This window comes from Amaranthus tricolor, chromosome 3, assembly GCF_026212465.1.
Source record: "Amaranthus tricolor cultivar Red isolate AtriRed21 chromosome 3, ASM2621246v1, whole genome shotgun sequence".
Lineage (NCBI taxonomy): Eukaryota > Viridiplantae > Streptophyta > Magnoliopsida > Caryophyllales > Amaranthaceae > Amaranthus > Amaranthus tricolor.
The window spans coordinates 23,085,558-23,154,871 of record NC_080049.1 but is presented as its reverse complement, the minus strand read 5'-3'; the positions used below and the strand labels follow the sequence as shown (position 1 = coordinate 23,154,871).

General features: G+C 32.1%; 4 protein-coding genes across 4 annotated transcripts; 2 read left to right on the top strand and 2 right to left on the bottom strand.

Moving 5' to 3' along the window:
* The first annotated feature begins 6,709 nt into the window (after positions 1-6,709).
* On the top strand, positions 6,710-7,975 carry LOC130808175 (basic leucine zipper 34-like). The gene has a single exon (XM_057673642.1). It carries the CDS (start codon positions 6,749-6,751, stop codon positions 7,511-7,513), a length of 765 nt encoding a protein of 254 aa, XP_057529625.1. The 5' UTR covers positions 6,710-6,748; the 3' UTR covers positions 7,514-7,975.
* Positions 7,976-15,615: 7,640 nt separating this feature from the next.
* On the bottom strand, positions 15,616-17,603 carry LOC130808857 (protein PHLOEM PROTEIN 2-LIKE A10-like). Its single transcript, XM_057674376.1, has one exon. It carries the CDS (start codon positions 17,375-17,377, stop codon positions 16,055-16,057), a length of 1,323 nt encoding a protein of 440 aa, XP_057530359.1. The 5' UTR covers positions 17,378-17,603; the 3' UTR covers positions 15,616-16,054.
* Positions 17,604-48,225: 30,622 nt separating this feature from the next.
* Positions 48,226-54,384, top strand: LOC130808143 (ACT domain-containing protein ACR1). The gene is made up of 7 exons (XM_057673604.1): positions 48,226-48,727; positions 48,843-48,888; positions 51,664-51,778; positions 51,956-52,023; positions 52,780-53,454; positions 53,541-53,645; positions 53,753-54,384. The coding sequence occupies exons 1-7, from the start codon at positions 48,651-48,653 to the stop codon at positions 54,104-54,106; spliced, it is 1,440 nt and encodes a 479-aa protein (XP_057529587.1). The 5' UTR covers positions 48,226-48,650; the 3' UTR covers positions 54,107-54,384.
* A 4,795-nt stretch (positions 54,385-59,179) lies between these two features.
* On the bottom strand, positions 59,180-61,823 carry LOC130809017 (AP2/ERF and B3 domain-containing transcription factor RAV1-like). The gene has a single exon (XM_057674614.1). It carries the CDS (start codon positions 61,695-61,697, stop codon positions 60,804-60,806), a length of 894 nt encoding a protein of 297 aa, XP_057530597.1. The 5' UTR covers positions 61,698-61,823; the 3' UTR covers positions 59,180-60,803.
* Positions 61,824-69,314: the final 7,491 nt, after the last annotated feature.

Genomic DNA, 69,314 nt, shown 5'->3' with positions numbered 1-69,314 from the left:
GAGAGATTAGTAGTTTGAAAGAGAAATTATGAGTAAATAGAGGTGTTTAGACAGATGAGTAGAATCGTTATTGCCATACTATATCGTTGTCTATAGTTTTGTTCAATGACTTCAATTGTTATAAGTTCATTAATTACTGACGTGTATGTGTTTTTTGTTGTTTGCTCATGACTCTCTATGATGTTCCTGCTATGACACATCTGACTATGGTCATTATGTAGAGCTACAAGAGGATCATAGCTTGACATGACAGGTATAGGAGCTTCTTTTGCTTTGCATTGTGGGAAAGAGCGGAGTACGGTCGTAACAATTGTGTACAAATTGTCTAATGCTTGTAGCTTCTATATTACTTGTAATGTTTTCTTTTGGGATTGTATAATTTCTTTTGTATGGAGCCATGTGACTCCTTGTATGATCCATAGTTCCGCAGTGTAGTTTTTGGATGTACAGTAGTGAGAATACTCCTTTAGTATCCGTCAAATCGATGCGTTAACACTGGAACCACGATCCTCGTTAGAGTTGATGATTTGAGAAGCCGACGATTATTCTTTCCGTCGTGACGTATTCTTGAAGGCATTAAAGGCCCTAGACTATTTTAGTTATTTTATTCATTTATATATCCTTGTTACATCCTTAGTTTTCAGCAAAGATGCTACCGAAATTTCCACTTACTCACCTTTTTAATTAATCTTTAGCGTTATTTTAATTATTCTCCCTTTTCTTTTATGTAACACACGAATTTCCTCCCTTCCTTCACGATTTCTGGTTCCGTTTAAGGGGTTGGAAATTCAGGAGTGTTACAATATGTGACTAGAGGCCACCATATTGGGGTTTGCAAGACCCACATGGCAACACATGAACCAAGGGCGGTGACGGACCATACCGGCGCCCAATGGCAAAGTATTAACATACCCCCGTACAACGACCATATATAGAGATGATCCTACCTTAGGGAACTAAACCCACTGGGGTACCCTATCCAATGGAGTCACAATAACCAAACAAATCTGATATCTCATCAATAACGGACCCATTCCCTTTACAACCAACAACTTTCTTACTCCATCACTAAGGGACTTATTTCCATTCATGAAACATAAACCAACCACATTAATAAGGGGATCTTTCCCTATTCAACTAATATAAATCAATCTCAATAACAAGGGAATCTTTCCCATTCAAACTAACATAAGTCAAACTCATCAATAAGGGAATCATTCCCATTCAAACTAGCAATAATCAATATCATTAATAAGGGACTCGCTTCCTTTCAAACAAATAATAACAAATCTCAATAACAAGGGAATCGAATCATTCCAATTCAAAATAGCAGTAACCAATCTTATCAATAAGGAACCCATTCACTACTCCAACTAACAATAATCAAATCTCATTAATAAGGGACTCGCTCCCATTCAAACAAATAATAACAATTCTCATTACTAAGGGAATCGTTCTCATTCTAAATCATTATCAGCATTTAGCATACTAGTATACAACATATATTTGAAAACAATTCAATATCGATAAATATACAATGCAAGATGCATGTAAGGGTTAATTACTGCGTGTACGTACCTTTAAGCGTCATTGCACGATCAAAAAGTCACAAATATCACCCAACTAAGGTTCTACTTTCCTCTTATGAACTGGGAGCCTATTCAAGTTTGAAGTAAAACTAATAAGTTCCCTTAAATACTTTGTTATACCAACTAAATGCCCAAGTAACCACTATCTCCCATTCAACATGAGTTTTCAGTTACTCTAACACGCATACAACTCATTCAATACAAGTCAAAATCATTAACTCAACACAACATAAATCTTTTCACCAATTTAAAAGTAAAAGTATATGTGAATCGTTCCTTTTCATCAACTAATTTTGAGTATATCGGTTCGCGTTACCCAAAAATGACTAATCACAACTAAGCCTTACAATTTTAATATAACACTTATATAACGATAAGGAAAATTTTAGAGTTATCGAATCGCGATATCATTTGTTACATTCTCCAAAGCTAGAAAGAACTATAATTAAAACAAACTTTAGCAACCATCAACAATAAGTTGACATTATGCTCTTGGTCAAAAATCAGATTTGATTGTACAAAGTTGGATAAATGACATGTCAAATCTGTTTTAAACATTGATCGTTGAGTACAAGCCCCCCGCGACTCGAGTATACCCACAAGTCAAATCGAGTCGTTAATGTGGTTTTATAGTCCATGTTATTTATATAGCCCTACATATGATCACATTTAGCTTTTTAGATGTCTTTTTATCTATTTTTCCAATACTGTTAATGCTATTACACAAATTTCTCTCTTTATTCTCTACCGAATTTATTGATATCTTATAAATGGAATCGAATAGAGCTTAGCTAATTTGAATTAAAGTAAACCAAATCAAATTAAGTTAAATAAAATGAGACTAACATACTCATTATTTACTCCTTTGGATAATTGTTCCAATATAATATATCTAAGGCTTTAGGTGATGTTTTAAATTTTAATTGATAAAATACTCAAGTATTTAATTATATTATTTTAACTATAGTAGTTATTTGGACTTACGTAGTCATACCCACAACTCATTAGTGCATAAAAATGCCACTCGAAAAATTGTCCTATAGAGATTAACACGTTTTTAAAATATAAATTTAAGGGAAATTTGCAAAGAAACACCTTTTAAAACCACTTTTTTGTAAAGAAACACCTTTTATAATTTTTTTTGTAAAAAAACACCTTTTAAGAGACTTTTTTTAAAAAAAACACCTTAAATCAGTTTCCGGTGACTTTTGTCAACTTTCCGGCGTTGACTGGCATAGTCAACGCCGGAAAGTTGACCAAAGTCACCGAAAACTGATTTAAGGTGTTTTTTTTTAAAAAAAGTCTCTTAAAAGGTGTTTTTTTACAAAAAAAAAATTATAAAAGGTGTTTCTTTGCAAAAAAGGGGTTTTAAAAAGTGTTTTTTTACAAATTTCCCTAAATTTAATTTAAAACATATGCAACTTGGCAAAGAGATCCAAAGCCTAAGATATAAAATATAAATATATTATGACATCTCATATGTACATCACTATACTTATATGTTCCTGACTTCCTGTAATTATAAGAATGACGAATGAATAACCTATCTTTTATTAGAAAGTTCCACTATTAATCTACACTGTTCTCCTTACGTTGGTCTTACGCACCCAAAATTCTTTTTTGTTGCAAAAAATATTTCAACTTGTTTATAAAGGTAAGGCCAATTAAATGGAGTAATAAAATAAGCACTATTTCAAAAAGTAATTCTAATAAGTGACCCTTGCATAAATATTTTATGTAAAATCAGTGTTATACCATAAATTTTTCGAGGTTATTGATAAATTTTTTATTGGTCTTGTCCATAATAACAATTTTATAAGAAGAAAGTTAACTGCACGTAAATTCGATAAGGTGTCATTTTAAAATCAATTAGTAATGTGATGAGTAGTTCATCAACCTTATATGTTAGTTAATTCTCTCTAATTCTTCAATGTGTGATTGCATGTGAGTTATTTTTTCAACATTTACTCATCCTAAAATAATTAAAAAATATGAACCAAAAGCCTTAGATTTTGCAGAAAAATCTCGCAAAAAAAGGTTAAAGATAGCATAAAAGTTCAAGAACAAGGAAAGCATGCAATTTTGCAATTAACTTCAACTGGAATGATTGATGAGAATTTAAAATATCTAGCTTTAATTATATTGGGGATATTAATTTATAATTAAATTGATGTCAACATAAAAACATATGTATAATGAATTCTTCAAATTATATAACAGTTCAATTTGACTGATTTTGGTATTTTTATTTGAAAAAAATTAATGTATTTTGTACTTCTATATGTACTGTAGTCTTGCTCTATTTGAATTTTACAATACAAAACTCAACTTTCACCGTGAATCATTTTAATTATCTAAGAGAAAAAGCAATAAAAATATTAAACTAGGCATTGAAATAAAAATAGTAATATCTCACTTGACCATGTTATTATTTTTTATGAATTAATTATCTTTTAAGGTCAAATATATTTTAAACATAATTCCTTGTTTTCAATTAATAGTAAATTGTATTAATCAATCAATCTTATTTACAACATTTTCCAAATGTCTAAAAAAATATACTCACTATAAATTTTATTTGATTTGTTATAATGTACATTTTCATCCTACTAATTTTTTTATATTTTACTATTTACACTAAAAATATGTTAAAATGGCGCATTAAATTTGATTCTTAAGACTGTTGAAGTTTGAATTTACAAATATTAAAGTTTAAAACATCAGGATTTCAAAAGACTCTTGTAATTTGAATTTGTACTTTGCTGACTAAAAACCGTGGGTAGTTTTAGAAACCTAGTGAACAATTTCTACAGTAAAAAATGTGAGCAATTGCTCTTGCTCGATTGTGTGAATTCAAAATCCAAACGTGGCTTGTTTATCATTAGTTTATCTCTGGGAAAGTGTTTCTGAATTGGGGTAGCCAGGGCTATTAATAGGAATAAGAGAGTAAATCTTTCCAATGTATTACTTCTTCGGTTTCATAATACCCGTTATATTTTTTATTTTTGGCAATTTCATATTACTTGTTACATTTTCGTTTTTAGTAATAAAACAATTATTTAAATTTTTACCTACCCCTATTTTATCCTACTCTATACTCTATACTTTATAATAAAATACTATACTATACTCTATAAAGTAATCTAACAACTTATTTTTCCTTTTTCTTTTTTAATTAACAATAATAAAATATTATACTCTATAAAGTAAACAATCAGCTACAGTGTAGGTCAATCACTTTTCTTAATCCCCGTGCCCATGTAAATGTAGCGACTAAAACGGAACGGAGGAAGTACTAGTAAAGAGAAAAATAAAAATAGAGGTATTAAAAAATTTTAGAGAGCCGTAGGTCTTTGAGGATCGAACTTCTGATTCAATTATGTTCCAAGAGTCCTAACGAAAAGTTATCAAAAACCGTCATACTCTATTCAATCATCTTCTAAAGTATTTCTAAGCATTTAAATCGATATTTTGTAAAGTATTAACATGATGCAAGTAAATATCGCAAAGATCTTAAGTATATTTCCATAATTTATCCTTCTTTACAATAAAATGTTAATTTAAGTAGTTTAAATTTGTGTAATATAAACTTAGTGCACAATATTTAACTATTTTACCGCTTTTTAATCTTCTCTTTAAAAATCAACACTTTTCACTCTTCACTTCACTAATTCATATTCCCCTCATTTTTTTGTTCTACTCACATTCCCCATTTGAAAATTTTAAAATGTCTTTCTTATTTAGAATTATTCTATTTTAATAACCAATAAAATTCAAGATAATTATTAAACTTACTGTTGATGATAACAGCCATCATGCCAAATCAGATGATACAACAACAGTGATCAGGGGTAGTATCGTCAACAGTAGTCAGGGGTAGTATTGTAATAACAGTACAATGTTTTGTTTCTTCTTTGTATAAAAACTTCTGTATCAATTGTTATTTTCGATTCTTTTCCCTTATGATCAATTAATCAATAAAATCTCTTCTTTCTTTCCTGCTTTCTCTCTTCAATCAAAGATCTTCACTGAGAGTTTTATCACTTACACTCTGATTTATAAAAATTAAATTACAATTTAATTTCCAATATATTTACTTTATATACACCAATGAAATTTAATGATTTTATTACATTGACACTTTAATAAATATAATCTTTATTTTTTATATTGTTTTATCCAACTTTTATAGTATCTATTGTATAATTATTATTTATCTTGATTTCTTTTCATATTTCAAATGAAGAAATAAAATATAAAAGATAGAGTATTATTAAACATATACCTCCTAAGTCCAAATTAAAGTTAATACTATGTGCTCTAAATAAAAAACAACATTATCTAATTTAGTAGTTCTCGCCAAGCTTAAAGACTTAATCCATTTCACCAAAATAATCGATGTTGAGAAAAACTGTTTTTTCTAAATGAGTGGAGTAAGCTGATCATTGATATAGAGAAACAAAGAGTAAATGTTAGTCCCTCCTATTCACCTTATGAGTCTCATTTGACTTTTTACGGATTTTAAGGAGAGTCAAAAGTGGGACCTTAAGGGTAGGAAAGAGAGTGATTTTATGGGTTTTTTAATATAAGGCAGGAAAATTAGTATGGGTAATAAAAGGTATAATTGAAAATAAGATAAAGTTACTAAGGGCATAAAAGTCAAAAATCCATACCAAAAATAGAAATGGGACAATTAAGATAACTTGACCATAAAAGGAAATGAGACACATAAGCTGAATAAGAGGGAGTAATTGATAATCAGAGGTTGATCTCTTCAAACTACTGTATAAGGCTTCTCACACGAGTAACAAATCATCTTTAAACACATGTCCAACTAGTGTCCCCACTTCCATTCTTCCTTCGTCAGTAAGCTAATTAACCCTAATTCTGCTTTTGTGAAAAGCAGGGTTACTCCTAGTAATTTTATTGTCGGCCCCACTTTAACCCGTAGTAAGTGCCCCTTGACTCAAAAGCTATTCCCGTAGTACCATCTAATTGACTAATATGCCCTTCCATGTTCCTACCAATGTGGAGCCCACCAATACTCTAGCTTTTTTGGGTGCTTAGTTTTGGCCTTTAAATAATCCACACTTACAATTCCTTTCTCCCCTTTTCCTCTTCTTCTCTTCTACCCCCCACCTATAAGCTCTTACGCCGCCATGTTGTCCACCGTTTTTCCCACTGATTCCCTTTTATCCACCGCCAATAACAACTCATCTTTCTCCTTTAACGGCGGCTTTACGCCGTGGGAGAAACTCGAATCTCTTTTTCCTAATCCTATTATGGAAAAAGATAATGCCCAAATTAAACCCGAATCAAAATTAAACAAAAACTTTTATATTAGTTGTTCAAAAAGTGATGAACCTAATTTTAGTCGTTACCATGTCGGTTCGGACTTAGGTTCATTAAGACCAAACCAAGAGTCTCCTTGTTTAGACAAACCGGACCTAGGGCAAAATAATGCCCAAAGTCCGACCTCTGTGCTCTTAAGTCCTATTTTTGGTTCTGGCTTCGAAGACCCGAACCAAAATCAAGATTATTTTATGTTAAATTCATGTGCAGATGATCCAGAGCGTGCAGTGATCATGGACGAGAAAAAGCGTAAGCGGATGATATCAAATCGGGAATCAGCTAGACGGTCACGCATGCGAAAACAAAAACACGTAGAAAATTTAATTAATAATGCAAACCAATTAAAGATCCAAACTCGGGAGCGGTCCAACCAATTACGGCTCATGACACATCATATTCACCTCGTAAGGAAAGAAAATGACCGGCTTAAATCCGAGTCAGTCGTTCTACGCAGGAAATTATATGAACTCGGACAAATGTGGCAACTTCAACAATATTCTTATCATCTTCATTCTTATTCCCTTCCACCTCCTTCACCATCTTCATGTGCGGCGACGCTAATGATTATTTGACTCAATTATGGACAAATAAATTAATCCACGTTCCATTTTATACTTAATTTTTTTTTTTTGAAAATAAGTATGAAGCAAAGCAATTATATAAGTATATATTACTCTATTTTAAAATATTTGCAATTGATAATAATATATAATTTGAAAATAATATTATTATCAATTACAAATATAATCCAACAAATGCAGTACTATTTTGACCGTGTTAATAAATAAATAATGGAACAAATGATTAATTATTAGTAAGAGCAACGCAACTATTAGATGCATGCTCTATTTGTCTCTTTATTATAGTTAGACTATAAATAGGATTATATGTTAGGCTTTAGTCCAAGAATTAGCGTACGATGGTTTTTATTTTAATTTTTTGAGTTAAATTCCTATCAAATATATAGGAATTTCTATTTTGTAAAGAGTAAATTAAAGTTGGTGTTTGATTTATAATATTAAATAACTTTTCGTTTTGGAGTATTGGATTGATACTTTTTCTTTATTATTATTATTATTATTATTATTATTATTATTATTATAGTGCTGAATATTTAGATATTTGCTTCTTTTCTTATTATTTATTTTTTAAAATGTTATTTTATTAGTTCTATGAATCAAAATTGACTACGCGTGTTTATCAATGTACTTTACAAACTTGATTGCTAGTTGCTTAGCTCAGCTAACAGTAACACAACCATCTTTAAATGTCGGCAACAAGCATGGAACAACCAATTCGTATATTATCATAGGTAGACCTGGTTTAAGCAGGACAATGTATTTAGTATTTAGTATTTGAAAGTATTTAGTTTAGCTAAATATTTGCAATTATTTACATACTAATATAATAATATGGCTAAAACTATGCAAAAATAAGACTACTATTAGGCAAAAATCACTAATATTATACTAATACGACTAATACTATATTAATACGACATATAAAATATTAATAAGACTAATATTAAACAAAAACGACTATTACTAAATTGGTACGACTAACATATACTAAATTAGTAAATGACATATTAATACACCTAATACTATACTAATACACCTAAAACAACACTAATACGACTAATATTATGCTAATACACCTAATACTACATTAATTATATAACTAATAAAGTAATAATACGACAAATACTATACTTATATGACTAATTATACACAAATAATACTAATACTATAAAAAGACGATTAATATTGAACAAATTCGACTAATATCATTACTCGAAGAATGTATTAATACAACTAATACAATACTAATACACCTAATAGGCTAGTATTACAATAATACGACATGCTAATTATACATTAATACAACTAATATAATACTAATACGACTAATATTGTATAACACGACTAATATTGTATTAATAATATGCTAATACATCTAATACTATACTAATACAAATAATAATACACTAATACAACTGATACTCTACTAATACACCTTATACTACACCAATACGACAAACATTATACTAAAACGCCTAATACTACGTAATGCAATTAATATTATGTTAATACAACTAAGAAGAATAATAATATACTAAAATAAGTAATATAATGTTATTATGCTAATGCACTTAATACTACATTAATACAATTAATACTTTGCTAATACACCTAATACAATACTAAAACGACTAGTACTATGTTCATTATATTTTAATATGAATTATATTTTAATATGATTAATATAATAGTAATACGACAAAATTATGCTAATAATGTACTAATACACTTAATACTACACTAATATGACTAATATTAAAAGTATAAGTAATTAGTCTATATGTATATATAGTTCAAAAGAAGAATCAGCTAAGTAAGTTGTGGCCTAGTGCTTGTTGTGTTGTGTGTTGATAAAGGTGTTACAAACTTATTTAAGATTTCGATATTCACTAGATCTTGTAATCAAAATCAATTTAACCCGACTTACAATTGAATTTATTACAAATATATAAAACCAACGTGGACATAAGACTCGATTTTGAAACGAGTCAAACCATCTGACTCGAAATCAAACCGATTTTACAATTATGTAAAAGTCAAAGATTGAATCTTTATATTTTTAGTGTGATAGTTTAGAAGAAGCTATTAGATTTTTTGTATTTAGATCATCTTGTAACTCAGTTCATGTTGTAACTTTTGAGCATAAGTTTTTATCATTTAAATTAGAGTTGTATCAAGTCTTTTGATTGAGAAACTTTATTTTTTTAATTATCAAATCACAATCACTACATCTTACGTTTAATTGAGTTCTTACCTTGGTAAGTGCACGTCTAAGCTAGGTTAAGCCTCTTCAATTTTTCACAAGTCCCTGAGTCTAGAGTTTAATGGTGTATTGTTCTACTAAGTGTTAAGTAGTTAGATGTAAGTTCTTCTTAAGTGTCTTTCAGGGGTAAGTGTACAATTTCTTAAAGTAAATGTATTAGTCTCATAAGCAAAGTGAATAATATAAATAGTGTGGTTTTTTTAAGATCCTAGAAGTTTAATAACTCTAGGCAGAGATGAATGATTAGTGATAAATTTTGTAAACAAATTAAATTGTTGTCTACTTTAAATTTAATATTTGGTGTTTTTTAGAGTCCTGAACAAACAAATAATCATGATATTACAAACAAAATTTGAATTTTTTAATACTAACTAGGCATCACAAATTCTCACGTAAGACGATCTAACAATGAGATACTTTTTATTTATAGGTTGAATAACCTAACTATATTATTAGTATATAAGTTCTTTGTTTTGAGGTCGTATATAGAAGAGCAGCTCATTTTTATTAAATATAACCCTATAAAATACAACTTATTTCCTAATTAAATGGTTCACAAACAAAGCATTCCAAAAAGTAGTCACAATCATAATTGATTTTTTGGAAACTTTCGATTCAATTTTTTCATAAATGATACTAATAGACTTTTCAATGTTAATTAGATTACAGTATTAAATTTCAAAAAAGTTAAAATTAGCTTAGTAATTTAGATATGCATGCTATGAATTTTCAAGGGTTTAAATTCTTATCCAGTTAAAATTGATGAATTTTTTTAGAAGTCATTGGTAAAATCGCTGTCTAAGACAGCGACTTTGACTAAGCTGATGTTTTAACCTTCTAAACCAGAAACCCACACATATGGATTTATAATCATTGTCCTAGTCAACAATTGTTCGAAAAACTTATTTTTCAAATTATTTTTACCTGAAGCTAATTATTTATTATTTTTTCGAAAGCTTTTTAAAAAAAAGTTCACACTTTGTATACTATCTCTCTCCTTTCCTCTTCCAAAGACTAATCTCCTATTAAAATAATTACATTGTTTCAATCTAGTGATGGAAAAAAAGTATGTGATGATTTGATACAGATCTTTCCAAAAAGTGGAATATGATCTTTAATTTTGGTGAGTATGACTATTTACTGTATAATTAAACTCACATCTTATCTTGAATAGTTTCAAATTAAATGAATCAATCAATTTATAAGATTAGCTGTCCTGTCTATACTTTGTAAGAGATGATCTGAATCACGCAAGCAGGTTCTTGAAATTCACTAGAATAGTCGAGCCAAAGTTCATTGTTCATTCATGATGCTCTGACGGCTGTTGGTGCGCATGCATGCTCAATTTGTAGTAGTCTTTATCAATGTTTTATGATGATGTATAATCTACCAATTTAAACTTCCTTTATCCAACTACACTTTAAATCTTACTCTAACAACGATTAATTAATGGAGTTTGAATGGACACTACAAATAAATGTTAAAATGGCAAGGGCAAAAAGACGACGGCCATCTGTTCATTGTTAATGGCGACGAACAGGCGACGAAAAAGCCATCGCCGTAGATTTCGGAAAAATGGCGACGAAACAGTCCCCTAGCCAGCTCGTCGCTAGCCTTTTCCAACGTCTCTTTTTAGAAAACAGTGAGTGGCGACGACCATTTCCCGTAGCCAGCTCGTCGCCCAAATTATAAAAAAAAGAATATTAGTGGCTACAGCACAGGGCCATAGCCAACTCGTAGCCCCTATTGAACATCTTTTTTTTTGAATTTTTTTTAAGTGGGCAACGACCATGTGCCGTAGTCAGGCCGTTGCCACTCTCCACTTCGTTTTTGGAATTTTGCTTCATTAAAAAAAATATATATAAGTGTCTACAGTTAATAATATACTAATATGATTAATAATATATTAATAATACGCTAATACGATTAATAATATACTAGTACGACTAATTATATACCAATACAATAAATAATGTACTAATATTGTAATAGCCCTATTTTTAAACCTCTTTTAATCTTAGCTTAAATAGCTATAATACACTAATACGACTAATTATATACTAATTCGACTAATAATGTATTAGTATTACTCTAATAAGACTACACACTAATAATATATTATTAAGATATTAATTCGACTAATAATACACTAATACGATTGATAATATATTAATACTACACTAATACTATTACAAAACTAATAATATACCAATAATGCATTAATTCGAATAACAATATCCTAATATGATTAATAATATATAAATATTACTCTAATATGACTACACAACAAATAATTTACTAATATTACACTAATACAACTAATTATATACTAATACAATTAATAATATACTAATAATATAGTAGTACGACTAATAATATTCTAACAAAACCAATAATACAGTAATACGGCTAAGTATACAGTAATATGACTAATTATATACTAATATTACTCTAATAATAATAATAATAATAATACTTTAATAAAAAAAATAATAATAATAATAATAAGTTATAAAAATGTTGAAGTATAAGTTACTAGGTAATAAATATAAAAGCAACATAATATAAATCAATATGTTTCGAGTGTCTTAGTGGTTTGAGAGTTGTACCTAGATGTTAGAGGCTATGGGTTCAAGCTCTAGCAATAACAATTATTCAAATATTAGTTTTGTATCATTGTATAGAATCTTTTTTTTAAATCTGGGCGACGAAACCAGGGTCGTAGCCAGACCATAGCCCTAAAAAATGCACATGGCGACGACACATGGGCCGTCGCCCCATTTTTGTAATTTTGGCCATGTTTAGGCGTCCAATTTTCATTTAGCGTCCCACCAAAATGACGTCCAACCTTGGGCCGTCACCCGAACCACTTTTACCAATTTAGCGATTAAATAGCGATCATAAATGTCATCGCCATTTTGTTATCTATTTGTAGTGGAAGGAACCAGTAAGAGAATTGAGAAATGAGAAACCACTCTTTGTATTAGTTTGAGAATAAGTATTATTCCCTCTGTTGCTTTCCAAACGTCTCATTTGCTTTTTGCATGTTTGCCAATGCATTAATTTAATCTTTAATATCTCTAATTGTGCATAATCAAAAATTATAAAACAAAATATTAGTAGACTTTATGTTGAGATGAATCAATTAAGATTCCATTTGACTTTGTTTTAATTCATTGATTAAAAATAAATTACAAATTAAAAGTGGTTGATGAATAGCACTCAAAAAGCAAATGAAACGTTTGAAAAAAAACGGAGGGAGTACTATTTTTTTGAAAAAAGTTTAGATCGATATCACTTAGTCTTCTTTTTTCCTTAGCCAAAAAAATTGTTTAAGATTGCGTTTAAAAATAAGTATTTCATTTCAAATTATAGATTTGAATTATAAAATTATTTTTTAATTACATACTCCTATTTTTATTATTTAACGGGTGGAAAGTTTGATGATTGTATAGTATTTTAGATTCTGTCACTTAAACTTTAGGTTTAAGTCTAGTTTAATTTTTTAACACTAATTTTAAGAAAAATCAAATTTATAATCTTAAGAGGAAGTGAAATAATTTACAAGAAAATTACTGAGCACCAATGAAATTGAGCTACGTACTAAAATTTAGATATGAATTTTTACATATTATTTCTATACGAACTAAGTTTGAATGTGTTTAGGGTAAAAGATCAATATGTCAAGATGTTCATGTTGTATCACTTTTCTTGCCACTTCAATAAGAAAAGTTCAAGATGAAGTATATATATATGGACTTTCTTTCTATGACATGTAAATTGAATAATTAAACTTTGTTAAATTGAATAATTAAACTTTGTTTGGATGAAAGGAAATGAAGGAAAAAAAATAAAATTTAAAAGGATGAAAATCTCTTTATTTAGATAGCAAAAAGAGAGGAAAAGATTTAAAGGTAAGAGATTTGAAGGGATCCTATATCTTTATTTTGTTAATATCTAAATTTCTACATAAAAGAAAAGATTTAAAAGGAAAATAAAATTCGTTTTTTTTCCCTTTGTTTTCTTCCCATACAAACAATGAATTTTTTTCCCTGCCCCTCTTTTTCCTTTCCCTTATCCTCCCTTAACTTGCTATATATCCAAATATAGTGTTAGAATTGCTGCTTATGAATGTTACCCAAAAACATGCTTCCGATGATAGAGTTAGTGATCACAAAAACTGGCTGCAATATAACGCAAGCTGGCAGTGATAATGACTAGTCATAAAAAGCTTACCGAAAAATGGTGATTATAAGGAAATTTATAGTATATATACAAAAACAGGTATGAACAGGCGATGTTCCTACTAATGTCATTACTAGTTTGGAGGGTTTTTTGAAACTGAAATGGGCTTGTTCCAGCTAACTATTCTCATGCCCAGCCCTGGGGTATGCGAGGAGTACTGCCACCCAGAGCCCATGTTATAAAGGGGCCCATTTTGCATTACTCATATGAATGAATCAGTGTATTGCGCTCAACATTTTTCAGTGAAGATAAGATGCTATTTTGGAAGAGGACGAAGATGGAGGTAGAAGAAAATAGCCAAATTTCTTTTTTAAAGAATTTTACATTTGAATTGACAAAAACACCTTTACAAAGTCTTTAAAATTGCACATTAATGCAAAACTAAACAAAGTTAAAGGAGTAGTAGTGATGTGGCTAATCTTAATTTTTATTTTATTTTATCTGTAATCAAAAATATTGAATGAGATTTTATTTATCCGTCACAGTCGTCAACTTTTATTCTGTGATTATTAATGAATATTTTATATTAGTTTAATAAAACAAAACTATGTAGTCATTAATTTATTGAAAAAAAAGAAAGTATATTGCAATTTTTGTTGGTGTTAGTATGGAAAATTACACCTTAAAATGTAATTGTACACTACAATTATTTGATTTTTTTCTCAATGGAATTCACTTTTGATGAACTCGATTTTGTTGTATTTAATTTTTTATTACAATTTAATTATACCTTTAATTATGTTTTCCATAAGTTAAAACGAAAAATTAATTGTTTTATAATATATATATATATATATATATATATATATATATATATATATATATATATATATATATATATATATATATATATATATATATATATATATATGAGAATTTCATTTTAGATTTTAGTTAATGTGGCAGAACCCAATAATTCTCAAGAACAATGCTAACTATTCTTTGTTAGTTTTTCAATTTGGACTTGGATTAAGGTGAAATAGCCTTATTTTATGGGTCACTTGTGATAACCAATTTTAAAATTACAACTAATATAAAAGCTTATTTTGAAGAAAAGTATGGAGATGAAACCTCTTAAAATACCATACATAAAATGGGCATAAGCAACCCATATACAAATATAAGGACTAAACCCATATACAAAGGTTATTATATATTTGTATTTCAAAATTTACAATAATTTTGTACGGTAGTTGTTTTAACATCAGAAGGACTAAACCAAACAAGAAAACAAGAAAACAATAAACCAAAGAACCCAACCTACTTGGGTTACGCAACAAAATTTCAGATGGGCAAAGCTAAAACTCACCTAGTGAAACAATTATGATTGGGCTTAAAGGTTAGCAGATGGACCATCACGTAGTGAAGACTCAGCACTTGAGATACACACGAATATGTAACCTAGTGAGAAGCTATCAAGCAGAAAACTCTCCTCCAAAGAATATGGCTTTATGGCTTTCAAACAGACTTGACAGATTAGTCATTCAGCTCACATCATCTTCAAATCCGGGTTAGTTTTTTTAGGGTCGATATACAATATATTCACGTTAAGCTTGGTTGATTTCGAGTTGGCTCACTATTTCTATAACAAATGCACAAAAATATTTCATGTCATATTGAAATAAAGTTTTCATATATATTACAATTAATGAACATTTCTATTACATAATGCTCAGATTTATTTTCATCAAATGAAGTTTAATTATCATCTAAGTCTAATTTCAGCAATCACCTTACTCCATTTCACCATCTCTATAGCCAAACTCTTTGAAGTTTCAAGGTGCACATTACACAAACATCATCTATGAAGCACCATATCTGCCGAGCGCTGATCTATTGTATTCCTGAACGTTGAGTCTAATGCAATGCGACAGAATCAAATACATATTAAAGATCGGAATACCCCCTAAAAATTTGGCCCTCATATCATGGTTCGCCACGAGTTAGTGGGCCATTGTATCAAAAGTCTAGCAAGCTGGGAGCATACAATTCTGAATTACATTCATAAAATTGGCCTCACAAACTCAAGCAGGCATCAATTCCAAAGGGCTACCCATTACATGTAAGCACAGTGAAAGACAGATACTAGCAACAACATAAGATTTTTCTGTAACATATCTTACAACTTGTCGACCGGTGTCCATGACAGCATCAGCCAGAGAACGGACACTTCGTTTCACACTGGCAAACAATTTCCCAAGCAAGAACTCCAGCAATGACCTCATCGTCTCGAATGTCACTCTCCCAGTGACGTCAAGAACAAGTTTTCTGTTTGTCGGGATAGCCAAGGTAGAAGACATTGTCGACATCCAACTCCCACCGGACTCCTGCTTACTTTCCCCTAACCCGAAAAGTCCTCTTTCTCCATCTCCGTGTTGTTTGATCGTTATTACATTATGCATGCCATCAATCACCGAGCTGAGAGTCTTAGGCATCACATCTGAATTCGAACGTCTCACAACAAACCCTGAAACACGAGAAGAATCAGAACCCACATTTGAATCTGAGTTTGAATCAGTTAGAGCATGGTGAGATGTCTTAACCAACGTTTCAATCGATCCATTGCATAACGACACTAACAAATCTCTCACTTGTTTATCATGCTTTGGATTAGTCAATCCAGCAAACAACTCGTCATAAGTGTTAATATTTATTGTTTTGTCAAGGTAAACAGCAACAGCAGTGCTCACAAACTTCTGTATACAATCTAAAACAAGATCCTTACAAGGGTCACTACACATTGCATTAACCCATCTAGGTAAGTCGGTCTCACTCGACATCGAACGATCGCCGTTCATCTGAGCACCCGAATTCAATCCACTGTCGGACTCTTGACTCGAATACAAAGCCAACACTAAATTCCTAGCAAAACTACCAACAACCACAGAAGCAAAACCCGAGCCAGAATCCGACAACAGTTTATCCATAAATCTATCATAAAAATCTGAATCCGAACCAACTCTTGAATTTACACCCTGATAACCCATAAAAACTCCCTTAGTTATAGCAGCAGTAACCCCAACAATAGAATCTGAGAATTCTTTAGATTGAGAAATCTTAGAAATCTGCTTCAAACTATTAGGGATTTCATCAGAATCTGATTGTAAAAACTCCCTTAAATCCTTAGAAACAAAACCAATAATCTCGGCGGAAACAGAAATAGACTCGAGAATCGTAACAAAGGCTTTATACAGTTTGAAAACCCTCTTCCTTTTTCTATTAAAAGTGGGTGAATTATAAACCCTAAAAACGGCATACCCAGTTAGCCCAAAAGCTGCTAAAAGAAGAACCCATTTCTTCTTTTTACCAGTTAAGTTTAAATCTTTATTCAACAATTGCAAATCCATTCAAACAAACAAATTAAATAAACTGTTTTAGAAATATTATTAACATGGGAAATAGTATAATCTTGAAATAAAGAACAATTAAACAAAGTGGTGAGGGACAGAGACCTGAATGTTAAGATAGATGAAAGATTTTGAAGATTCTTCAAAGTGTTTGTGGAAATGAAGGGAAAAGCTCTTATCAGATAACCAAAAAATATGGTGACTGAATGAAATAATAATACCTCTAATAAGATTAACAATTAATAATAATAATAATAATAATAATAATAAGCAACAAATATAATTATGTTTTTTTATAAGTTTAGTTTTTCTTTTGTAAGTTCTTAATTTGATACCTGGAAAAGATGACGTAATCTGAATCTCGGTTCGAATTAATTCACCGCTTCTTGTTAGTTAGGTGTGATTGTTACGTGAAGTATGATTTCTGCAGAAAAGTTTAATGAAGGGTGGTGGTACAAATCATCCCACTCATTTGAATCTAGATGTTCTTCCAATGTTTCGTGATTCGTCAAATGTCTACTATTTTTGTTGTGGTTTTGAGTGTGCATCATTAACTTTAAAAGAATAATTTACGAATTACTGTTTAAAAATTTCAGATTTTTGTAATTTATAATTTTAATTATATTTTTGCGAATTACAACTACCACAGTATCAAAATTTAAAGCGTTTAAAACAAATTATAGAATTTCGACCCCTTAAAATAAAATTTCAACTAATAAAATTGTCGGAATTCTGTGATTTGGCCCGAATGCTATAAACTTTATTACTTTGATGGCTGTAATTCACAAAAAATAAATATTAAGGCTATGATTCGCAAAAGTGCTACAACTTTAAGTCAGTAATTCGCAAATTATTCAATTCAAAAAGTGTTTACATATTTAAGTTTTATAGTGCAAACTTTGGCAACACACATAAGGATAAAAAAAATAGGAAGACAGGTGCAATATACCCTCTCCCACATTCATATCCATTAAAATTTTTATGGCCACCATCTAAGACGGTTAAAAATTTCATAACTACGTCTACCCTCCTAAGTATGCATTTACTCATTACCACCCACTATGGCCAACTGGATATACATATGATGACTTTACACACCATAAACTCGTCTTGCATCTACTCTATGTCTGCTTTATATATGCTCCACTGAATCGCAATTTCTTATATGTTTAACTGTATTTTTAATTTTATATAAACCTGTGTATGTAATAAGATAAAACTAGTATTTCTAATTTTATTTGTCAATAGCTTATTAGTTTTCAATGTAAATATAAAAATTAATATAAAGTAATACATTGTAGATATGGCGTAGGTGGTCTAGGTGGATATGGGGCAGGTCGAATGTGTATGAGACGGAGGTGGTGGATATGAGGCGAATAAGACCTCATACCCATCACCAACCCATTATCTTTGGCGGGTAAGGCTTTTTATACTCATATAGTCGTATCTATCATTACGCATTAAATTCATACTCATACCCTATCTGATTCGGCGGATGCAGTACGAAACCAACATAATTTTAATTGCCCACCTGCCATCCCTAGGAAAAGGGAGTATCTAGTACTCTCTTGTATGTTCACTCGTGTCATCCATTCGATTTCAAACGAGTGTCATTCGTTTCTATTGAATTTTTGATGATATTGTTTGCTTTTCGAATGCATAGTTTGGAGGGGCCGTGCTTGGGTCAGATCAATCATTTACGAATTGGTTTAAGAACAATTATTTGAAATTTTTTAATTGTTTTAGTTGGGGACATAAATATTTAACACTTTTTATATTCTATTTAATAACAATCTCAATGTCTGAATCAAAATTTTCAATTGTTTTAGTTGGAGACATAAATATTTAACACTTTTTATATTCAGTTTTATAACAATCCCGATTTCGGCGTTTGTTTATATTGTTCAAAAGCATTTTTGCTAACCTTTCACGGTGAGTAATGCCCGGAGTTACTACTTTTGATCATACATAAATTATTAGACTATGTCTTCATAAAAGTTAATTAATGAAATACTTATTACTCCTTTAGACTAAATAATACAATAATAATATATAATATGAATCGATTATACTTCAATGTATAATTTATGAAAATATCGAATACTCTATTAGACTAACTAATAAAATTATAAAACATAAATCGGTCATAGTTAAAAATTTATTAATCAAACTCGATCTGTTACAGTAAAAAAACCAATATAAACCATCTCTTAGACTATACGTAGCCTTATATTTATTAGCAAATAGTTATATAGTGAATATAAATATATAACTAATTAACTATGTATTAATCTAATTGCGTTTATTTTTTTGGTAACATTATTACAATGTTTAAGATGTACATAATCTACAAATTTATGCTACTTTGTTTTACAAATCGGATTAGCTATGTTTAAAGGTTCAAAATTAGAGATATACAAATTAAAATTTTAAAGGAAAAGATGTTAACTTGTTATTAATAAAGGTTTTCATTCGGGTTTTTGGATGGATATATATTGAGTATAATATTTCGATCGTATGTAGTTAACATGCTAATATAGTTGAAATGATGAATTTGAAATACTACATACAAAAATGTGGCCTATAGAAATACAACTAGAACTATAGCAAAGTAGAAAAGAGGAGCAAAATAACAAAATAAGTTTATTTTTACGGGAACAAAATGCAATTCTAATACTCTTTTATAAAAGAAAAGGAAGAAGAGAAAAATACTAAAATAAAAATTGTCTTACATTGCTTAACGAACAAATGGAAGCATAGTTCTTCTTTATAAAAGAAAAGGGAGAAGTGCAATATAGTAAATTAAATTATGTTAAGCTTTGCACTTTGGACACTTTGGATTAAACGGAACAACAAAATATTCTCTAAGCCTAACTCAACAACATATATCTCCTTTAGTCTTATCATATCTAGTGCTCTTAATTTCTTCTTCTCCAATCCCACCGGGGTCAAGGGATTTCTCAAACCTGCATGGCTTCCCTCACCAGCTTGCTTCTTTTCCGAGTAACCTTATCCAAGTTGATGCCTCCTTCCTTCCTACCTCTTACCTTTGTACTAGTGGCATCGCCTGTTTCTCTGACCTTGATATTTGATTTTCCTCCTTTTTCTGCCTGTTAGGGCTCGAGATGCAAACATGGCCGAACTTTTGGCTATTATTATCGAGTTTATGGTTGCTGATCTCCTATCTTGGACTGATTTTTCTATTGTTTCGGATTCCAAAGTAGTTGTGGATAGTTTATCAAGGCTTACTTCTATTAGGGATATATATGCTTCATTTAGTACCTATTGCAGGGAGCTTCCAAGATGGAACCTCAAGAAGGAAGTACGTCATGTCCTTAGACAGGAAGTCCACTATGCTGATTGTTTCTCCCACCAAGCTGTTACGGAAATTCCCCAACAGCTTAGACTTTTTGGACTCTCTACCTCGCTATCATGTGTAGGCGAGGCTATTATCTGTGATTTTGGGCAAACTATGCCTTGTTATGATGTATCTTTAGACTCTTGTCTTCTCCCTCCTCTTGTGGTTAAGGAGCAAGAGAACTGTGTTTTCCCTTTTGATGTACCCTAACTTTTGAGTTTTGTAATATGTTGCCTTATTTCCAAAAAAAAATTAAATTATGTTCCACATTGTCTGGGGAGCAATGTGAGTGCTCGTCGTTTATTGCATGTCCCAAGTTCGGATAAAAGAGGAGGGTGAGCTATAAGTTAGTGACAACCAACAAAGTAAAGCTTAGTCACATCCCATAATCATGAACTAAAAATCAAAACTAATATATTGATGCATGTAGCTGACCTTAATCTTTTCAGATGAAGCATCTGACATTGTTGTTGGTGTATTGTTTGGGGAACAAAATACCAAAAGTCCAAATACTAAAAGTACTCCCTTATAAAAAAAGCTACACATTCTTTAAGCTAACATGAGCTTTTGCTAGTTGAATCTACCGGTTCAGCGTTTTTGGTGGTTCTTTTAAGTCATTCTCTTATGAAAACAATAAAATCATCATATCAGACTCAAATGTCGAATCATTATATCAGGCTCTAAGGCAGAATCATTAAAAGTGACCCAAAGGCCATACATTTATAATTCATGGGGCTTCCAACAATCATGGGTTTATCGAAGCAAGAGTTTTAAGATTATCTTATTAGGACCTAGTTGTATGGTTTCTTCCGAACATTTAATTGGTTCATATCATAGGTATGATTGTTTTCCGCATAAAGATCGATGCCCCTGCTACATTAATTATGTCCTTTATCACTCTTCATGCATGGGCTAATGTTATGGGGTCAAATAAACAAATATATTATTTAGTCAAACCCTAAACACCCACCTTGGTCCTCTAGCTTCCTAAAATAACTACCCACTACTGTCACTACCCTTAGTCACTTCCCAAAATAACTCCTCATCACTCCCACATCTACAAACATTAGCTCCTTGATCATCCCATGATCAATCAATAACCTCTAAAGACCCTATAAGAGACTTATATAAATACTTTCTGCAATAACTCGTTCATGAAGGCTAAAGTTTTATATTCATATGGTACTACGCTAAAATACGCTGTCCTCCTACTTACAATTTTTACGTAACCAAATATTCGTTCAACTGTTTTGAACTCATCCTATAATCCGCTAATCTTGCATTCATCCAATTATCGTACATTCATTATTTCTGTTTCTCGATCTGATTTGAGCGTCGAAGGGGTTTTCCGGGAATCCACCTCCTCCCAAGGCTAACGTTGTATTGCAGGATTTGAGGTTTCATCAGTAGAAGGATAATGAGCACTTTCAGCATACTAATAGTTGTCCCCGACTATACCTTATTTTCAGGTATTTCAAGTGTCTTTTGCACTTCCTAATTTTATTACAAAACAAAATCAATTGTGATTAATTAATCAAACAATATATTTGTTTACTCTCTTAATTATTAACAAACTCTTACAATATACTCCTTTGTTCCTAGTTAATGTTCTTATTTTCTATTTTAGGTAGTTTTATATGTTGTTCTTCTAATGTTCTTAATTTTCTATTTTAGGTAGTTTTATTTGTTGCTCCTCTAAACGATCTTTTTATGTATATCATATTTTTTGGAGATAATTAGCCTTAGTCATCCTAATTTTAATATTTTAATTCTTATAGAGTCCCACATATTTTTCACTAACTTTATTTTAATATTTATTTTAATATTTATTTTATCATATTTTAATGGTTGTGGTCTTATAGTTTTTCCACTAACTTTATTTTATATATTTTTGAAATTGTTATTTTCTCCACTTTTCTCGATTAACTTAATAATTTAATAGAATAATATTTCTATCATCTAAAAGACTCAACTTATCTTAAATCTAGTAAACATATCTTATAGAAACATCAAATAGAAACGAAGGAAATATTTGATTATCGAAGCTTAAATTTTATGTTTTACCTTAAATAAAAAATTCAAAATGCATGTGACAAAGAAATAAGAGCGGAGAATAACACAAATATACAATCAAGATCTCCTAAAAGGAAGCTAGAAGGATCAACAAACAAATGGTGGTCATATATATATCTTTAGCATGAAAGTCATTATTTTGAGGTGACATCCTACCTTACTCCCTTTCTAATACTTTCAAAACGGCATAACCTCTTTCAATGTTTGTTTGCTTTCCCAATTACAATGGTATGGTTGTGTGAATAATAATAGAGAATTGCTCAAATGCAGTCAATAAATAATGCCAAAGTCACATTTTAATAACCACACCAATGAGGATAGAAGTTTACAAACTCTACTATCTCATGTTTCCTTATTAATAAGGACATAAGTCATGCACATAATAAGTTTTATTATACATTATTAGGTGGGATATATATTCACATTAATATTTTTTCAATGAGAAAGAAATTACATGAAGAATTTGATTTATTCAAATAATATATTAGCAATATTTAATATTGCCTATATTCCAAAGAAATAGCCTCAAGTATATTTTATGGAATATACATGTTTTAGTTTGACATTGTGTTTTTTGTTCTTGAATTTCTTCATCGATCATTTTGTGTTGCTTGAATTCGAAAGTCTTTAGGTACTTATGTCTAATTTGCATTCAAATCTATATTATGTTTTGTTTGGAAACTACAATTTTCTTTGGGGACTCAAATGTAATATTTGACAAATAAAATTTCAATCTGGATTTGAACCAATTACACCCTTACTTTTAAATCTAATTTAAGTTGAGAATTAAAAATGACAAACCAAACCTTGTCATGCTTAAATTCTTCATTTATGAATTTATAATTGAAATTTAAGAATTATTTATTTCAAAACACAACCTTAATATATTAAGAGAACCAAAATTCTAGATAGGGATGACGAGCAAGTATGATTTCATAGGTTTTTCTATAGGAATATAGATGCGTGAAGTGAAATTGCAAGAAACTATTTCTTAAAATCAAAACAGAATCATATGCATATCACAATATGAATTATCAAATACAGAAGAATATCGTACCCTTGATGCGTGAATTCTACATTATATAATCAAGTATGAAATATACTAAAATCGAGATAATAGAACGTCAAATATCGTTCCTCTAATGTTGGTATACAAGCATCGAACGGATGACCATGCATGCTAGTGCGGAATAATAAAACTTATTTTCTCATTACTTTTTAGGTGGAAAATATGTGGAGAATACTAAAAATGATAGAGCTTATGGAAAAGATGAACAAAGCGCATCTATTTATACACAATGTCTGACCTCTTCATATACTCATTACATGTAACCTTTACATGTATTGATGATGATGAAATAAGTTTGTTTTAATTCCCAATTAAAATGCACAATTAAACCATTAGTAACTCTTTACATTTTAAGTAACACTTATGATGATTAAGTACATGTTTTAATTCATAATTAAATATATATTCAATCTATGTATAACTCCCCATACTTTAAGTATCCAATGAGCATCTTATGTTCTTGGTTTAAATAATATTCGATCAATTACTTATATGTGTGACCTTATAGGACCCAATTATAATAGTAGTAAACTAATCATATTAGGTACAGATCATAATTGGTTTCTAGCAAAACACTATGAACTCCTAAAATAATCGAATGTATTTTATCTCCACAATTTGTCCCGTTTATATATAGTAGTTACACATGATCAAAGGACACTAATTTTCTTCAATCTCCCACTTGTCCTTGAACAAATGTGTAACCTTAAATTCTTTAGTCACTTAATGTCAAATTTGATAGCATAATAATGACTCACGTCATCTATACTAATGTTGAAATTTATTTCTTGAAATCTGAGTTTGAACTGTCGAAACAAATGATTAACTCTTTAATCCATTTGAGCACGGTCATGCATTTTCAGTTTTTACTCTTCAAGAGGCCAAAGACACCAATCCTAATAATAGGAGGACTTATCCAGTCTTGCATAACCGAAACTCCCACTTAACTTTTAGAAAACCTGAGCATTCCCTTTATAACCTCCTTTTACAGCACGGCGTTTGAGAATGTCCAGACAATACTAATCATTATATGAGATTAGTGTCATACCCATGTCAAAGGAATCCACTAAATATAACAATGAAATTCTCCAAACAATTTTGAAGAACATCAAGTAGGTCAGTCCAATATGTATCTCTATACATACCTATGTAAATGACTAGACATCTTTATGTTTCTATAGCCTATGAAACTGCGCTATCAATCAATTTACAACTAGTCCACAAAGAAATCATTTATGTCCAACTTAATGATTCAGACTAGGGACAAAAAAATATTTTAAATAACTTTGGTTCACTTATAGGGTTTCATTTATCAAATCACATATTTGTTAAACTTATTGAATGTTATAAAATAGTTTGGACATCTTATTTAATACTAAACCATGATAAATAAGAACAATAACTTTATTGATAAACATAAACCAACATATCAAAGTGCTTTAACTTTGTGACTAATTTTATAATAACAAAATAGTACACAACTGAAACAACTCTCCCATATGTTTCAGCTCCAAAACACTTGTATAACTCTTTATACTTAAGTTAGGACTATAGTTTAGTTAATAGATATAATCCAATAGAATTTTGCAAACATTTAAGTTTACTTAACTTCAATTGTTAAATTTACCATAATGCCATGTTTGAAACTCTTTCAAACTAACATCTCTTTCATGTTAAAGGTAGTAATGTCATAATGAACAAAATCGCCTTTATCTTTAGAAGCTAGCATATGTGTAACTTTTTACATTCTTATTCAAACACATCTATCAAACTAAGAACTTATCTTTAGTCCTATTAGGGTACTACAAGATGTTCTTAATCATCGCCCTATGGTTAATATAAGGGTACGACTTGTTTCTTCTTATCATACTCAAAGCATAAGAGAATTCTAGTCAAGTACGTACCATACATGATGGATTTAATGGCCAAAACACATGAAATCCTAATCATCCTCTTAAGCTCAATATATATCATTCGACATTGTTTCTTACTAAGAGAAATGCCATGAGACATGGGTTGGAAACACTTCTTAAAGTTATCCATTTTAACTTATCAAAGATATTATCAACATAAGCTTTTTCAGAGAGTTCAATTATCTATCTCAATCTCTCTCCATAGATTTGGATGCCCAAAATGTACGAAGCCTCTCCAAGATAATTTATAAAAGAAAAACTACTATGTCAAGCCTTTTAACAGACTCGAACATCGATGCATTGTTCCTTATAATCAATATGTCACCACATACAATACTAAGAAAAACAACAAAACTCACACAAACATTCTTGTATACACAAGACTCTTTGGAATTTCAGAAGAAACAAAATTGTATTGTTTACCTCTTCAATATGAATAATCCTGCTCCTACATGTTTGCTTCAATTCACGAATAAACTCCAAAGCCTACATATCTTCCTAGAGCTTTTAGAATGTACAAAACCATTAGTTTGTGTCATAATATGCACATCCTCTTCTAAATCACCATTTAGAATGTTGGTAATGACATTCATTTGTCTAATCTCGTATTCATAATACAAGCTTATTTCTAGGATAATCTTGATGGATTTAAGCATAATTGTTTACAAAAAATCCTTGTCATTGCAAATAATATAAAGTTTTCTTAAACCTTTGGTCACTAATTGTGCTTAGTAGACAACAAATTTGTCATTCATGTAGTGTTTATAAATATACTTGTACTTGATACATCTAGAACCTTCATTTAAGTCTTTATCTCATAAACAAACTTATACTCAATGGGTCTAGAACCTTTGGACAAGTCAACCAAGTTGAAAACTTATAGGACATACATGGATTCCATTTCGGATTTGCTTACTCCAAGCCATATGTCGAAGTAGGATTCGCCATCGCTGTTACGTAGGTTGTAGGTTCCTCTTTATCTAATAAAAGGACTTCATGACTTTCATGAATGTGTTAACTATCCATAGGGTTCCCTTTGGAGGTTTTATATCTCCTACTAGTCCTACAAACTGGGACAATCACATCAATGTATACAACTGGAGGTAGTACAATACATAAGCTCCCACTAAAGAAGTAATCTCTACCACTAAAGGAGTAATTTATGATTGATCATCTTAAAATTCTTCAAGATGAATCTTTTCTCCCACTTGGCTTTTGAGAAAGACACTTTCTTTCTAAAAAGACACCTTCACAAACCAAAACATCTTTTCTTGCTAGGGTTGTAAAAGTAATATCCCTTGTTAGATTTAGGTTGAAGCATACCTGATAGTAAACATTTTACAGTTGCTTAACAACCCTAAATCTTTAAACAATTTGGGAACTCTTCCAACCCATAACTAATACGGGTTGTATCAATAGCTTTGGATGAAGTGTTATTTCAAAACATAAACAACAATAAAATTAAATTAACCCTAAATAAAATGGAAAACTTGACTAATGTCATCATCGAATGAACCATATATCAAATAAAGCCGAATTTCTCCTCTTGAACATGTCATTGATATGAGGTATTCTAGACGGAGTTCATTATAAAAGCTTTTCACAACTCTTTGACGATTAACAACTTCTTGACTCAAATATTTATCACGTTGGTCTCGCGCCTAAATCATCTTGTCAAGATGATTCTATACTTCATTATGGAAACCTTTGAACTTTTCAAAAGACTTGACCTTATTAAATTGATACATTAATATGTACTTAAATCAATAATATTTGTTACGAAGTACTCATACCTTCCTTGGCTGAGATATTCATAGAGCATATACATCTGAATGTATTAGTCCTAATAAATCACTAGCTCGTTCACCATGTCAATAAATGATGATTTAGTCATTATTCTAAGCAAACAAGATTCACTTATCCCATAAGATTTAAAATCAAATGAGTGCAATAATCCATCTTAATGGAGTTGTTTAGTGTGTTTCCAATTTACTTATTCAAATGTAGGGCTGAATATGGTTTGGTCTAAACCGTAAACCAAACCGTAATTTAAATATTTGGTTTGGTCTACGGTCTAAATGGTCTGGTCCGGTTTTTTTTTTTTTAAACAGTTTACGGTCCGGTCCCGGTTTTAAAATTTTAAAACCAAACCGGACCGGAAAACCGTAATAAAATCAAATTTTTAGGGGATTAGGGCTGGGCAGCTACTCAGTACACCAGTATCGCATCACCTCTCCATTTCTCTCTCTCTCTCCAGACATTTGCATCACTCCATTTCTTTCCAATGAAACTACTTGTCGGCTGCATTTATTTCTAAGAAGTTTCCTTGATCATCCAAGTTTCCTTGATCCAACGTTGAGTTTCAATTTGCTCAGATCCCAGAAATTTTAATTTCCAATACAAATCAAGTTTCTTTTTGATTGGTTTTATGGGATCTTAGCCTCTCTTGGGTTATGGCAAAAAGAGGCTAAAATCTTGTTCTTAGGTCTTGATAATGCTGGGAAAACTACCCTTCTTCATATGCTCAAAGATGAGGTCCTTCTCTTTGCCTCTTTTTTCATTGATGTTTTTCTGATCTGAGTAACTTGAATGTGGATTTTTTTTTATCTTGATTACTTGATTTTCTGTTCAAATTATTTAATTATGTAGTTGCCCGTTTCAATTTTTACTGGATTTTTGTTAGGGAATGATTGAATTTTTGAATGCCCTTCTTTTGTTCATGAATTTTATAGGAAATGATATTTTTGGAAAAATTTTCAACTTTTTGGAATACCCATTTAGCTGATCAAGGGAAAATTAATAGTTTTTTTATTTCTCATCTCAATTTTATGAATTACATCAGGGATAGATTCAATTTGGAATGCTCATCTCATGTTAATGAATATTCTTGGAAAAAATTGTGATTTTTGGAACCTATTTGTTAATCAAGAGGAATTGAGAGGAGCTTGTGACAGTACTCATGAACTCCTAAATTTAGTTTTTGATTTTATTTTTCTGTTGAAAACTAAATTTAGTATTTTCAATCAAGTTTGAAGACTATTAAGATTGTTAATTAATCTTCAAGTTTTTGATTTTATTTTTCTGTCGTTCCAATTCCCAAACCGAAAAACCCTTCTACAGCCTGCTTTGGATTTGATGATGTATTTTGTTTACAGATTATCGTTTATCTTAGATTCTCACTCAATTAAAAAAATAAAAAAAAACCGTAGACCAGACCAGACCAGACCGTTTTAGAACGGTCTGGTCTGGTCCGGTCTGGTCTTTTGACTGGTCTGGTCTGGTCTGAAAAATTTCCAGACCGGAATTTCTGGTTTGGTCTGATTTTTCTGTCAAACCAGACCAGACCGGACCGTGTGCAGCCCTATTCAAATGACAATGCCAAAGATAGTATGATTACAATCCATTGATTTTAGTCTTTTAGAATTGTCAATATGATAATTTTGTTTATCTTATCTATTATGTAAGATCATTCATGTAATGACCAATATCATAATAGATATCATCTTTGTAAAATGAACCATTCCTAATTACAAAGCTGAAACCTTCAGAATATGAAATCAAATTTCAATTCATAGATAAAACTCAATAACTTTTATTAAAGATCGAACATGAACCCTAAAGATAATAAAGATAAACAATAAGATCATATGGCTAATGTAGCTACCATAGCTGCATTTTTCATACGTAGGTCAAACTTTGCTTTCTAATTGTTGCAATCTTTCTTCATTTCTACAAATGTAAGAACTACAAAATGTATCAAATACCAATCAATTAGAGTTAACAAAGCTTCATTATATCACTTAAATACCTAAAGTAGAAGCAACGTATACATTCTTCTTGTCTTTACATATTTCAAACTATTCTACTTTTAACCATAAGAACATCTTTCTTTGATTCAACACAAATTGTTTGTTTTGCAGTTTTGAATATACCAATCACTCTAAGTGAATGTATTATTACAAAACAAGAGTCTTGTTAAACTCAACATCAAGGTATTCTTTGTATTCAAAATGACTTTTCATGTTGAAAAAGACTCGCCTTTATTGAGTTGGCTATCAACTATAGCCTTGAACATCTCACAACTCTCAATTCTAGCTTGTTTCTAAAACATATCTTGGAGTTGAGTGAGGATGTCAAAACTGCAATATTCTCAAGCTATTCAAGAATCATGGATGTCATCATCAAACATGTGACATACAAGGAACTCTCATTTGTAATTTCAAAACTATCTTACCCGAAGCAGACAAATTAAATGTGGGTTAATACGAATTTGGGATTTTAAGTATTTCAAAAATATGTTCATGCTTTGAGAACTATTCTCAAACTCCTTGACAACACAAGGAAGTTGTTTTAAATTTGTATTTCTTTTCAAGACCATATATAAAAATAATATCATTTGAATCATATGCCATCTACAAAGTGCAAAAATATATCATGTCTATCATGATATAACTTTATATGATTTTAAACAATTTAAAATAACTAGTTAATTAACACTTTATTCATTTGAAGTTGTCCCTTATGAATATAGTGATTCCAAGATCCATAAGCGGATTTGAGCCCTAATCTTAAAGTTATTTTAGCAAGGTAAGTAAACTCTTTTACTAATTACAACACATGTAATTATTGGTTGATAGGTGATATCTCTATATCGAAATCTATCCCTTTGCTTCAAAATCCAAAACCCTTTTGATGATTTGTTGAGTATAACCAAACAAACATGTAAATTTTCTAAATTTACTTTATTCCACCAAAACCAATTAGCAATACCCAACTTGGGCAGAACCTATCACTAATGGTAAGGCTTTTATTTTGGAAAAACAAAACTCAATATTATTTAAGGACCTATATTCTATGTTGTGTTATTTAAAAATGAACACATGAATAAATAAACAACATAAAGCATTTTAAAATTAAATAATAAAATGCAAATAATAAATGTGATCCAAACTATGACCCCTAAACCTAAAGACTATTTCTTTAAGGTTTCATCCTCAAATCAACGCAAATCTCCATCCTTGATCATTTTGGATGTATAAGAAACTTTTGAAATTTATAATTAATTTAATTAATAAATTACAAAGTATAAACGATGCAACATAGATCATAACTAAAATTAGAAGATATTAATTGATTAACCAATCGTAAATTATATTCTAATTTGGGTCATACTGATCACCGTATGCAATACATAATATCAAATCATATATTATAAAACATACAATTATTTTTAATATCACAATATTAAAAATAAAAAAAATGCAATTAACAAATTAAAACATGAACAACTTAATAGTATTAATCATATTAATAAGATTAAGCAATAACTTAATTAAATAAATCAACCATTTAAATAATTAAAGCAAAAAAATTATTTTATGGAGTTACTTATGTGTAATTAAATCAGACACCCATTACTTATTTATATTAATCACATTAATAGAATTAAGCAATAACTAACTAAATAAATTAATTACAATAATTTTTATAATAATAACTATTTATGTGCAATTAATCAAATTTAAACACCCCACACTTAATATCATTAATCTCATTAATAAAAATAAGTTATGACTAATTTAATAAATTAATCAATTATTAATTAAATTAAATCAGAAATTAACCATTATTTATTATTTTATTCAATTATAAGTTAAATGTGAAAATTAATTCATGGTTAATTTATTAATTAATATTAATTTAATTGGATAAAAGAAAAAAAATAAACATTTTGGAAACCAACAGGTTCCACTTCAACGCCTTTCTCCCTCATCCTTTCTCCTTCATACTTTTTATTTTAAGAAAAAAAATCCTGAATAGCCATAGTTGCCCTAAACAGCTACACTTTCAGATCCTTTTTTGCCGCCTGCCTTCGCTTGGGTCTCCGGTCAAAACCCAACCTGCAACTGGCCTTCATTCCCCACAATTATATCTGCCGCCAGACAGCTCCATTCGACCTTGATTTTTTTTTTCTCGAAAAAAATGGATGTTTGGGGTGATACTTCGATTATCAAATGATCAAATTATGTGTCAAATGAAAGGGCAAAATACTTAATTATCATATAATTAAGGTTTACAATTGATTAATTTTGAAATTTCACAAATTTCATGAATTAAATCAAATTGGGGAAGAACTTAGGTTTTGTAATTTCGAAAATAAAATAGGGTATTTTTTTCAAATTACTAATCCATTTTACAAACAAATTGTTGGAAAATGCAATTCAAACATATAGAAAACAATTTTCAAACCTAAACCATTCCAAAAAACGAATTTTTATTTTGATGAATGATTTCGAAAGCTGGTAGTATAGAGCGTTTTATTTTTATTTTTTTTAATTTATTCGAAAGTAACAAAAAAAACATTTTTATTATTTTTGTTAATTTCATTAATTACTTTATGTATCCAATACATCCAGGCTAACAGATACCACTGTAGGAATATAGATGCGTGAAGCAAAATTGCAAGAAACTATTTTTTAACATCTAAACAGAATCGCATGCATATCACAATATGAATTATCAAACACAGAAGAATATCGTACCCTTGATGCGTGAATTCCACGTTATATAATCAAGTATGAAATATACTAAAATCGAGATAATAGAACGTCAAATGTCGTTCCTCTAATGTTGGTCTACAAGCATCGAACGGATGACCATGCATGCTAGTGCGGAATAATAAAACTTATTTTCTCATTACTTTTTAGGTGGAAAATATGTAGAGAATACTAAAAATGATAGAGCTTATGGAAAAGATGAATAAAGTGCATCTATTTATACACAATGTCTAACCTCTTCATATACTCATTACATGTAACCTTTACATGTATTGATGATGATGAAATAAGTTTGTTTTAGTTCCCAATTAAAATGCACAATTAAACCACTAGTAACTCTTTACATTTTAAGTAACACTTATGATGATTAAGTACATGTTTTAATTTATAATTAAATATATATTCAATCTATGTATAACTCCCCATACTTTAAGTATCCAATGAGCATCTTATGTTCTTGGTTTAAATAATATCCGATCGATTACTTATATGTGTGACCTTATAGGACCTAATTATAATAGTAGTAAACTAATCATATTAGATATAGATCATAATTGATTTCTAGCAAAATACTATGAACACCTAAAATAATCGAATGTATTGTATCTCCACAATTTGTCCCGTTTATATAGTAATTACACTTGATCAAAGGACACTAATTTTCTTCATTTTCACTGCATCCGTCCCAATTGGAGCGAGTATGAGTATGTGTTTGGTGGGTAGTGAGTATAGTAAGGGTATGAATAGTCATATCCTTCATCGATGGTGGGTAGGTGGTACATGGATATGAGTTCTTACCCACCCTATATCCACTTGCCCTGCGCGCCCAATAGCAAACCACCTTGCGCCATCTAGCAGCCTCGCCACATACCTATCCACCTCTTATATACTATACTCTCTCCATTTCCTAATGAAGTTCTCAGAAAAAATAATCAGGAGAATTAAAAAAAAGAATATTTTTAGATAGTGAATATATTATGCTATTGAATATAATAAATTTGGTAGAAGAAAATGGGGACCATAAACATTAAAAAAAAATTAGAAGGATGTTAGTGGAATAAATATAGGGACCACAACTAGTAAAAATATATTTTTATAAAGTTAGTTGGATACATGTGAGGATCATAAGTTATTTAAAAATGTTTAAATGAATTTAGTGGAAAATATGTGAGGATTATAAAATATTAAAATGAGGATGAATAAGGTTATTTTTGCCCAAAATTTATGATATAAATAAAAAGATTCTTCATGGGAACAACAAATGAAACACAAAAAATAGTAAATGAAAACTTTTTTAAAGAACAAAGAGAGTATTATTTATGAAAAATTATATTTGTATTTTATGTGGACGACAATGGACTTTGTTTTAAAACTGTGAGTTATTATATTTCAATCAGAGGGTGTTTGACATAAGGAAATGAGATTTTGTGAGATTTTAAAATGAGACTGATGAGACTTTGAAGATAAATAAGTCAATTCTCTTGTTTGGCTTGTTAGGGACTTGAAAGAAAAAGATGAAAATGAAAGTCTCAACTAAAACACCCACCCTCTCCCAAGATATTTTTCTTGAGAATTTTCTTCTTTTTTAGCCACATTCCCTGTTCTCATTCCCTTTAGACAAATAAAGACTTTGATTTTTTCTTGATACAAAGTCACATTCCCTTCCTCAAATCCCACATGCCAAACACCCCCTTAGTATAATCGAACTTTAACTCAATTAGTCAATTTGGTAGAAAATTAATAAATACCTTAAAATTTTGTTTGATGACGTAATCTCTTGAAAAACTTCAATTTTATAATTTAGCTAGAGTGGGAGAATTATGTTTATGAGATGGGTATAAGTCGAGTAAGGTGGGTGAAGATAAGGCAGGTATTGAGCATCTATTCACGTGGGCGGACGTGAGTATGAAAACTTTACTCTTTATGCTGTATGATGGGCAGGTGGTGAGTATGAAAATTTTAAGCGGATATATGGATAAACGGCATCCACAGCTACTCTTCCATTTTACTATCCCTAATTCTGGGTATTACATCTTGTTCAAAAAATTTTTGATACAAATTTTCTAATAAACAATTAAAATTTTTATTAAATACATAAATTAAATAAAAAAATGTATTCAAAGAAAACATATATCACATAAAAGTTTAAATTTAATGTTTGGCTTATTTTACATTATTATTGAAATTCAATGATATTGATCCAATTTCACATTACAAAGTTTCAAATTTATCAAAAATAATATTTCTATTGATTATGATTTATATAAGAATTTTAAGTTGTCAAACAGAACATAGAGGAAACTCGAAAAAAACAATGAAGTTGGTTTTCAAAACTTTGGGTTGGAATTTGAGAGATTTGAGAAGTTTTGAACTCATGTCATTGGGAAGTGTTCTAAAAAACTACTACCAACCATATTGTCATATTAGTTTATTTATTTATTATAAATTCTCACATATAAAAAAATAAAAATAAAACAAATTTAATAACATAGAAAAATAAGTAATACAACAAATAAAAAATAAACAAGTGCATAATCGAATAAGTATATAATCAAATACTTTACACGTATATGAATTTAGCATTGAATTTAAAACTCTAACATAGTATTATCTTTAATCTACAAAATTTATCTTGCTTTTTTTTCTTATATCACATTAAATTTATTTTATTTAATTTTTTAACTATGACCCCGGCACTTACTCGTATTTCATGTTGACACATTTAACTTATATTTTCATATTATTTACATTTTTTTTTTATTTTTCATAACAAACCATTCTACCTGTTTTTTTTTTCTTCCAATTATTATTGAAGCAATTTTCAGGTGACACATAAGTAACATGTGAAGTACTCCTATAGTTCTATTAAGTGGGAAAATTTGAAATAAACAAGCTTTGCATATCTTTGGGGTATGAGAAAAGTAATAATAAGAAAAATTTATATTAATAATTCATTCTTTCATCTATTTATTGTGAGTAATTTCATTTTTGATTATTTTTTAATGATTTAACCTGTGTCTTTAGTTTGCTAGTAACATAACCTTTTATTTTATAATAATTCAATATTTGCCCTTAGTTTACGATTAGCATAACCTATAAGTGTGCTGATAGCAAATAAAGGATAAAGGTTAGATTATTAAAAAATTATTAATAAAATTAATTAAGGTTAGGAGGCACGTGTAGAGTGGAGCTGCTGCAAAAATAACAGGATGTTCATGTGGTAATATGACATCTGGCATATATATATTACGTGGCAAACGCCCAATTGACCATTCTTCTTTGACCAGTAGCTCTTTCAGGAATAAAGAATCAGGATGTGTTTTTACTTTAGCCTCTTCAATCTTCACTCATACTACTAGGCGAAAAAGAATAAGTAAGATAGCTTCTTGAGTTTTGACTCTTGTAGTTTTTATTAAGGAATCTATGTTGGAAGGGAGAAACTAATGTCATTCAAGTGTGGTTTATAAAGTCTAAAGTACCCCATTAGCCCTTTTTGAATTTACTAATAAAATAATGTTTTTATTTATAATAGTTTTTTTTTATAGCACGTTTAAAGGAATGTAAGAGTATCTTGTATTTTATTGATCCAGAAATATTTATTATGAGCTTATTTTTATTTTTTTTTATTGAAGAGAAGGATTTATGAAAATATATCTAAATTTTGTATTGTTTAAGAAATATATGCGACATACTCTCATTATTTCAACAAGAAAGCTCCTATTTTTAATTTTTTTTATATGTTCTATTTAATTTGGCACATTTTAGCTTAATTTATCTTATTTGAGCTCAATATAACTCAATTTGGTTTAATTTAATATTTTTTAGTTTGGTGCAATTCTCACTTTTACTCGAATTGTTAACTATTGATTCATTGTTTAATTATTCTAATAAACTCAATTCAACTCAGTTTCATTCAATTATATTATGCGTAAGGGTAAGATAAAATTTCTTTAAAGCTCCCATCTTGCATAATTATCAACAGACTCACATCTCTATTTATTAAAGAAATGGCTCGTGGATGTTGATTATTTTAGTTGTTCTGTTTGAATTGCTTGAATTGCTCATTATTTTTTGTTGGTTGTTTTTATTAGCTTAATTTGATAAGTCAAATATTTTGGGAGATGATTTGTAAATTTACATATTGGTTATTACATGTTAACTTTTTATTAGAGAAAGAGTGAACATATATGCCAAAATGAATTTAAAAAGCTAATCAAAATAGCTTTTTCATTTTGACTTCAATTACGAAAAATATAAAGAAGTTTGCCTTTAACCCACCAACAAATCAAAAGCTAATCAAGTATTAAAGGAAATCTCAACTAGGTACTTCCTAAACGCTGAAAATGGACAACCTTAATGTACCCCAGTTAGAGAGTCAACACCTATCCATAAGCCTACCCAACTCATCTACTATGTAGAGGATGAGACTGAGAGCCAAGAAACACCTTCCACTCAGAATCGAAATGTTAATCATCATAACAGTCGGAGGAAACATTCTCATCAACTCACCAGTAGTAGTCATTGTCATAAGAACCCGTAACGACAAGTTGACAACCATCATATCATTCCAAACCTTATTGGGATATGAAGAGGCATAGCCCTAACCCTAACCGAGAAGAGAAGAACATCCTCAAGTTCCCAACCAAATAAAGGCTTTCTTTGTTCTTCATGCCAGAGAAATAATTACCAATCAAAAGTTGTGTACTGGAGAAATAGATGCCCGTGTCATCATTAATAAGAAGAGGAAACAAAGAAAATCTACCTACCTACAAACTCACTCTGAAAGGAAGAGGTATCCCTCTAACGCCCATCAAAGCTTGAATAAGAGAAGTTCAAAGAGGAGAGACCAATATATGCTGCATTTGTCTTCAAGACTCCTTTGTTTGCTTGAACTTTGACTACTCCTAACCAAAGTAAGGTCAAAATATCTATTATGACATCCTTTGAAGGAACCCATGACCCTAAAAACATGTAGAGTCATATTGGGCTCGCATGGCTGTCAATGTGACATGTGCAACTCTCCTTTGTAAGTTCTTTTCTACCACCCTAATCAAGTTGACTTTGTTTTGATATTCTTCCTTACCTTGTAGGAGTTTTGATAGTTTCTCTTAAATTGAAAGACATTTCAAGACCATTTTGTTGTCTCTAAGATGCTAAAGAAGTCAACCATTCACTATTCAACAAGAAGAATAGTTGGTCCCCAGTTACATTAAGAGATTCTATGTAAAGTGTTGACTATTTCTAACACAATTGACGGTGCCAATATGTCTGCACTTAATTATGGACTGAAAACCCGTAAAGTAAAATGGCATCTAATAGCATATGGAGTTACTTCTAATGTTGACAATGAAGATTGCTAAGGTTCGTTCAAGCCCCCGATATTTGCATACATATAGACTCTCAAATTAGAAAGAAGTAGAGTGACAAACGTCACTTCAATCTTAGCCACATGCAAACACTTCCAAGCACCCTTACTGAAAAGAATATAGTGGACAATCTCAAATGGGTCACCTAGGTCAAGCCTTTCTTGTCTGATCACAATAACACGACATAATGGTAAAAAGATCTAAAAGAGGGGGTAAGATCCTTGATTCAAAAGAAGTCAAATGAACATTTTTCATACCATTCGACCTAAACTTCCACAACCTTCTTAAGTGACAATTTCAATAAATAGAAGTAACATGGACTTGTGTTGTGAGTATCACAAGGAGCATGGCCATATTCTTGCTCGATGCCGAGAGCTTAAGAAGGTTATTGATTGTTTTGCAGACAAACAAAAATGGGAAACTAATTTTTTTCAACTATATAATCCATATGGGATTAAAAGATGAATCCTTTTTATATTTTATCCAAGCCTAAAATATATCGATGACATTTGTCACATGTTCTATTCAATTAGAATATCTAATATACCAACGGTGTCAACAACTCTACAGAACCTTTGTTCTCACTCATTAGAAACAAAAGAACCACTAAAATTATAAGTGGTTCTAATGGTTTGATTTTTGTATCGAATAGGCAGAATAATTAACATTGTCAGTGGTTTATAAGTTTCTTTTATGCAAACAAGTTTACCTATTCTAGTTGAAAATCAGACTTTTTTAGTATGTATAAAACCGCTAACATTGTCACCGGTCTTTCATCGGTTCTATCTGCTCTGTTTTTGCTTTTTGAATTCCGATCCTACATATACTATAAAGTGAGAAATAAAATTATTAGTGACCTTAAAGTCAAAATTTTGGTTTATTTGAATATTACTCTGATTAAAAAATATTCAATATTATTATATTCATAATCTGATACATTATTCATAATAAATTAATAATCACAAAATCAAATCCTTTCATTACTGAATTTACTAGTGTACAAACTCATGCAATGCATGAAGTTTGTTAGTATGAAAATACCTATAAATATAAATCTAAAGAAAGATGCAATTGCATATTATAATTCTAAAATTATAATATTAATAAATTATATAAAAATTTAGATAAGTTTTTATAGCAACATAATTATGGTTGATTGAATAAATAATTATTAATTATATATATCTGCCCCAAAGTAGCTATTCTGTGAAATAAAAGATTTTGTAAAAAAATTGTGTTGAAATTGACATGTTTACAAACTTATGGTCCACATAATCCAATAATTCACTCATTCTCAATAAAATAAAAACACATGACATAGCTCTTAGAACATGTCATTTGTCATTTTCCAACTAGATTAATAATATGTATAATGTTGATATTCTTTAAATTAGATGAAATAGTTTATATTATAAAAGATATGTATTGCTAGTTATATAAAATACTTCATCGTTTCTAAGTAACATTAGAATTATTATACTATTCATTCATCACCCTTAATTTGTGATTAAGTTTTTATGAAATCATAATAATGTAATAAATATTTTTAATATCAAACAATCACATTTAAACCTGTGAAAATGTTCAATCGCGATTTAGAATTTTTTAGTTCTTTTATGGTATTGTATGGTTTTCAATTCTTTTATCGTGTTGTATGATTGAATGATTATATGATTTGATCTAAAAAAATCTTTTTGAAAACTTACCTTTAATACTTTAAATCATAATTAATGTAATAAAATCTTTTGAATATCATATATTCATATTTTAACTTGTAAAAATGCTGCATTAGGCAAAACTTCACGTGGATTTTACCAATTCTTTAAGAGTATTGTATGATTATACATGTAGCACCCCGACGCATCAGACTGCTGGTGACTACTCATGAAGACTGTAGACTGGCCCCACGGACCAACACAAGTCTTTCCCGCGCACTTTGGCCTCACTCGTGTGCACCCATGAAAATTTCCCAAAAGGTCACCCATCCTAAGACTACTCCCCACCAAGCACGCTTAATTGTGGAGTTCTTAGTAAATGAGCTCCCATGAAAAGAAAATGCACCTTGTTAATATGAGTACTCTAAAAATCTTTTTTCAAGCTAAATTAGGGGTATCACACTCACCCCCACTTAGAAATAAAACCTTCTTGTTGGACCGTAGTTTCAGGATCTTTTTCCCCTGCTAGGTGCACTGAACACACAATCAGTCACGGTCGCAAGATTGCTCTAATGCCATTTGTAACATTCCGACCATCGGACCGCTGGTGACTACTCATGAAGACTGTAGACTGTAGACTGGCCCCACAGACCAACACAAGTCTTTCCAGCGCACTTTAGCCTCACTCGAGCGCGCTCAGGAAATCTTGAGGTCACCCATCCTAAGGCTACTCCCCAGTAAGCACGCTTAACTGTGGAGTTTTTAGCAAATTGGCTCCCATGAAAAAAAGGTACCTTATTGATATAAGTAGTCTAACAGTCCTTTTTCAAGCTACATTTAAGGTATTACAATACAAGATTGGATTATTCTACTACAAGAAACATAAGTACTTTCAACAATTGACCAAAAAAAAAAGTGCATTATTAAACATAAACTTCTCTAATTTAAGTAATTAGAATTTTACTTCTAAATTTTTTTTTCACAGCTAAGCCTTAACCTTTTATAAATAAAATCATTCAAAAGTAAATCTCCCATTCTCTATTTTTAGATTGGGAGAAAGGGTGACACAAAAAGTTCCTCTTGTATGAAACTATTATATGATATTTCATATAGTTATTCCATTTTTCTAGCTAATTCATCATTATTATCATCATACCTAGTGTTCTCATTCAAAGAAAATTATGATTAGAGTCTAGAGAGGGAAGAAAGGCGACAACCCATCCAAGAAAGGAGGATGCGGCCAAAGAGTCTCTCGGTTCTAGAAAAATCTTAGAAAGAAAGGTTTTGCAAGAAAAAGATTGAGTAAAGTTGACACCGCAAGCCCGCATCTTACCATACAAGCTTGGCCCATAATCATAAAATAAAAATATTAATAAAACATATAAATAAAAAAACTAGGTATAAATCTGAGTAAAAGGATGATTAGTCAAAGGCCAAAGACATAAACACCAACATGTAAGCGAGAGAGTATTAGTAGTCTAAGACATGAATAAGGCACCTCCAAGTACCTCTATCTCTAGTTAGGTCTTTAGAGAGGTATAAGTCATGCAGGTCATTTTTTATTTGTTCCTCCCATGTTCTCCTAGGTCTTCCTCGACTTCTCTTACCTTCCACTAGGATGCTTTCGATCCTCCTCATGGGGACGTCAAAATTCTTTCTCTAGACATGCCCAAATCATCTTAATCTATTTTCACACATCTTTGCAGATATAGGGGTAACCCCTAGTTTTTCTCTAAACTCTTGGTTCTTGATTCTATCCATTATTGTGTGACTATACATCCCCTTAGCATATTCTTTTTTGTAACTTTCATCTTATGTTCAAAAGTCTTCTTTACCCATTAATATTTTGTCTTATACAACAAAACAGGTCTGATTCCAAATCTGTAAAAATTACCTTTAACACACTACATAGCCAACCCAATAATGAGCATCTCACTATAAAATCGTCTCATTTAAGAATTTAAAATAGAATATAAAAAACGAAAATCAAACCGATCAACTTTTCCCATTACCATGCTTTGGTCAAGTTAATTCCAGATTAATTAAAAAGTTGTCAAATCTCAATCATTTATCACATTTTCAAGTTCCCAATCCTTATATTCCGCCACCCTTTTCATTTTATCGCCACCCCCCTGAGTAAATTACCATTTTACCCTTACTTTATAAAAAATTAACAACATTGCCATTAAGGGTAAAATTCCTATATATACCACACTCCACCTAAAATTATTCTCACTACAACTAAATACAACTCACTAAAGCTAAATCTCGAAGCAAAAATTAAGTACAATCCCCAAATTATTAATCGAGGTAAGTTATTTTTAATTTAATTAGTTGCAAAAGAAAAAAAAAAATTTTAAAACGAGGCGCCCAGATCTGGGCGGCTGGACCCCGGTTCAGGCGCCCAAAATTAGGCGCCTGAACCGGGGTACAGGCGCCCAGATCTGGGCGCCTCGTTTTGAATTTTTTTTTTCCGTGTATTTAGGATTAATTAATATAAATTTTGAATTATTATTGTAAATTTGTATGTTGTAATGTGTAATTTTTATATTTTTTAGTAAATTTTATATATTGTTTTGAATGCAAAAAAAAAAATGAAAGGGAGGCGCCCAGATCTGGGCGGCTGGACCCCGGTTCAGCCGCCTAAAATTAGGCGGCTGAACCGCGGTCCAGCCGCCCAGATCTGGGCCCCTCTCTTTTTAATTTTTTTTTTTCGTTATATTTAGGAATAATTAATTTTAATTTTGAAGTATGTTATTATTATGTTAATGTTATTATTATTAATTTTATTTTTATTATTATTGTGATTGTATTTTTTTTTATTAAATATATGTTAATGTTATTATAATTAATTATGTTATTATTAATGTGATTGTTATTTTTTTTATTATTATAAATATGTTCATGTGTTGTTTTATAAATTATTAGTGTAAATTTGTATGTTAATTTTTTTGTTGTTAAATTATTATTTATCTTTGAATAAAACTGTAAAAATTGTAGAAAATGACTGGTAATCAAGGAAAAGGAAAAGGTTTTTTTAGGCAATTGTTGAGAGGTAATAGTTCAAGGCCTACTTTACTTAGAGGGGACCCGCATGAGAGGGGGGTGACGGGTTCTGCTAGGAGGGCTAGGCATGAAGAGACTGTCAGACACAGTGAGGCCCAAAGGTCGAGTACGCTGAACCAAGTGCGTACTCCTATTGATGACCAGGCTGACAGCCTCCAGAGTAGTTGGGGGGTTTATAGTGATGATGATAATGATGCTGATGATGTTCAGTTCAAGGTACTGAGTGTCGCCAAGTGGACTGGGTTGTTGTTCGCGGCCCCGACGGCAGATTTGCGCGGGGCGGCCCGAGTTTTTCTGCCGCATCTGAGCGCGCAGGACGTAGTTTTGTCGATAATCAGCCCTCACAGTCCACTAACACGGACTGGTTAGTGACATCACCCCAGCCCGGTGGGCCGACCGATACGCGACTGATCCCTAGCTATGGCGGGCACATAGCTAAACTTATTTATGACGGCTCCAAGCGTACGCCTCCGATTCTAGAATGCCGTATTAGGAAGAGACCGGTGGAGTCCATCATCGGACTGAAGGATATGTCCGATGCGCTAAACGATGTTCTACCTGCCACTTCCCTCGGCCGACTACCGGTCATTATGCACCAGCACATCGATTGTGCTTTGATATCTGCGTTCGTCGAGAGGTGGCAGCCGGATACGAACACCTTCCACATGCCCTGGGGAGAGATGACGATTATGTTGCACGACGTGCAACGCATATTGGGTATTTCTATTGAAGGTTCTCTGCCGGATGAGCCTTCGGAGGCGGAGTGGGAGGTTGGTATCACCAATCTGTTCGGGGAGCCTCTGTTTGAGCTTCGGCGTAAAGGTTCATTCACCGGCGGATGCATAACCGTTGCTGAATTGATGCGGCTGTGTCATAGGTCGCAGGCCATGGATACCTAGAAGACAGCGTACTACATGGCTGTCATCGGCTCTACCTTGTTGGCGGATAAGTCTAGAATTGGCATGCGACCTCACCCGATACTTGCCGTGAACGACGATCAGCAGGACGTGGCCTGGGGTGCGGTGACCTTGGCGTTCTTGTACAGGCAGCTCGGAATGGCATCTAGGGCTGGTTGTAAGACCATTGCTGGATGCCTCACATTGCTCCAGACATGGATCTATGAGTACTTTCCCCCTTTCCGCCCTCATGCTCGCCGAGAAGATGTGCCAAACATGACTAGGGCGGAGATGTGGACATCGAAAAAACCATGTCGTGAGCTGGACAGGTTGAGGGACTACCGCAAGGTTCTTGATTCAATGACGGAGACTCAGGTACTGTACATTACATTTTGTCATGCATGTTGTTTTCAATTTATAGTATTTTTTTTGTGAACTTCGCTTGTATGCAGGTTGTATGGACTCCCTACAATTCTGCTGCTGGTGCGTTGCTGAATGATCACCCACGCACCACCGTAATCGGGGGTATCACGTGCTTTGATGTTGTGGAGGTGTATTTGCCGGAGCGGACATTGCGACAGATTGGGTTCGTGCAGGCTATTCCTTCCGCTCCTATTAGACCAGCCAAGGCTGTCCGACCGGCACACGGTACCTACTACGTGACCTTTCCTTCTTCTGCTGTATATTTGGAGGCATGGAGTAGGTTCCCCTATAGTGCCCGCCTTGTTGAGCAGGGACTTCGTCGGGCTTCTGTTCCTTTTGAGGCTGAACCTAATTACGTTGATTGGTTCAAAGTGTGCTCACACCCGTACATAGCCCCGGACGAAGGGCCTACTTCCGGTCCTGGTCCTTCTCAGAGCAGATCTGAATACGTGAGTTTTATTATCAGTTTTTTTTTCAGATTTTTTTTTTAATGAATTAATAACGGACATTATCCTTTTGTGTTTTCAGTTCCTGAATGAATGGCCCAGTCGATTCGCTCCACTGGCAAGACTACCTGCTAAGGTTGCGGATTTGAACCCCCGTCAACGACATGCGTTAGAAATATACCTTAATGATTGTAGAGATTTATTTGAAGAATGACAAATTTTTAAAGGGCATGATCCTACATAGTCTGTACTGAAACTATTTTACATTAATTATTGCATTTCTTTTCGTCAATGAATGTCATTCGTATACACAATAGTATAATTATGGATTATATACAATTTATAATGAATGTCGTGTATAAATTCTATGGAGTATCTAAATTTACAGCATCGTCAGCGGTGGTGTTAGTTGGTTGTGAACGTGGCCCGCGTAGATTATTCCAGAGCATAATCCTCGTACTGAAATGTGTGTCAAGATGTTTGGTGAAATTGTCAGCTGCTTGTTTCCAACTTGGATGGATCGGCGGTAGAGGGGACGAATCGTCGTTCATTAAAAGTTGAACAAAATGATTTCTATTAACCCAACATATATGTATTACTTTATTTACACTATTCACGCCCGATGCTTTCCTTAACGGGAGAATCAAACAGTTGTATTGCGGATTATAGTCAGCAGAACCATAATAAGCAATGGCAATGTTTAGAAATGTTGCTGCAGAGTACAAAGCCATCGGTGCATCCATCCAGTGCATGAAAGGAGCAGGTCCGTTTGCGTGTGAACCTATTCTGAATATAGAATCGTCTAGTGACTCCTGGGATAGATACAAAGTTAGGTATTGCGCTCTATTCATTTGCATTTCCATACTCATAGCACGCCTTAAAAGAGGCCATGCTTCCTCGCCTCCCAGCTCTGTGACGACAATTGCTCTAAATCCACGGTTACCATCACCTAACACATCAATCCAGTCGAACAAGTAAGGAGGAAGGATAAATGGGATGTTATTAGGCCATGGAAAGTGTGAAAAATCTCGACCTCCAGGATCATCTACAATAAATGTAAATAAAGTTAATATGCGTAAACTGAGACGAATTAATGCAAAAAACGAAAAATATAGTCAAGTACCGGATAAGTTGAAACTGAACTTAATTCCTACTGAGGATTGCGTCTCTCGACCACTAGATCTGCCACTAGATCTCCCGCGGGAAGAAGATCTAGACCCTCGACCGCGAGAAGATGATCTGCTATATTTAAATGAACTTTTTCTCCTTCTCATGTTTTTACTTGTGCTTGGTCTTCCCTTTCTCGGTGGACTAGCGTAAGGCTCAGGTATTTCCGCGCCATCTGGGTGTAGTTCATATTCAAGTAACTGAGACATTCGGCGAACAACAGCGGGATTAGATTTGAGGACTTCATCGACCAGAGATTGAAAGTACTCTTTGTCATTGGCGTTCGGGTATCGTACTCCTTCATCGGTTTCGTCTCCTACCTCTGTGTACCTCAAAGTACTCCAGAATTCATGAATGTCATCCAAATACAAAGCACCATGTGATCCGATGGACATATGTAAATAACATGCACACGGCAATCCATGGGTTTGTTGAAGTACACAACCACATTTGTTAAACACAAAATCACCGAGTTCTAACATGCGGTTATACTCAAGCTGGAGCTGCTCCAAGGCATAGAGAGATACGTGGCGATATAGAGGTCTAAAGTAATGCTGTCGCATCGATCTTGGTACAGAAGACATGGAATCCTGTAGCGCTTGTCGGATTGTAGCTTGCTAATTTGTAATCTGTGCGTGCGCCCTTTTGAAAAGGGTATCGAATGAGCTATTACCGCTACCAAGGTAATACTTAAAAGACGAGTGTTGGCTTTCAACTCTGCTGGTAGTCCGGTTACCCAAGTGTAAACAATCATTCGTCCACGCACGGACAAATTTCTCTCTCAGTGGAATCCATGTTCCAGTCAAATACCGAACGACCTTTTTGTTCCTAACCGACCACGTACTGACGATCACTTGCCATTTATCTTCATATTCCTCGATCGTAGAACTTTCAACCAAGGGGTTCCATCTACTTTTCCTGAATACCTGCCCTTGTTGATTTTTCTTGCCGCCACACAACTTGTCCACCATGTTCTCAACGTCGTTGCCAATATGCCAGATGCATAACAAATGCCGCACATCTACATCAAACAAAACATTGAACGTAATTAAGACATTATCATTAGATATAACCACAATAATGAATCAGCAAAGCCTTTTTACCTGGGAAGACGTCACGAATAGCTGCAGATAAACCTTCGTCTCGATCGGTTACAATGACGCTAGGAGTCTGAGCAGTGCCGAAAATATCTCTCAAACCCTGCAGCACCCACGAATACGACACAGCCGCCTCATCTCGCATCAAACAAAACGCAACCAAGAAATTGTGATTGGTTGGCGTCATTCCGATCACTTCACATAGTGGCCACTTTTGTTTGTTCGTTTTGTACGTTGTATCTATCAGCACAACATACGGCCACGTACGTATCATTTGGATAGAGGTAGGATTTGCAATTAATAGTCTGCTCAATTGCCCTTCGTTATCCAAGTCTGTCCAGACCACATAATTAAGTTCTGTGGCCATATGAAGACAGTGTTGAAGGGGAGTCCTACCCTCCATCTCTTCTCTCCTTATTGATTGTCTAATATTATATATCTGATTCATACTAGCATAAAAACCAGGAAAATTATCTCTAATAGAATTCATAATAAAGGCCGGTTGCATTCCGGTTGCACTAAGCTGTCGTATGTGCTCCCGAATGTCTACATTAATCCTATTTGCCCTTACATGACCATCTCTGTACATCAAGAACGGGTGGTTATGTTTTCCCTTTTCACCAGGACACACCCTTACCGTCCAAGGTCTTTCTGGTGGTTTACTACTACTTCCTACAATCATAAATTTACACCCGCAACTTCTACTTTTAGAACCAGGTCGGGCAGTATTATCTAGATTATGTACATCACCCCTAATATTACCATAGCGGTGACATCTTAAATAAACACTAACTCTAGAACGTCCTTCTTTCTTTTTATAAGAAGCACGTGTAAATTGAAAACCGATTGTTATTGCTATCGCATCGGCCCAACTATGTAACTCATCTAAGGAGATAAATTCCCTATCCGTAACAAAGCTACCGGAGTAGTCTACTTTGTCTCCAAAGTTTTCAAACTCCTGCAAATTTGAAATATAAATAATATAAATTAAATACATTAATGACTACAATAATAATAATAATAATAATAATAATAATAATAATAATAATAATAATAATGACAACAACAACAACAAATTAAAAACATTACGTAAATAAAAAAATCTTAAAAATTTAAATTTATCAACAATAAAAATTTATACGAAAAATAAAAAAAAATTAATACGGAAAATAAAAAATAGTACTAACAATAATAATAATAATAATTAAAAAAAATTAATACGGAAAAAAAAAATTCACAGGCACACAGATCTGTGCGCCTGAACCATGGTTCAGGCGCCCAGATCTGTGCGCCTGAACCATGGTTCAGCCGCCCAGATTTGTGCGCCTTTTTTTTTTTTTTTAATTTTCCAACGACAACTTTACGTACCGTATCCGACTCATAGTCGCTTTCGTTAGCCATATTTAACCAATTACGGGTTACCACTTCTTTATCACTTTTTAGAGAGATAATACCAGTTTTTAGAGAGATAGTACCGTGTTTGAATTCGTACTTCATACGCATCTCAGAATTCCATATATATAGACAAATCTTACGCATTAAATTCTTATTAGTGTTATTAAGCGTGATTTACATTTATTAATTAATTTTTAAGTATAGTGGCAATTTTGTAATTTTTTTAAATACAGAGGCAAAAATGTAATTTTACAGGGGTGGCGATAAAATGTAAAGGGGTGGCGAAAAATAGCATCACCCTTCAAGTTTGTGCTAAACACTTAGATAAGAAAAATATCCCATGAAAATCAAGCTAAATATTTAAAGAAAAATGGAATTTGGTTAGAAGTGTTATTTTCAAGGTTGACCGGACTCACCTTCTTTTTCGGATTTCCTAATCTCCTCCTTCTAAACCCATTTATATACAAGTTAATTTCATCCTTCCTCCTTCTTTTTCTCATCTTCTCATCTTCCAAGATAACAGACACTTTCATATCCATAACTTTTCTAACAACAACACTTATTATTGCTTCTCAGTTTTCCCCTTTCCAAACAACACCCAAAAAAAATCATCTTTTTTTATATATTTTTTTAATTTCTTGCCATAAATTCTGAATTATGAATCCTTAAATTCACACCCATTATGATTTTCATTCAACCAACTAAAAATTACTTCCTGGGTTGTTTTTCAATCAATAAATCTGTGAGTGAACAGATTTTTCTCTGTTTTTAAAACAAAATTACAATTTACAAATGGAAGGATTCTGCTATTACAGACCTTACTTCAATCCCGAGTTTGAATCTTTAATCGAACATATTAATCCTCCAAGGTTTTTCCTTTATCTTAATTTGTGATTTGTAATTTAATTTATTCTTGTTCAAAGTTTTCAGCTTTTTTTGGGTTTTCATTTTTTGGATTTTCATTTTATTTGGTTGATGATGTAGGGTTTGCATTGACAACGATACTTGTAAAGATTGCACACTTATCAAGGTTAGAAATTTTACAAATTTTAAGTTTTTTTTTTTTTGATTTATTTAAAGTTTTAAATCATTTATTTAATCTAATTTAGATTTGATTAAGCTTTCATTGGTTTGTGGATTCTATATTCTGTCTATAAATAGAGGTTGTAACAAACGAAATGAGATACCGTACTTGAATTATTGAATGCTATTTTAATACTCCCTACCTCTCAAAGAAATAATCTTGAGTACAAATTGGTTGTCAAATAACAATTAATCAAAAGTTTAAGCCGATGTTTGAAGCCTTATAATATGATATATATTTTAACATATTTTTCACACGAGAGTCATTTGGTCTAGAATTGTGGATAGAAGTGTGGATGTAACACAAAACCTTGTATACCTAGCGTTAGATATTTTATTTTAAATAATGGGTGATTTAGATTTGAATCCGTGACCCCTTGGCTCTAATATTATATTAAAAAACATATCAGTCAAAAACTTAAGCTCATAATTGTTGAGTTAAGCTTTTGTTTGTGTTACCAGGATATATTATATACCCTATGATGGATAAAAATGGAAAAACTGAGTTAAAGTTATCAATAATTATTTTATTTAAAATTATAAATGAGATAAAAAGATAAATTAAATAAGTAGATGCAAATTAAAGAAGTGTAATTTATAGACAAAAAATAAAGATTGAGCAAATTCAATAAATGAATTACAAAATGATTTATTACTAATTATTTGGAACAAAGGGATTAACTATGTAAAAGAGAAGTCTACAAATAATAAATTGAATGTTTACTTTTTTACAATTTTAAGAAATTAATTATATTTTGGGTAGGCATAAATGAGGGTAGGAAGCTACATGTTAACTCAACTTGTGGATGGAGTCTTCCATTATTTATTGTAGCACACAGGAGTTTAACGAACACTCCTCTTCAGTTGGTTTTACATAGTTTTGGTATTTTAGATTTGAAATCAAATTTGGTCAATTTCTAGGTAGCAAATTTGACTCTTTGGTTTGTTTTTATATAATTATTAAACAATAAACAACTTGTACAATTTTTCTTCATTGAATAATATTATAATAATCATAGATAATGATGATATTTTTTTATATGTATTGGTTTGCAACAAACAAAAACAACTCATTCCAACCAAAATGCTTAGTGGAGATTTCTACTCCCTTTAAAAACAATAAGCCAAGTTGCACTTGATTTTAAAGTCCAATTTTCAAAATTTTGATCACCAATTTACAAGTTGTTTTGTAAGTTATTTTTTAAAAACTATTTTATTCATACAATTTATTGATAACTAATCATACTTCTCAAACATCACAAATAAACTAATTCATCATTTTTAATGTCCCCTAATCTCATTATAATCAATGATAATATTGATGTTTTTCTACAACATATCCACTATCTTGATATACTATACTCTATGTATTAGATAGAAATAAATCATGGTCATCAGCCCAGTATCCCCCACGAAGTTGGGGTTCGAGGGGAGAGATAGCATAAATCATGGTCATCAGCCCAGTATCCCCATGAAGTTGGGGTTCGAGGGGAGAGATAGCGAACAGATTATACCCATAATTTACAAGGGAAAGGACAAGAGGAATGCGTGCAATTAGATAGAAATAAGTAAAAAATAAAATGAATATACTATTTTGGAAGAAAATGAGTAATATAGTTGGAAACTTTGAGTACTTTCATAGAAAGTATAGTGGAATCCACGACCTGAGGAAGCTGTTAAGAAATATTATCACAATCATTTATAATAAAAATGGATACTGTAGCTTTCTGTACAAGGATTCCCCATTATTGAGTGAGAACCATGTTCATATTACCAACCTTTCCACATTGTACGGACAGAACCTTAAAAAGTAATTTCTGTTTTTATAAATGTTTTGTTGATTGCTAAAAAACAACTCCTTAACTATTAAAGGATCTAAACATCAAGCTTATAGTGTGTATCCTTACAATATAGGAGTACACCAATTTAGATCAGTCTGATCTTTATATCATCTTTTTATTAAAGTATATATCTCAATCAAGATCGTTTTAGTATCTGTCTCCATTAATAAAACTAAGTAGAATTTTCTTTTGTTTTAAATACATGTAAAAAGTAGAGGTGTTCATTCGGATTATCGTGTCGATTTTGGTTAGATGTTTTGTGTCGATTCAATATCGGGCGTTGTATTCACATGGAATTTTATATAAATTTTAAAATTTTTTTGAAGTCTCGTCAAGTTGTGTTCAATTATAAGGTCGGGTAAATATCGGATCGTCGGGTCTGTTTTGAACACCTCTAATAAAAAGTAAACATTTTTAGGACTTTTATTAACTTCTGATTTATTGGTTCACCTTTTCACTTATAAATATCGCCAATAACTACTTTTAGTAAATATTTCAATTTATACTTAACTTTTAATTAAAACAATCAGTGTTTCCAACTTGTTAAGCAAGCCAACTAATTACTCAACTGAATTGGCCAAAAACCAATTCATGAACACCTTATTTTATTTTATAAAGTGAATAATTTTTTTAAAAGAAAGTAGGGATTTATGACTCTTATGTACCCTACTTTAGATGTTTAAAGCTAGTGAATACACATTTATTGTTTGTTATGTTAGATGCAAAAAGCAAAATGAAAAAAGTAGGTGTCCTTTTGAGATGGGGTATCTTAGCATTGTTCCATGTGGGTAACTTTTGAATGGCTACCAATAACCAAACTTATGAAATTAATTTAAGTCTCTGTTTGGTTAATAAAAATGGAATTATTATGTGAAACACAGGTTGATAGTGCAAACAAGCATGGGATTCTGTTAGAAGTCGTGCAAATCTTGACAGATTTAGACCTTTTGATCTTAAAATCATACATTTGTTCTGATGGTGGATGGTTCATGGACGGTTAGTATCATATTTCGTGTCATTTTCATTATCTTTTCTGCTTTATAACCAGAACAAACCAAACACTAACACAGTTCAAATAGTATCAACTTTGCTACCTTACAATTTTTATGATTTAAAATACAACATCATCTTTATCTAATCCATGTGGGTTCGTCTTCATTGCATGATTTTCAGTCTTCCACGTGACTGACCAAGTTGGTAACAAGATCACTGATGAAGCTCTTATTCAATACATTCAAAAGGTCCTTTCTTTCTTTAGTTTACACTATTCTTTCTCAAATTGTATTAATGTTCTCTTAATGAATGATCTCCCATATAACGGAAATATCATCTAGACGCCACAGATTTATAGTTCTTTGGCTTCGGATTATATTGACTGTAGTAAAATGACTTATAAGTCATGTACACTTCTTATTTATCTGAAGTTGTAGCCTGTAGGCGAAGATATGGTCGTCTTTGTAATCTTAACTATATAAGGTTGCACAGATGATCAAGAGGACCCTTCAAATTCTTCCTAGATGAGATTTTATAAGAGTGACTTGATGAGTTGACGACATTGGGATAATTAATTATTGGTGTGGTTTGAAAGCATTAACGGCCTGTTTGGTAATCGGTATTAAATAGTGGGAATGATAATGGAAAGTTAGTGTAATTTTAGCACGAATATCTCTTGACCAATTTAACAGACATGCTTATTCTCCTTCAACAATCTCATTTTGTTCACAAAATTCATTTTAACGCATGACCATTGAAAATGTGATATTAGATGATAATGAAATATTGTGAAAAAAAAGTTTTTAATGATTAAACTTTTACTACCATAGGAATGATATTATACATATCATGAATATTTTCAATACAAATCGTTCCCATTATCACCAATTAGTACCAATAACCAAACGGTCGTAAATGTATTACGTAGTGCATGTATGTACTTAAAATTGTTGCACTGGATATTTTTTATAACCTTAACATGAAAAAGTTGGTAAATTTTGAAGGCAATATGCACCAAGAGAAGTTCAAAGGAAGTGCAAGTATGCCCAGGTCGAGAAGTGAGACCTCGACATGTTGCAATGGAGCACGTGGCCCTGGAGATGACTGTGACAGATCAGCCAGGCTTGCTATCCGAAGTGTCAGCAGTGCTCACTGAGCTAGGGTGCCATGTCAGCGCTGCGGTGGCATGGACCCACAACCGGAGGGGTGCGTGCATCATCTATGTGGATGATCATGAGATGGGCAGACCAATTACAGACCAAAAACGGCTGTGTCACATACAAGAACAGCTGCAGACTGTTGTGGAAGCCCATCACAAGAACGGCGAGAAGCAGTGTGTTAAATTGACCACACCTGCTACGGCTCAGACTCACACTGAGCGAAGACTTCATCAACTCATGCTGACTGATGAAGATTACGAGCCGTGCAGTATATGTGGGGGTAGCAGTGGTGCTGGTGAAGGAATGGAGTTGAAGAGGGATAAACTGAATAATAACAGAATGAGCTGTGGATGCACTCAAGTAAGCATAGATACTTGTAAAGAGAAGGGGTATTCTGTTGTAAATATAAAGTGTAGAGACCGTCCTAAGTTGCTGTTCGACACTGTCTGTTCTCTCACGGACATGCAATATATGGTATTTCATGCTGCCATCTCTTCCAACTCCTCGATTGCAGTTCAGGTAACTCCCGTATAGTAGGCAGTAAGTTTCATCGGCATCAAAATGATTTTAACTTATGTATAAATCCATTACTTTGCTCGTTTTAGGAGTATTATGTACGACGAAAAGACGGATGTACATTGGACTCTGAAAATGAGAGGTACAGAGTAAGAAAATGCTTGACCGCGGCTGTAGACAGAAGAGGCACACAGGTATGACTAGCAATTTCATCTCAACCCCCGATTCAGAACTGAACTAAATCGATGGTCCGAGGATAACCAAGAAGTCATTTAAGTTCGATTGTTTGTATTTCGTGTAGGGTTTGAAGTTGGAAATCATTGCCAAGGACAGAATAGGACTACTCTCAGATGTAACGAGGGTTTTCCGTGAGTGTGGGCTATCGGTAACTAGAGCTGAGGTAGGCACCGAAAATGACAAGGCAACGGGCACATTTTATGTTGCAGATGCTTCAGGGCGGAAGATAAGCAAAGATATGGTGGCAGCAATAGAGAAAGAGATTGACGGAAAAGTTGTGGTGCATGATAAACCGACCAACAAAAGCGATAGTAACACAAGAGGAATGGATGACAAACCAAGCTTGTTATCCTTCGGAAGCTTGCTATGGTCTCGACTAGAGAGGATTTCGAGCAACTTTGGGCCCGTTAGGTCATAAACAGAGTTGTCTCAAGCCACAATTTTATGTAATATGTACATACTAAAACACATCAATACATCATGCTTGTAAGCATATAAGTATGTCAGAGTACCTGTACAAGTCATAAGTGGTAATAGCTGTATATAATGCGAGTGGTAAGACCATGCATCATTGCATCGGTAGTTTCACTTGAGCAATCATTTTCTGTGACGGAGAGTCTTGCAAGTGAATTTTTGAGAAAGACTAGCTTTGTTGGCGTAGAAAAAAATATCTAGTCTTATATCGAGTTTTGAAAATTAATGGCTCATTCCAAGATTTTAAGGTGAGGCAATGTTATGATTTTCTTTTACTTGGTCTATTAATAACATGCCAACTCATCAACAGATACATCAACGTAAAGAAATAAAATTTGAGTGTCAAAAGGCAAGTATTAAGATTTAAGAGAAATTCGTAATAAAGGAAAAGTATATGTTAGTAATGAGATTTTATGTATCCTTTGGTTAATATGACTTTTAGAATGCTAGCAATAATAAAGTGCCAGCTAGTCTCTTGAGAGACCGTCTTTTTAAAAGACGTATTTCAAGATCAGCCCATTAAATATACTTATTGTATTCTTAATGACTGTTTACATTATACTTAATGTTTACTTACCATGTTCTTAATGCCTATTTTCAATATCCTAAATATCTACTTATATCATTCTTAATGCCTACTTATAATATTTTAAAAATGGCCTAATTAAAGATGGTCTCTCACGAAAATTTGTGATAAAGTGCTTGTATTATTTAGATTTATTATAAAGAATATTAAGAGATAAAAGACATAGCTACTAAGACTTAAGAGCAAGTGAAGGGGTAGAGGTTGTGACTTTTTAATGATCATGATTACCAGTAAGCATCTTCTAACCCCTATATAAAGAAATCTTATTATACTCATCAGTAAGCTTAGTAATCAGCCAAAGAAATGTTGAACCAAACCAAGAGGTGCATAATGCTCAGAGAATATTATGGGTTTAGACAAGATCACTACCCCAGCCATCAAGAAGAGCTTTACTTAATCATGAATGTTGACACATCTAGGATAGGGGACTACAGCAAAGGAGGACCAACAACTCAGGTGACTTGAAACACAAAAGCACAATAGAAATAGCACAGTAACCCCAGAAGACTGAAATAGTAGCTCACAAAGCCATATAGGGATGTAAAAGGGCTTAGTTCCGACCCGACCTTTATTTAAGGATCTAGATCCACCTTTTTTAGACCCATATCCGACCCATAGATGCATTTACATTCTTTTTCAAAATTATATATTAGCTATTATGTGTATTTAATTGTTTGATTTTGAAATTTTGTTATATTTTAGACCATTATGTAATTTGGAATTTTGTCGGTTAATTTAATTTGAAATGTGGTTATTGTATCTATACTTTAAAAATCGAAAGACTTGATAAATATTTCGTATTAAGAAATTCATTGTTGGAAAGCTTTATATATTTAGTCGCTCAATTAGTATAAAGTATTTGAAAATCCTTGTTAGTTGAAAATTAAAATAATTTTGTACGAATGGAGGAAAATTATTGTATATAAATTACTATATAAAAATTTTCAGGAAAAAAAAATTATTTTGTATCCAGATCCAAACTCTAGAGCTACCAAACCCTATGGGTCAAGGTCTGAGTCTAAAATTTAAAACCCTATAAATTTAGGTCCGATTCTAGATCCTATAAAAAAAAAAAAAAAATCTGAATTTGAGTTTAGTTGTACCCTATCCAAATCCGACCCATACCATTTCTATGTGTTCTGGAAAGGAGAAATCCCAAGAGACAACATACAACATTCTTTGACCTTGCTCGGTAAGGCCAAAGTAAACATGAGTATGCACTCAACTAGCTAGAATAGATCAAGAAGCTATTGTATAATTATTGATGTTACCAAATAGTTATATTGTTACAAGTTTGTTAGGAGATAGAATAAGTGTAATAGCTGGCTTAGTTTGTTATGAGCCAGCTGAGTTAGTTATTTCCCTCCTTATTCTTTTTAGGGCTGAATAAAATTTGGTCAAAATCGTAAACTAAATCAGAAAAAACCGTAATTTAAGCATTTGGTTTGGTCTATGATCTAAATGGTCTGGTCCGACTTTTTTTGAAAAAATTAGTTTTCGATCCGATTTAGGTTTTAAAATTTTTAGACCAGACCAGACCGGAAAGCTTAATATTTTCCGATATGGTGTAAACCGTAATCCGGAGACCATTAACCATAATAATAGGCCCAACTTTAAATAAGCTTATAACCTGGCCCATTGTTTGATGAAAGATTGAAAAGTATGCAAACCTAAATTCTAATATAGTTCTTCAGTAAGTGTTCAAGAGTCTCGTCTTCGGTTCTTCACAGGCGGCACCTCTTTGGCTCTCTGTTATCTTCTTATTTTCTACCTTTTTCAATTTTCTTTCATCAACTTTCTCAAATCTTAAGTGCTAAATTTTGATTTTTTTTTTTTAATAATTGATTTGTTTATGTTTGGTTTAATTTTTTTTGTTGATTTTTGGAGGGATTTGGAGGGATGAAAAGTCCCTTATTTGAATAACAAAATAAGAGGGAAGAAATTTTGGAAAAATTAGATGAATAATTTTTGTTAAGTTATTAATTTTTTTTAATATTGGAAAGATTTGAAGGGTTCAGTTTCTTTCCCTTCCCTTCTTTCCTAATCAAATAAGAATTATTTCTTTTTATTTCTCTTTCCTTCCTTTTCTCCCCTCTCTTCCCTTTCTTTTTCTTTTTTTCTCTCTAAACTCGTTATTCAAATATTTGTTAGTATTAAAGGTGAGAAGGAAGAGACTGCTTGGTGAGTGAAGCCACTGCAAAATCTATCCAAGATCAGTTTATCATATATGTGAAATATTAAGGGCCTACGAAATTCTTGCCACTACATCCATTTTTAGAGTCTTGAAACAGACCCTAACATGGCTCAATATGGTATCAAAGTTTTTTAAGTCGAGTTGGCTTTTCAGGCAGATCAAGACGACAAGACTTTAGAGTTTAGAGTTCATTTTGTTCATGCTCTAGTGTTTTTTTAATCGATTCTATTGTAAGTGGAATTAGGTATAAGCTATAAATATTTTTGTTATGGTAACATTAAATTATTTATTTATTTATTTAATTATTATTGTGAAATTACCTAAATACCCTGTTGACTTTCATTTCTCGTTGACCTTAAATTACAATCAAGGAGCTTATATGACTCGTTCTACAAACTCTAACTGCTGGTCAAATCCAATATCTACCACTACCACCCATAATGCTCATGTTTGATGCATTGAATTACTTTCTTACCCTTGATTTAATCACTATATATACTTGATACAAAATTCATTAATTGTCTAACCTTACATATTGCCTACTGTTACTCTGTCAAAATTTACAGCCGTCATACTTCTATCAATACACTAAACATAATCCACAAACATCTTGATATCTATTAGTCGGACATGCAATCAATCATCATACTTTCGTTGAATTCTATCTCCTAATTGACTTGAGCGTCGGAGGGATTTTCCAGGAGATCACCCCGTAGGCATGTAAGTCACTTCCGCGAAAGAGTCATATCACACTTCCAGTCCACCAGCAGTTGACTTCATTGACGCTTTACATTCAGGTAAGTTAAGTGTTTCTTACACTTTCGTGTTTCATTATTGAAACTAACTTATAATCCCACACTAATTCAATGTGGAGACTACTGATCCCTTATTTTCTCTCTCTCTAAAGTGTAATTTAGAATCCTAACATCTTTTCTCCAACTCTAAACCAACCACAATTGTAATTTTTCCATTGAAGCTTCATTTCATATCAACAATAACAATTTCGTTTAAGGACTTAATTTACGTTGGATGAGCGATGAACCTGGTTAACTTTGCGTCTTGTTATATTTAAGGGTTTTTTGAAATATTCTATTTTTCCTCAACTGCTTTAGGATTCTTATCATTAGTCTCTGGGCAGTAATTAGGTGTTATAATTGCTTAGGACACTCAAAAACATCACGGACACATGATAAAAATGAGCCGATGAGCCGATTCCCCATTAACCCTTGTCCTTTTTCTTATGAAAATTCTATTTTAATTTGATTATTGGCTGCAACTGCAAAGGAACAACAAGTCTTATTTGGGACAAAGATAATCATACATGCTTCATCACTTATAATGTCCGTATATATAATAGTTATGAAAAGCCTATGGATTCTATCTAATTAAATATTTTATTTTCTCAAGGATATATTTATAAACGTCCTATTTTCTTATATCGAAATATTTTTTCCTTACTTATTTAGTTATATATGTCCTTATTTGATTCAACAATTCACATAATTACTGTTAAATTATGCTCTCTTTGTTCTTTAAAGAAGCTTTTATTTGATATTTTAAGGTGTTTTAATTGTTTTTCAATAAAGATTTTTTCTATTTATATCACAAATTTTGGACAAAAATAACTTTATTCATTTTCATTTTAATATTTTAATAATGTTTATGGTCCCCATATATTTTCTACTAACTTTATTTTAATATTTTAATATTTTTTATGTTCTCACATGTTTTCCATTATCCTCACTTTATTTTAATATTTTAGTTGTGGTTCTCATACTTTTTTCACTTTCTTTTAATATTTTTTTTAGTGTTTATGATCCCATTTATCCTCCTTCAAATTTATTATTCAATAAAATATTATATTCATTATCTAAAAGATTTTATTTTTTTTAATTCCCGTGAATATTTCTTGTGGAAACTTCATTAGAGAACGAAATGAATATATTACTCTCTTATCTTTTTCCCTTACCCACCCCTCCCAAGTGGTCCCTCCTCCCCTTTACTTAAAATTAGTGTCAAACTAAATGTAATATTTGATTAAAATAGGAGGGACTATATTATTTTATGTATATTAAAACTTAATGAAAAAACTTGATTTTGCAGCTTTCATCCACTGTTCAAATATCTATGGAAAATCGAAATACAATGTTTGTGTAAAACAGTTTTTGTTGTAAAGTCATCTAGTCGTTATTTTAATGCTAATTAACTAGGATCTTTATTATTAATACAGCCGATTACTCTTCACCATACTGGCTCAAAATATACTTTACAAAAAATTCATTTTTCCATCAAACAATGGAATATGAAACTTTACAACATCACCCATCTTGTTTCTTCACCAAATACCCTATATTTCACCCACCAAACAACCCACAAATATAACTTAAAGCTCTGATACCAATTGTTGTGAATGGGATATGAAAATGGTGAAGAAACAAACAACAAATAAATACAAAGAAAATCAACCAAAACAGAGCACAACAATGGAGAGGCAAAAACACAAGATATATGAGGTATTTAAAGATACCTCTCCCTTAAAACAAGTATCTTATCATTAATATACTCAAGAATACATTAATGACTCACCTTACAAGCTTCAAGAACAACTTCTCAAAGCAAAGATGGAACTTTTGATGTCAATTTCTCTCAAATACCCTAATACAAGTGAAGTGAACTCTCTTGGCTAAAACCCTAGTTAACTCTTAGTATTAGGTGCTCTCTTCTGCCCTCATGAACTCTTAAGACCCATTATATAGTCCCATGAAATATTTGGGAGCCTTAGGACTAATGGCTAAAAGCCCAAACAAAATCGAGAATTAAAACGGAAACATTCTGTTTTGCGTGCTGTGCAGTGCTCGATCGAGCACCCTTATTCGACTAGTCGAGCGTGACTTCAGCGCCTACTGGTTTGTCGCTGCTTCATGGCTCGACCAAGCCGTACATGCTCTACTGGTCAAGCGACCTTCACTGTCCCCCAATCTTCGTGCCTTCCCATCATTAAGGCACTCTAAACCATCCTCATTAATCACTTCATTGATTGACTCAAAACATATGCTCTCATACTTCCTTGCACTCACAACTTCGTTCTCAAACGTGCAAGCCAAAGAGTATGCTACGAGGTGATCGAACTCACTTCCATTAAGGTGAGATTTGGAGCTTGACTCAACGACTCAGAATATACCTAATTATTAACAGTCTGTTTGATTAACGATACAAATAAATTGGTGATAATAGGAATAATTTGTAGTGTAAATTTTCATAATATTTATCATGTAACTCCCATGGTAATGTAACATTGATCATAAAAAAAAATTGTTCACATTTTCTATTACCACCTAATACGACATGTTCAAATGATAATGCATTAGAATGAATTTTTTGAAGAAACTAAGATTGTTAAAGGAGAATAGAATAGTCAATAAATTTGTCAAGAGATAAAACTATCAAAATTACACTAATTTTTCGTTATCATTTCCACAACTTAATACCTACTACAAACAGGTCGTAAAGGTATTAACTTAAAAAACATACTTATGTGACTTGTTAAAACCAAGTTAACCTTTTTGTACAATTAAAACCTAAAGAATGAAAGAAATCAAAGATTTACACTATGTAATAACATCTTAATACACTAGGTGTAAAAATGCGGTAGTACAATCGCGGTAACAAATTAGTGATGAGGTAATGGGAGTGATGCGGTTATTGTAACGCTTAAATATTGGTTGAATCATAAGACATCCCTTGAAAAAGCTCAAAATGTAGTTTTTTTTAACCCCTTTACAACGCTAAAAATATTAATTCATTTATTTTGAAAACTTTTACAACGCGGCTAATGCAACGTGTTGCGGCCTAATAACTGGTTTAATTGAGTGGACATATTATATCAACTCCAAACAACCTTAAATTCTTGGAGCACGCTAATGCAACACCATCCCCGCTACCATCACTACTCTTTTCACTATCCATTTCCACAACCTTTTTACATTTTATATCAATGCAAAACCGCCTATGAGAACCCACAAAAGTACTATAAAAAACAACACTATCTCCATGTTTCAAACCCTTGTCCTTAACAAACTCTCCCCACCCTTTGGTTAACACATAGTTTTGACTACTGTTCCAATAACAATACTTTAACCTCCACATTTTATCCTTTAATCTATCCTCAAAACACAACATCATCCCTCCAACCTCAGACATTTTAGGTAAATAATTCTCAGCATAATGCTTGGGAATCACAAGTCTACGAACTTTCCCCACATCACTTGGTGTTAACACCTTCTCAAATAACCGATCCCATTCATGGTCGTCTACTTGAGCTGCCCGCCTAGCATGGTTTTTGGCGAATCGGGCACGCTTGAATCGGATAAGCTCATCTTGGTAGGTTTGGTTGCGGAGCATGTCTATGACCCGGATCTTAGAATGTGACGAAAGGAAGTCTAGATGGAGATTATTAGAGTATCTCCATATAGGGAAATTTGTTATGGCTTGTTGGCCTCGAAATCGAATGACAGCTAAGTCATAAGCATAAGCTGCTAAGTCCTTGCAGTCGAAAGTCCCAATCCAAACTCGCTTATTATCTTGGTATAGTTGGGCACTCCAACGACCATTTGGTTGAGGGACTACCCCTTTGTATTTTGAAGGCAATGATTTTTTTGTGTTAGTTGGTTTTATGGTATGAATTTTGAGTGGTTCAGAAGAAGATGAGGATGTACAAGATATTGCAGGACAAGAATAATAGGGATCCCAATCCATATTTGTGATTGTCTTTTGATGCAAAAATAAATAAAAGAGAAATAAAATTATATAGTTGTAACTAGAATTAGGGCTAATATATATAGAAATAAAGATGGGAACAATTTTAGAACTATGATCGTAGAAAGATTTGGTTTCTTGGTGGGTTTGGTAACAAGGAAGCTATAAATAATTTGGTGAATGATAGAGTCAAGTGGCTGCTAATTAAGTATAGAAGCTTCTAATTATTTAAATATGTACAAGACTATCGTTGAGACACATATAGGATTACAAGTTACCACTTTAAAATTATAAGTGGTCGCATTAAGATTATAATTGACCCTTTTTTTAGAATAATTGACCACTTTTAAGACAATAAATATATATTAGATAAGTCCAAAGAGATAGTCTTACTATGAGATTGTCTCATTTAAATTTTTTATAATATATGGAGCATGTGCAAAGCCCTAATTAAATATTGTACTAATACTCATACCTTTCTTGTGTGAAATTAATCAAATCAAGCTAGTCTTGGTCAATTATTTCTAGTATAATGTAGTTTTCAAAAAATTTACATTGTATAATATATAGACTACATCTTTTTTAATTTGAAGTCGAGACTAAATAGAAAACGAACAACATTGACTTCCATAATTGGAATAAATTGAAGTAGCTAGTCATATTTTACCATGGAAGAATATAAAATTAAAATGAATAAAAGTCCCAATAACTAATCAATGACAATAGTACTATTTTTGATTTGCAATGATTCTTGATTTTTAAATCGACAACATGGAGATCGTAAAACATATAGCTAACAAAATATTAGCTAACAGAATATTAGAAGGATAGTGGTTATGAGTGATGGTGAAGTATAACAATACCGACCCGTTTGGTAGATAGTAATAAATGATGGTAATGGGAATGAAAAACTAGTGTAGTTTGGGCTGAAAAATCTCTTATTTACCTTGATGGTTATGCTTGTTTAACTTTAATAATTTCATTTTCTTCATAAAATTCATTTCAATGCATTACAATTGGGAGATGTGATATTAAATGGTATGGAAATTTGTAAACAAAAGAACTTTTTTGTGATCAAAGTTTCATTACCATGGTAATGATATAAAACTTTTGATGAAATTTTACACTATAAATCATTTCCATTACCACTATTTAATACTACTAACCAAACGAGTCGTTAGAGGCTTTTATTTTAAATTGATGGTTGAAATTTGATAATGTGTTACATACTCTGTCATATATAATGATTCACGATTTCTTTAAATCATATATGGAATTAGCTGTTGATTAGCATATTTCTTTAAACATTGTTATAATTATCATATTAATCTAGTGTAATTAAACAGATAGATTCCGACATATAGATTGTTGTTGAATTAAAGAAACGTATATATTTTAAAAACCAATTGCCTCCCTCTCCTTTTCTCTCTTTCCTCTCAAAAAAATCCTAATCCTCATAGTTGATTTGGGGCTATTATTAATCTTTTGGTTGATGATAAGTCCCTAAATTAATCCGTTTTAAGCTTTTTAAATATGATTAAAATAAATATTTGTTCTCTACCTATAGGAAAGTTGTTTTACCCATTGGCTTTTGATATCTCTCTTCGTGACAGTTTGGAGTTATGAAGTTTCGGTTGTAATTGATTTGTTGGTAAAGATTAATGCGACAATGCAGCAGATACTAAAATTGCAATTACCATCAATTACATCAAATTCAATTCTATCTCAAGACTACAATACATCGAAAGACCCCTTCGTAGAAGGCTGTGTCAAACAGCGATGTGGAAGAGGATATTCAGAATTGTTAGATCTCATATACGACGATCGTAGTTTTGTTAATTTTGAATTATCTTTGTTTACGGTTTTTATGTACTTGCTAATTTTTATCTTTGATGTGAATGTGGTATGACTCTTTATTTAAGGTATTATTGAAAAAAAAGGAAAGCTTTATTCAAAAAATTAAAGAAATGTATCTTAATTTGCTAAAACAAAATTATTTTTGATAAATTGTTTTTTGTTTTCTGTAGATTATATGTATAAATAAATGGAATAAACTTCGATTTTTACTAAAATAAACTTTTATTTACGAAAATGAAAATAACTCATTTATTATTTTTAAAAATTTAGAGCTGACTTTTATTCTCTATATAGTCTTATTATTTTTGAAAAAGTATACTATAATTATTATTTGAATCATTTATAAATTATGGGGTCAAAATTTACATTATTTATAAATTGTTCCCACAAAATTGACTATAATATATGAATTATTGTCACTAACCATGACACCAAATTCCGATAAGCATCGTTATAAAAACCCTTTAACTCATATTAATCATCTTTAATCGTTCCTTTTTAACACAAACTGCCCCCCTCTTTTTTTTTTTTTTTTTCCATATTTTGGTTTGTCCTTCCGCTTTCATCCTCATCCAACGTTGAATCAAAATTCAGTAGATAACCATGAGTTTGTACACTTAGATGTAGTCTTTTCTTAAGCTATCGAAAGTGACCCACGCCATGTAGGCAACTCGGACAATATAGAGAGTTGGATGCTTGGGATGCATGCAAGTTGATCGAAAATAAGTTGGTTATAATCTATAAAATAAAACTGTCCGTTGAACCTTGCCACTTCATGCGTACGTGGGTTCTTTTTACATGATTCAATGTACTTTGTTCAAATTATGCACCACGTAACATCTCATTGTTTGTCTTTCATTTCCTATCTTTGTAAAACTACTATGTTTCGCTAATAGATTTGGAATACTCCCTTCTTCAACTTGCTCAACTTGTTTGTGTTGAATTATTTCAGCCTTAGATATAACAAAACATTTCCCTTAATATTACAATTGTTTCTTAATTTTCTTAAAATAATATCTAACTTTTGATTAAATATTAATAACACCAACTTAAAGAGGTTTTTTTTCTAAAATAATATCAACTTTAGTTTATGAGTTAATTTATCAATTTGTTTCGTCATATAATCTGCTATAGTTTGATTTTCCCTTAAGTTGCTATTGTTCATGGTTAATTAAAAGTTGGTATTTTTATGGACAAATGCAAATGATTGTATTAATCCTAGTACGTACTACCCTAGCTAGCTATTAGAATTTCAATTAAACCTTAGGAATAATCCATTAATTAATAGTCGATAGTTTATCTATTAAAAGAAAAACATCTTTAACGATAAATCAAATCAATCCCATCACAATAGTTTAGGAATGTATATGGGATTAGACGAAATTTCAATACATGCATTCTTAACATTTACGTACTTGAAAATCTCATAAACATAAAAATATGAATTATCAACTTAAATTTCATCCCTTGAATGAAATAAATCCATGTATGAATTGCATCGAATTGAATCATAAAACATCAATGTAAATGTCGCCCCTCCAATGTCTGTCTAGAAACACTAATGAAACCAACACATATACTAGTGCGGAATAAAAGAACCCTTTCTTATTACCTTTTGGGTTGATATGTAAACCATGATGTTATGAATGGTAGTATACTAATGTGATTATAAATGATACTATACTAATGTGTGACTTGAGTGCACATTAAAGGGTTGAATTCATGTGTGTGACTCTTGAGTTGTGGAATCCAAAAGGGTGTAATAAGGTGAAGAGTATTCATGGGAATTATTGGTGTTAATGAAGATTAAGGTGAAGAGTCTCATGTGTGTGACTCTTGAGATAATGCCTTTTCAAGTTCTTAGAGTTATTTCATAGTATTCATTACCCTAAATTAACTATGTATTTATGTGAGCCATTCATCTTCAAGTACCTAGCACTATAAATAGGGCTCTCATACCCACACTTCAAGTATGCAAAACACATCAAACACAACCCTTAAGCCAAACACATAGCCTATTGTTGTTATCTCTATCTCAATTGTAATTCTTCATATTGAAGTGTTGTTTGTATTCATTTGATATAATATAAACATAAACTACACACCACGGAGGACGTAGCCATCATTGGGTGAACCTCCTTAAATCTTTGTGTCCTTGTTTGTTACTTTGTCAAACTTAATTTTGCTCATTGTTGTTTGTTCTTAACATCGTAAGTATTTGGCGATCGTTTTCAATTGGTATCAGAGCCAAGGTTATTTTGCGGTGTTTTAAGAAATTATTACTTGAAAATCATGACTACAATGAAGCTCGATATTGAGAAGTTTGATAGGAATGTAAACTTTGGCTTATGGCAAGTCAAAATGAGAGCCATTTTGATTCAAAATGGTGTGCACAAGGCGATTGATGGTGTAGAGAAGATGCCGGAAGGAATGTCCGCATCGAGATGGGAAGAGATAGACACAAAGGCGTTATCGGCAATCCAATTATGCTTATCCAATGAAGTTCTAAGAGAGGTTGTTAAAGAAACAACAACCAAGAGTATATGGGAGAAATTGGAATCACTCTACATGGCCAAGAGTGTTACCAATAGGCTACTTTTGAAGAGTAGACTCTACGACTTACGCTTGGAGGAAGGTAAACCTTTAAAACCTCACTTGGATGAGTTTTGTTCCATTGTTATGGATTTACAAAACATTGATGTTAAGCTTGATGATGAAGACTTGGCAATTTATCTTTTATGTTCTTTATCCCCTTCTTATAAAAATTTTAGAGAAACTCTACTTTATGGTAGAGATAATTTGAGTAGTGATGATGTGAAGAATGCCTTGACTCAAAGGGATCTCATTGATACACAATTGTCACAAAAGTCACCAAGCAATGCTAGTGACGGTTTGTTTGTAAGAGGGAGGTCACAAGAGAAAGGTTCCACTAGTGGGAGTGGAAACAAGGGTAAAGGAAGGTCCAAGTCCGTAAGGCCAAACAAAAATAAGACTTGTAAATATTGCAAGCTTAAGGGCCACATCAAGAAGGATTGTTGGAAGCTTAAGAGAAAGCTAGAAGAAGAGGCAAGGGAAGGAACTAGCAATGCCAATGCTAGTTATGTGAATGATAGTGATGATGGCGATGTTCTTGTTGCCACTCATGAGTACAAAGGTAATAATGAATGGATTCTTGATTCGAGGTGCACATTCCACATGACTCCCAACAAAACTTTCTTCCATACATTTGAAAGTGTTGATGGGGGAAATGTTACCATGGGAAACAACACCACATGTAAGGTTGTTGGGATTGGGAGCATTAAAATTAAAATGTTTGATGGGATTGTGAGGACCTTAACCGATGTAAGGTATGTCCCGGGCTTGAAAAAGAATCTTTTATCTTTGGGTACTCTTGATAAGATCGGGTGTAGAATCACTTGTGAAGGTGGAGTTATGAAGGTAGCCAAGGGTTCACTAGTGGTGATGAAGGGGAGGTTGAATGGGAGTTTGTATGCTCTTCAAGGTTCAACCATTCTTGGCTCGGCGAATGTATCCAAAGCACAATGTCCGATCGTGACACCAAACTTTGGCACTTAAGGCTTGGTCACATGAGCGAAAGAGACATAGAACTTGTGCAGGTCGTCCTCAACAAAATGGTGTTGCGGAGAGGATGAATAAAACGTTATTGGAAAGGGCAAGATGCATGCTAAATCAAGCAAATTTGGGGAAACAATTTTGGGCCGAAGCGGTGGCTACGGCATGTTATTTGATCAACCGTTCACCTCATACCGCCTTGAAGTTCAAGTCGCCACAAAAGGTATGGTACAACACTCCGGTAAACTATTCTAGTCTTAGAATCTTTGGTTGTCCAGCTTATATTCATGTAAATGATGGTAAGTTAGAACCTAGGGCTAGAAAAGGTATCTTTGTGGGGTATGGAGTGGGTGTAAAGGGGTATAGGGTATGGTGTAATGATTCAAAGAAAATTATTGTTTCTAGAGATGTTGTTTTTGATGAAGATAGCATGCTTATATCTAATGTTGAAAAACCTTTTAATAATGATGATAATGAAGCACAAGTAGAGGTTGAATCCTCCAATATTGATAATGAGAAAAATGATGATGTTCAACAAAGGTCTCCTCCTTTGTCCACAACTAGGCAAAGAAGGAAGATCGTGGCTCCAAGGAGGTACATTGAAGAGTGTGATTATGTTGTTTATGCTCTCAACATTGCTAGCGAAGTTGAAGGGTTAAATGAACCAAGTACGTACAAGGAAGCTATGGCCTCAAATGACTCAAGCAAGTGGTTGATTGCTATGAAACAAGAGATGGAATCTCTTGCGAAGAATGGAACTTGGGATATCGTTGTTGCACCAAAGAAATATTCCTCCCATCTACAAAGCAAGGGTTGTTGCAAAGGGATACTCTCAAATTGAGGGTATTGATTTTCACGAAGTTTTCTCTCCGGTCATGAAACACTCTTCTATTAGGGCATTGCTTGCTTTGGTGGCGATGGAGGATTTGGAGTTACATCAATTGGATGTAAAGACGGCTTTTCTTCACGGTGAGCTTGAAGAAGAAATCTTTATGAAGCAACCGGAAGGTTTTGAGGTAGCCGGTAAGGAGAATCATGTGTGTAGATTGAAGAGGTCATTGTATGGGTTGAAGCAATCTCCAAGGCAATGGTACAAAAGGTTTGATTCCTTTATGATTTCACATGATTTTGTTAGAAGTTCTTATGATAGCTGTGTTTATCTTAAGAAATTTGAAGATGGTTCTTTACTATATTTGCTCTTATATGTTGATGATATGCTAGTAGCATGTAGCTCTTTGCTTAAGGTGGAGGACTTGAAAGAGTTGCTTTCAAGTGAATTTGATATGAAAGATCTTGGTGAAGCCAAGAAGATTCTTGGGATGGAGATTTTGAGAGATCGGGCTAAGGGTGTCTTATACCTTAGTCAAAGGAAGTACATTGAGAAAGTTGTTCAACGTTTCTCCATGGATGATGCTAAAGGTGTGTCTACTCCTCTTGCTTCTCATTTCAAATTGTCCAAGAATTTGTGTCCACAAACAAAAGAGGAAGAAGAGCAAATGGTAAGAATTCCATACACTAGTGCCGTTGGTAGCGTTATGTATGCTATGGTATGCTCTAGGCCCGACATTGCTCATGCGGTGAGTTTGGTGAGTAGATATATGTCTAATCCGGGTAAGGGACATTGGGAGGCACTAAAATGGCTATTGAGGTATTTGAAAGATACTTCAAATGTTTGTCTCATGTATGGGAAAAATTCAAGTGAGCTAACCGGATTTTGTGACTCGGATTATGGTGGTGATCTAGATAATAGAAAGTCCACAAGTGGGTTTGTGTTTACTTTGGGTGGTTCGGCGATTAGTTGGCAATCATCTTTGCAAGATGTGGTTGCTCTTTCTACAACCGAAGCGGAGTACATAGCCGTGACCGAGTCATTCAAGGAAGCAAAATGGCTTAAAGGTCTTGTTGGTGAAATGTGCAACAAAGTGTGTGAGGTAAGTGTGCATTGTGATAGTCAAAGTGCAATTCATTTGGCTAGGAATCAAAACACATTTCATAGAAGGTCCAAGCACATTGATATTAAGTATAACTTTATCCGGGATGAAGTTGAGCACAAAAGGGTGTTATTGAAGAAAATTGACACTATGGAAAATCCGGCCGACATGATGACAAAGTCATTACCTACTACCAAGTTTGAGTTATGTGTTGACTTGGTAGGTTTAGCTCCTTGCTTGAGATAATGCCCTCTTG

Coding starts and splice junctions, on each gene's coding strand:
- LOC130808143 (XM_057673604.1), top strand. CDS start 48,651: ATGGAAGGATTCTGCTATTACAGACCTTACTTCAATCCCGAGTTTGAA. Junction 48,889..51,663: donor AAGATTGCACACTTATCAAG/GTTAGAAATTTT, acceptor TGTGAAACACAG/GTTGATAGTGCAAACAAGCA. Junction 53,455..53,540: donor ACTCCTCGATTGCAGTTCAG/GTAACTCCCGTA, acceptor TGCTCGTTTTAG/GAGTATTATGTACGACGAAA.
- LOC130809017 (XM_057674614.1), bottom strand. CDS start 61,697: ATGGATTGGGATCCCTATTATTCTTGTCCTGCAATATCTTGTACATCC.
- LOC130808857 (XM_057674376.1), bottom strand. CDS start 17,377: ATGGATTTGCAATTGTTGAATAAAGATTTAAACTTAACTGGTAAAAAG.
- LOC130808175 (XM_057673642.1), top strand. CDS start 6,749: ATGTTGTCCACCGTTTTTCCCACTGATTCCCTTTTATCCACCGCCAAT.